We start from the raw sequence: 72,089 nt of genomic DNA, 5'->3' as shown, positions 1-72,089 counted from the left end.
TCATCTGTATTCTTTATAATATCCTTTACAATAAACTGAGAAACATAAATAAATATTTCCCTGACTCCTGTGACCTGTTTTAACAAATGAAGAAGAAAATGAGATGGTTGGATGGCATCACCAACTCAACAGACACAAGTTTAAGCTAACTCCTGGAGACAGTGGACAGGGAAGCTTAGCATGCTTCAATCCATGGGGTCGCAAAGAGTCGAATATAACTGAGCAACTGAACAACAAATCCAGACCTTGACAAGACAAAGAGATATTAGTCTGCCTTCTTCTCAGTCAGCCAGTTTTCTGAATAAACTCATATTCCTTGCCCCAATACCTCATCTCTCTTGATTAGTTGGCCTGTTGTGCAGTGAGCAGACAGTCCTTGGACTCAATAACACATGGGGTTGAAAATGAGTTGGACACAACTTAGGGACTAAACAACAACAACAAAAATCTCTGCATATAAGTTAATATCAACTAAAAAAGGATGCACAAGATGAGAGTTGCTAGTTAGGTTTTACCTGAGGCAAAATGAGGACTGCAGTCTGGGAGACAGTCCTAGCTAACACCTCTCAGATAGCTCTGGGAAACTGTTCCAAAAAGGGGAAGGTCAGTACATATGATTTTGATGAAGCAGGGGTTTAATGCAGCCAAGCACTTATTTTACAAAAGGTTTTCTGCTGGTTGGTCATGAGGAACTGATGCCACCATGAAGGGATTTAGTGTGCTTTTCTAGATATGAGGAGGTGCAAGGATTCGGATCATGAAAATCAGCTCCTGAAAATATTTATCTGAAGACCTGTTCCACCAGTTTCCCTGGGGCACAGAGTGCCTCATTCTTCACCCTGAACTCCTTTCAGGACATGTCAAAGGTCAACAGCTGCAGTAGCACAGGGTTCAATCTCCGCAGAAGCAGATGGCAAATGCCCTTGTAGTTGTTGTTCAGTCACTGGCAAATGCCTTTGGCAAGAGCCAATTTGTAGTCGACATTAAATAAGCACAGTGATAATATACAGCCTTGACATACCCCTTTCCTGATTTTGAACCAGTCAGTTGTTCCACACCCAGTTCTAACTCTGCTTCTTGACCCACATACAGGTTTCTCCAGAGACAAGTAAGGTGGTCTGGAACTCCCATCTCTTTAAGAATTTTCCACAGTTGTGTTCCACACGGTCAAAGGCCTTAGCATAGTCAATGAAAAATAAGTAGATGTTTTTCTGAAACTCCTTTGCTTTCTCCAGGATCCAACATGTTGGCAATTTGATCTCTGGTTCCTCCGTCTTTTTGAAGCCCAGCTTGTAGATCTGGAAGTTCCCGGTTAACATACTACTGAAGCCTGGTTTAAAGGATTTTGAGCATGACCTTGCTAGCATATGAAATGGGCGCAATTGTACAGTATTGTTTGAACATTCTTTGGCAGTGCCCTTCTTTGGGACTGGAATGAAAATTGACCTTTTCCAGTCTTGTGGAAATTGCTTAGTTTTGCATATTTGCTGACATATTGAGTGCAGCACTTTAACAGCAAACAAAATAATATCTTGGAGTTATTCTGTGGGAACTAGGATCCCCACCCAGGTAGAGGATGGTAACTTCAGGCTGAGCCCAAGATCCTTGGAGCACTGCCCTCTTACCTCACCACCAACTAATCAGAAGAAAGTCACACATCCTGCAGCCCTCACTCCAAATTTTGCCTTTAAAAAAAAAAAAAAAAAAAACCTTTCTGCAAATACTATGGGAGAGTTTAGAGTTTTAGAGCATGAGCCATCTGTTCTCTCTTCTTGGTCCTGCAATAAGCCTTTTTCTGCTCAAAAGGCCGATGTTCCGGTTTGTTTGTTCTCACTGTGCGTCCGGCACATGAACTGTTCTATAACACATTCACATTTTACAGAGAGCTAGTTGTTAAACATTTTGCCAGCTCACTCATCAGGGGAAAAAAGACAAATAAGCAGACGTAATATAATGTAAGTTCTTAAGGACTAGGAAGAAATAATAAACAGAGTCTGGAGTCAGAATGTCAGGGAATATGCTATTTTGAATGGGCAGTCAGGGAAGTTCTCTATAATTAGATAACAGCTGAGCAGAGACCTGAATGAACTGAGGAAATGAGCCATGTGAAGAGCATCTCAAGTAGAGAAACCAGCAAGGACCAGGCTGTGAGAAGGGAATATGCTTGTGTCATCAGGGAACAGTAAAGAGGCTGGTTTGGCTGGAGCCCAGTAAATCAGTGGGGAACAGTAGATTGAGATCCAAAAAGGCCAGTGGTAGGGACTGAGGCTGAGTCTATCCTGAGAAATGGTAAGTATTGGAGAGTTTTACAGAGTTGTGTCATGATCTGAATTTACATGACTAAGGATGGCTCAGGTAGCTGCGTGAACAGCCTGTAGAGAGAACAGAGGAGCTTGGCAAGATAAGGAAACAGAGACCAGTCAGAATGCAAGAGATGATGTGGCTTGGACTAAGAAGGCAGCAGTGGAGTTGATGAGAAGCAATTCAATGTTGGATATATTTTGAAAACCTACCTGACAAGAAACACTATGGATGTGGGGTGTGAGAGAAGGAGATGAGTGAAGGATGACTATAAGGTTTTCGGCCTGAGCAGCTGAAAGACTGAAATCCTATGTACTTGAAAGAAATCAGAAAGTGGTTGGGGAAGGGCAGGTTGGAAGCTGTGGTGGATATTTTATTGGTTAGAGGCTTGAGTGAACTTTCTGGAATGATGAGAATGATCTATGTCTCATTTTGAGTTGTGGTTGCCTGGGGATATATACTGTAAAAACTTAACTGTTAGTATCTCTGCATTTTATTTATAGAAATTATTCCTAAATACACACACACACACACACACACACACCCAGAAATGATCTTTATTGATATGGGGAAGACTTAAGAACAAAGGAGTTTACTTTAAAGGTTACACATGAGAGAGAATAGGATCCATCTGGAAACTAGTTTACATCCAAGGCTGTTTGGGGGGTGATCCTTCCATCTTTCTCATCGGGGGCGGGGGTGGGGGAGACTCTGCATCTCCCTGTGCCTCTGGATCTTCATCACTTTCTTGGAGCTACTCTCCACTTGTGGTATGTGGGCTTCTCATTGCAGTAGGTTCTCTCGCTGTGGAGCACAGGCTGTGTGGTGTGGGAGCTTCAGTAGTTGCCGCATGCAGACTGAGTAGTTGTGGCTTGCAGGCCCTAGAGCATGGGCTCAGTAGTTGTGGCACACGGGCTTAGTTGCCCCACAGCATATGGAATCTTCCCTGACTGGGGACCAAACCCATGTCCTCTGCTTTAGCCAGTGAACTCCTAACCACTGGACCACTACGGAAGTCCCTGCATCACTTTCTTAAGCCATAACAATTAACAAAACAAGCTGATTGTAACATTTGCTGATTTCTGCGACAGGAATATTACCCCCATCATTCAAGCCTCAGAGTTTGTCAGGCTACAGCAAGCTATGTCATCATCCTGGGGGTGGTAGCCTGAAGTAGCAGAGAACATAGACTTCAGTGCAAGCAAGTCCTTTGCCTCTCTGGGCCTGTTTTCTCATCTGTAAAATGAGAAGGTGATGATACTAATACTGCCTCCATAGAGTTGTGATGAGGATTAAAAAAGTTAATATGCAGCATTTTGTACCTTTTAATTGGTATTATCTCTGCTGGCTTCCCCGGTGGCTCAGATGGTAAAGAATCTGCCTGCAATGCAGGAGACAGGGATTTGATCACTGGGTTGGGAAGATCCCCTGGAGGAGGAAACGGCAACCCATTCCAGTATTCTTGCCTGAAGAATACCCATGGACAAAGGAGCCTAATGGGCTCCGGTCCACGGGGTCGCAAAGAATTGGACATAACCGAGTGACTAACTCAATGCTGCTGCTAATTTACTGTGTGTCCTTGGGCAAGACCCTTCCTCTTCCAGGATCTTAGTTCCTGTATTTGTAAAACATAGAGGTTTTAGTATAAATAATCTTTGAAGCCCTTCCAGCTCTAGAAATCTTAGGACTTTCTATGACTCCAGTTAAAGAGAAATTTCAGCCTTCCTCTCTGGTTTTCAAGTACTTTTCCTGAAATCACAGGTGCAAGCCATCCAAGGGGTACAAAAGACAGCCAGGCAGATTCCACAGTGGACTCAGTCCAAAGTATAAAGTTAAAATTGTCAGTCTGGGTCTCAGTCTGGGAAAACTTCTCCAGAGCCCAAAGTTTCCAGCACTGGGACGCTCCCTGTGACTGGCAGCTCCAGGTGCCGGTCAGTTTCAACCGCTTCATTTGGATGCCTGCCAGAAGCCTTCCTTCACGAACTTTCGATTCTCCCCAGCTAAGTAGGTGCTGAGGAGAATACCTTTTTTTCCTTTCCTTTTCTTTGTTTTATTGGAGAGAAAGAGAAATAAAAAGAAGAAAACAAATACAGAGAGAGAGACTAGATTAATAGAAACAGAGATTGAGGAAAAGAAAAAAACATCAAGAGAAAAAGATTTTTCCTACATTTTTTAACAAGAGAAAACAAATACAAACAGGGCTGAAGATGAACTAGGAGCAGACTCTGACCACGCGCTAGAGAATTTCTTGGAAAGGACCATGTTTAAAATAAACACACATGCAGCACAGATAGAGGTATTTCTTCCTTTCCTTTTAAAATATTCCTTTCCTTTCCAAAATAAAAAAAAAAAAAATTATTTTGCTGCCTTGGGTCTTAGTTGCAGCACGCAGACTCTCCTGCTGTGGTGCATGGGTTCAGTAGTTGCCAATCATGGGGCTTAGTTGCCCTGAGTCATGTCGGGGCTCAGTTCCCTGACCAGGAATCAAACCCATGTCCCCTGCATTGGCAGGCAGAGTCTTAACTTTTGGACCATCAGGGAAATCCCTGGAGGTATTCTTTGCCTTTTCCCACCAATTCTTAACTCTGAGGTAACCTCTGTAACTCCTACATCCAGATGCCCAATGGAATAATTCTACATATTTTTCCATTCAGGCCCATGAGTCTCCTGGTTAAATTCTGTAGGAGCTACACGTATCACCTTGGAACTGAAGAGTCTAAAAGCTGAAAATGATCTCAGCGCACCCTTTCCTTCCCTGCAGTGCTTTACAAAGGAGGAAACCGAGGCTCAGGAAGGCTGAGTAACTTAAGGTCCCAGAGATAAGTGACAGAGCCAGGCTAGATGGTAATTCATATTTCTCAGCGGCACTTGCCCTGTCTATCAGGGTCCCAGCATGAGACAAAGGATAATCCCCAGGCCAGTGACAGAGGTAAATTTTATCATTATGGGACCTGAGGAGACAATTCTTAAAATTCTTAAAGAGATGGGAATACTAGACCACTTTACCTGCTTCCTGTGAAATCTGTATGCTGGTCAAGAAGCAACAGTTAGAACTGGACATGGAACAACAGACTGGTTCCAAATTGGGAAAGGAATATGTCAAGGCTGTATATTGTCACCCTGCTTATTTAACTTCTATGCAGAGTACATCATGTGAGATGCTGGGCTGGATGAAGCACAAGCTGGAATCAAGATTACTGGGAGAAATATCAATAACCTCAGATATGCAGATGACACCACCCTTATGGCAGAAAGTGAAGAGGAACTGAGAGAGTGAAAAAGCTGGCTTAAAACTCAACATTCAAAAAACTAAGATCATGGCATCTAGTCCCATCACTTCATGGCAAATATATGGGGAAACAATGGAAACAGTGAGAGACTTTATTTTCTTGGGCTCCAAAATCACTGCAGATGGTGATTGCAGCCATGAAATTAAAAGATACTTGCTCCTTGGAAGAAAAGCTATGACCAACCTAGACAGCATATTAAAAAGCAGAGACATTGCTTTGCCCACAAAGGTCTGTCTAGTCAAAGCTATGGTTTTTCCAGTAGTCATGTATGGACTGAAAGTTGGACTATGAAGAAGGCTGAACACCGAAGAATTGATGCTTTTGAACTGTGGTGTTGGAGAAGACTCTTGAGAGTTCCTTGGATTGCAAGGAGATCCAACCAGTCAATCCAAAAGGAAATCAGTCCTAAATATTCATTGGAAGGACTGATGCTGAAGCTGAAGCTCCAATACTTTGGTCACCTGATGTGAAGAACTGACTCACTGGAAAAGACCCTGATGCTGGGCAAGATTGAAGGCAGGAAGAGAAGGGGACAACAGAAGATGAGATAGTTGGATGGCATCACTGACTTGATAGACATGAGTTTGAGCAAGCTCCGGGAGTTGGTGATGGACAGGGAAGCCTGGCGTGCTGCAGTCCATGGGGTTGCAAAGAGTCGAACTCGACTGAGCGACTGAACTGAACTGAGGAGACAATGGGATGGAGAAGAGAGTGTATGGAAAGGTGTCTTCAGACCCTGCTTTTAGAAACGTGGGGTGTGTGATTGTGATGTGGAATAAACAATCTCACATCCCTCTTTCCCCTTCCTTTAGCCTTCATTGGCTGAAACTAACCAGAAGCCAGAGGATAAGGAAGTGTGTTGGTAACAGACCAAACTGGGGCCCTGAACAGGGAGGGTGGAAAGCAGATCTGGAGCTAAAAGAAAGCAACTGTCATCATTTTTTTCTTTTAATCGATATTTTCTTTTGTGTCTGGATTCTTTTTTTAAAAAATTATTTTGTTTATTTATTTTTGGCTGTGCCAAGTCTTTGTTGCTGCATGGGGCTTTTCTTTAGTTGCGGCAAGCAGGGGCTACTCTCCAGTTGCGTTGAGCAGCCTTCTCATTGTGGTGGCTTCTCCTGTTGCAGAGCACAGACTAAATTTAGAGTACATGGGCTTCAGTAGTTGTGGCATGTAAGCTCAGTACATGTTGTGGCTCCCGGGCTCTGGAGCACAGGCCCAATAGCTGTGGTGCACAGGCTTAGTTGATCTGAGGTATATGGGATCTTCCCATGTTCGGGAGCAATGGAACCCATGTCTCCTGCATTGGCTGGTGGATTCTTTACCACTGAGCCAGCAGGGAACCCCAACCTGTCATCATTTTATTTACTGACATTTCAAACAATGCTATTTATGCCCCATAAATTTGCCTTAAAGTGTGCAACACAGCAAGCTGCCAGGAACATAAGATACAACAGGATGCAAGAAAGCTCCAAGTGAGAGCACTTTGCTGTCATACGCTGAGGGAAGCAGAGACTAGATGGGTGGATGGAAGTATCCAGGCACTGCTCTGCTCCTCAGCCCAGTGCTGACTCCACATAGACCTGGGGGAAAACCTTACAACAGCCCAGGCCCTGCCCTCAAGGAATCTGAGTCTAGTCTACAAAGGGTGAGGCCTGACCATAGATGACTCCTCCTGGAGACCTGTGTGATAGTGTCGGGCAGGAAAGACTTCCTGGAGAATCAACAGAGATGCCCACTAGATAAGAGACAGAGAGGGCTGGAGACTGTCCTGGGCTGTGCAAGAAAAGTTTGGTGAAAGCTCAGGGAGATCTAGGGAAACTTCTCCTTCCTCAGAGTAAAGTTACCTCTCCTGATTTCACAGTTACCTTTGATTGTATCCTGTCTCCTCCTCCTCCACCCTGATTCCTCCTTTCCCTGAAGCCAGAGGAGTCTGGGGTGGAGTTAAGACTCTCAGAAGCAAGTCAAGCCAGTTCCTGCAGGCCTGAACATGTCCTGTTGAGGAATAGCCCCTGCAGAAAATGACTGGCCTCAACTGTAGCCACGGTCAGCGACAAACCGTGCAGAAAGAAGGGAAAGACCTCAGAGAAAACACAAGTCAGAATCTGACTCCAAACATTATGACTGTTGTTCACTTGCTCTGTCGTGTCCGACTCTGCGACCCCGTGGACTGCAGCATGCCAGGCTTCCCTGTCCCTCACCATTTCCCGGAGTTTGCCCAGGTTTATGTACATTGAATCAGTGATCCCATCCAACCATCTCATCCTCTGTCGCCCTTTTTGCCTTCTTCCTTCAATCTTTCCCAGCATCAGGGTCTTTTCCAATGAGCCTGCTGTTCACATCAGGTGGCCAAACATAGATGAACCCAAACTGGATCTGTAGAGGGCAAGCTAACGTTCATCAAGCCCTAACCCTGATTAGTTAAAAAACATCTCTTTCCTTGAGACCTTGCTCCAATTCTACCAGCTCAGCTCCTAGTAGAGTTCTTAGAGAAGTTACATCCCATCAATGACTCTAGGAGCCCAGCTTTCAGCTTCTTTCTCCAGGGTTGTTCAGGTCCCCAGCGTCCTAGGGAAAGGCCAAATAATGGCTTCCTTTGGCATAGGCAACGTGGCTAAGCCTCCCTTCTCTCCATGGTTAGACAGGACGCTGAGCCCAGGAAGGGTAAAGGGGCTCCTGGTTCCTACTGTGGTAAAGGCCTGGCTAGATGTTTGAAGGCTTGGAGCTTTTTGTCCAAGTTGACTCCAGCTAGTTCACATGCCCCTAGCTGCCCCATAGTCATAATTATCTGGACTTGAGTTTGAGTGAGGGAGGCTGGCCATCTTCCTGAGACTGCAAAATCTCAACAGATGGCTCAGCCTATTAGGAACCCTAAGAATGCTTCACACTTGTGCCCTATTTTAAAGCCCCTTCACATCTCTTATCGCAGAAGTTCCCCATCAGACCAGAGAGATTCAGACAGCCTACAGTCAAATAGCTGGTTTATGACTGGAGACAGGATGCCACTAGGAACATCAATCTTAGACCCAGTGCTCTAATAGCACTGGAGAATCCAGACTGCCTCCTACCTCATTCCTCCAACGCTCAGTTTATTGAATTTGGAGATTCAATGGCAACATCCTATTCGTTCTTGGCATGGTGAGGTCTATCTGGCTTTAAACCACACACACACACATACTTTTGAGAAATTGTGTGCATATATTTTTGTAAGTTAAATCTATACATAAATGCATAGAGGAGTTTGGTTCAAGGATGGTCACTCTGAAAAGTCCATTATAGAAAATGAAACAAGAAAACCTTCTTTAAGACTTTACATTACAGCCAGCCTACTCCTTCCTCCCCTCTTAAAAAACATGTTTTGTACCTATCTCTGATCACACTCCATATGGAGTTTGCTTATACAGGGATGGTGCCTCCAGAGATTGGGAAGTAAGTTCTGGCTCCCCCTACCGGTATATGATGAATTCATTGGCCCAAAGGAATTACTCAGCCTCTCCAGAAGATTCTGGGGCTTTGGGAATGATGACGTACCTGCATGAGCTTGGAAAGGGAGCAGGGCTCCCTGAGAGGGGTGTGATCACAGAAGACTTCCTAAGAGTTAGGCTCTGAACCACACCTTGAAAGATTTTGGTTGTGAGCAATTTTTTTTTTTGCCTTGCTGCATGGCTTATGGGATCTTAATTTCCACATTAGGGATCGAACCTGTACCCTTTGCATTGGAAGCTCAAAGTCGTAACCACTAGATGGCCAGGGAAGTCTGGTTGTGAGCAGTTTTGACAAGGGAAGTGCTGTGTGAACTGAGAGGGTTGGATGAGTTGGCTGGCCTAAGCAGAAGGTTCATGCCCCAGAAAAAGGAAGTGAGGAATTTTTGTTCTAGGTTTTTTTGAGCAAAGGAGCAATCAATATTCTCTTTCCTCAGGACTTCCCTGGTGGTCCAGTGGCTAAGACTCCATATTCCCAATGCAGGGGGCCTGGGTTTGATCCCTGCTGCAACTAAGAATTCACATAACGCAACTAAAAGGTCTCACATGCTACAACAAAGACTGAAGAGCCCGTGTGCTACACCTAAGACCCAGTGCAGCCAAATAAATTAATAAACATTTTAAAAAATCTCTCTCCTCCTTTATTACTAACTACTTATTCACAACCAGCACATGTTGGGAAAAAAACTGAGGTGTGTTTTATTTCTATTTTATTAAAAACTTTTTATTTATTTATTTTTGGCTGATCTGGAGCTTCGGGCTTTTTCTCCAGTTTCAGAAATCAGAAGCTACTGTCTCCGAAGCTACTCTCTGTTATGGTCGAGGGCTTCTCATTGCAGAGGTTTCTATTATTGTGGAACTGGGGCTCAAGGGCATGCAGGCTCAGGAGTTGGGGCTCCCAGACCCTAGAGCACAGGCTCACTAGTTGCTCCAGTAGCGTGTGGGATCCTCCCATATCAGGGATTGAATCCATGTCTCCTGCACTGGCAGGTAGATTCTTTCCCACTGAGCCACCAGCGAAGCCTGGGAGAGGTGTATCTTAAATGACACTACCAGAAAATACAGATGAGCAAGGGAATAAAAAAAAAATCATTAAAACTCTGCTGCCAAAATTCTGAAGAGGGTAATAAAGACCCATGGGCTTCCCAGGTGGCTTTAGCGATCAACAATTCGCCTGCCAATGCAGGAGACAAAAGAGACACGAGTTCTACCCTTGGGTTAGGAAGATCCCCTGGAGTAGGGAACAGCAACCCACTCCAATATTCTTGCCTGGAAAATTCTGTGAACAGAGGAGCCTAGCAGGCTACGGTCCATGGGGCCACCAAGAGTCAGACATGACTGAGCAACTGAGCACACACACCAAGAGACCCACTAGTGATAGTCTAGTGATAACATTTTAGGTTTTCCCTATACTTCAATCTAGATATGTATGAATTTTACAAGAGATGGAAGCTGGCTTATAACTTTCTCAATTAATAATATAGCCTATGTTTTGATTATTCTATGTCATTGCATACAGGTTTACCTGTTATGTACCATTTAAAAAACTTTGTATTATAAAAAAAATCCCTAATATTACACAATTAGAAAGACTAGCATAATAAGCCCCCATAAACCCATCTGACAGCTTCAACGATTATCAATATAACTCTTTAAAATAATCTAACCCTCTGAATTATTATTAATTAATTTTGGCCACACCTCGAGGATAGATCTCTGTTCCCCAGCCATTGATGTAACCTGTGCCCTCTGCTGTGGAAGTGCAGATTCTTAATCACTAGACCAGTGGGGAAGTTTCTCTTAGGATTATTTTAAAACAAATGCTTGACATCATGTTACTTCATCTACAAATAAAATATCTCTAAGAGGTAAGATTAAAAGAAAATGTAATTATTTTAAAAAGTCCATACTCACGATATCATTATACCTAGAAAAAGTAATAGTAATTCTTTACTATTATTTAATATCCAGTCAGTGTTTTAAGTTTTCCCTAATTATCTGTATTGTTGTTGTTGTTTTTTTCAGTGGCATTTTTTTTTTCTTGGCTGTGCCCCGTAGCTTGTGGGGACTGAACCCTGTTGGCAATGAAAGTGCTGAGACATAATCACTGGTGCATGCATGCTAAGTCACTTCAGTCATGTCTGACTCTTTGCAACTCTATGGACTGTAGACCACCAGGCTCTTCTGTCCATGGGATTCTCCAGGCAAGAATACTGGAGTGGGTTGCCATGCCCTCCTCCAGGGGATCTTTCCGACCCAGGGATTGAGCTCGCTGCATTGGCAGGTAGGTTCTTTACCATTAGTGCCACCTGGGAAGCCCCTAACCACTGGATTGCCAGAGAATTCTCTCCCTGATGATCTTTCTCAGTTGCATTGTTTTGAATTAGGATATAAACACCCTTATGCATTACATTGCTTCCTATGCCTGTCTCAAGTCTCCCTTAATATATAATAGTTCTCTTTTTTCATGCTATTTGTTTACTGAAAAAAGTAGAGCATTTTCCTTAGGTTCTGCATTTGGTTGTTTGCATCCCTGCTATACCATTAATATGTTCTTCTAGCCACTATATTTTCTGAAAACTTAAAGATCTAAAAGCTTGCTCAGATCAAGTTTGATTTTTCTGGCAAGAGTAGTTCTTAAGCAATCCTGTTCAATTCCTATTGCAACCCATCAGGAGGAACATAGTATGTGGTGGTCTCTCTCTGTAGTAAGATTAACCAAGAATATGTAACATTTTTATTTAGAACTTTCCTGGTGGTCCAGCAGTGAACACTCTGTGCTCCCAATGCAGGGGCCCTGGGTGCTGCAACCTAAACCCAGAGCAGCCAAATAAATATACAATTTTTTTTTAATTTTAAAATTTAACTGTTTCCTTATTAATGGGCTTCCCAGATGACGCAGTGATAAAGAATCCACCTGCCAATGCAGGAGATGTAAGAGTCACTGGTTAGATCCCTGGGCTGGGAAGATCCCCTGGAAAAGGAAATGGCAACCCACTCCAGTATTCTTGCCCTGTTTCCTCTGTGTGCCCTCTGGTGGATGAGGCTAAGAGGCTTATGAAAGCTTCCTGATGGGAGGGACTGACTGTGGAGAAAACTGGGTCTTGCTCTGGTGGGCAGGGCTGTGCTCAGTAAAACTTTAATCCAATTGTCTACTGATGGGGGCGTGGGGGCTGTCCTCCCACCCTGTTAGCTGTTTGGCCTGAGGCGACCCAGTCCTGGAGTCTACTGCCTCTAGAGTGAGTGAAGTGAAGGTTGCTCAGTTGTGTCCGACTCTTTGCGATCCCATGGACTATACAGTCCACGGAATTCTCCAGGCCAGAATACTGGAGTGGGTGGCCTTTCCCTTCTCCAGGGGATCTTCCCAACCCAGGAAACGAACCCAGGTCCCCCACATTGAAGGCAAATTCTTCACCAGCTGAGCCACAAGGGAAGCCCATACTGGCTCTATGGGAGGGCTATTGGTGACCCCCAAGAGGACTTACCAGAGATGTAGCTCCCAGGACTGCTGCTGCCAGTGCCCCCGTCCCTGTGGTGGGCCACTGCCAACCCACGCCTCTGCAGGAAGACCCTCAAACACTCATAGGTAGGTCTGGCTCAGTTCCCTGTGGGGTCACTTTTCCTTCCCCCTTGGCCTTGGTGTGTACAAGATTTGGTCTGTGCCCACTAAGAGTGGACTCTCTGTTTCCCCCAGTCCTGTGGAAGTCCTGTAATTAAATCCCACTGGCCTTCAAAGTCAGATTCCCCAGGGATTCCCAGTCCCTTGTCCAGATCCCCAGGCTGAGGAGCCTGATGTAGGGCCTAGAACTGTCACAACAGTGGGAAAACTTCCTTGGTATTATTATTCTCCAGTTTGTGGGTTGCCCACCTGACAGGCATAGGATTTGATTTTATCATGATTGTGCCCTTCCTACTGTTCCGCTGCAGCTTCTTCTTTGTCCTTGGATGTGGGGTATCTTTTCTTGGTGGGTTCCAGGATCTCCCTGTCAATGGTTGTTCAACAGCTAGTTGCAATTTTGGTGCTCTGGCAGGAGAAGGTGAGCAAATGTTCTTCTACTCCATCATCTGGAAGCACACTCCTCCTGCCACTATTCTTGTCTGGGAAATCCCATGGGCCGAGGAGCCTGGCAAGGCTACAGTCCTTGACTGAACCCGAGCATGAACTTCCAGTTGTTTGTTCTGTCTTTTTTTTGCTAATTAATGCTATGACAGGACTTCCCTAGTGGTCCAGTGATTAGAAATCCGCCTGCTAATGCAGAGGACATGGGTTCGATCCCTGGTTCAGGAAGATCCTACATGCCTCAGAGCAACTAAGCATGGGCCACAACTACCAAAGCCTGTATGCCCTAGAGCACGTGCTCTGTAACGAGATGCCACTGCAATGAGAAGCCCACGCACCGCAACCAGAGAGTAGCCCCTGCTCTCAGCAACAAGAGAAAGCCTGTGTGCAACAAAGACCCAGTGCAGCCAAAAATAATGGATAGAAAATACTGATAAGCAGAGAAAACATATTAAAAAGAAATAATGCTCAACAACCATTCTTATACATCTGTCTTCGCATACTTGTCTAGAATATGTCCTAAAATTTCCAGAAGTCTGGGTCAATGGAGACAATCAATTTTTGTTGTGGGTTTTTTTGGCTGCACTGTGCGGCATGTGAGATCTTATTTCCCAGACCAGGGATCAAACCCTCACTCCCTACATTAGGAGTGTGGAGTTTTAACCACTGGACTCCCAAGGAAGTCCTGAGATAAGAATTTTTCAATGCAATAAATACCATTTTGCTAGGCTGTCTTCCCAATTAAGATCATAGTAAATAAAATAAACCAATAGGAGCAATAACGTCAGGGCTGACTTTTCTGCTGACTTGGGCATCCTTCTTACTCTGGCTAGCAGCTCCAGGTCCACAGAGGCAGGCACGGGGCAGATCCTATCATAAAGCAGGTTTAGGTGTGTTAGGCCTTAACTAGATCTTCTATTTTCTCCTATTTTCAAGGGGGACTGCAGAGAGCTGTCCATATTTACTGGCTAATAAATCCTAGATGAGAAAGCACCCTGAGTCTCTACTGTGTATACTGTGAAAAGGTGACCTAGAGTAAAAGTTTAAAATGTTGAAGCAGTTTGAGATAGGAAAAAAAAAACAGGGGTAGGCAGATTTGGGGATTACTGCCTCAGTTCTGGAAGGAACAGGATTTTCAGCCAGAAGCAAATATTTTTCTTTATCTATTTGGCTGTACCGGGTCTTAGTTGCAGCAGGCAGGATCTAGTTCCCTGATCAGGGATTGAACCTGGGCTCCCTGCATTGGGAACATGGAGTCTTAGCCAGGGACTTCCAGGAAAATCCTTGAGCTTTAATTTTTGCTTTTATAAGTCTTAGCACTACTACATAAGTACAGTTCCTCTTTGTATTATCAGAAAAGGAAAACATTTTTCTTAAATCTCAAAAGTGATTTTATAAAAATTGGCATCTGGAAATTCCTCAGAATACTTCTGTATTAATTTGCTAGGTTTGCTGAAATAAATTACCACAAATTTGGTGGCTTTAAAGCAACAGAAATTCATTCTCTCATGGCTTTGGAGGCCAGAAATCCAAAATCAAGATGTCAGCAGGGCCACAATCCTTTCTAGGGCTCTAAAGAGACTCATTCCTTGCCTCTTCCAGCTTCTGGTGGCTCCTGGCATTCTTTGGCTTACAAACGCATCACTCCAATCTCTTTCTGTCTTCACATCATCTTCTCTGGTTGATCCCATATGTCCTTTTCTGTCTCATAAAGTCACTCTCATTGGTGTGTGTGTGTGTGTTAGTCACTCAGTCATGTCCGACTCTTTGTGACCCCATAGACTGTAGATCACCAGGCTCCTCTGTCCATGAATTCTCCAGGCAAGAAGACTGGTAGCTACTCTTTTCTCCTGGGGATTGTCCTAACCCAGAGATCAAACCCAGGTCTCCTGCATTACAAGCAGATTCTTTACTGTCTAAACCACCAGGGAAGCCCTCTCATTGGAGATAGGGACTCCCTAACTCAGTATAAGCCCATCTCAATCCTTCCTAATTACATCTACAAAGACCTTAAAGGTCACACTGATGATCTGGTGGCTTCCCTGGTGGCTCAGACCATAAAGAATCCACCTGCAATGCAGGAGACCCAGGTCCAATCACTGGGTTGGGAAGATCCCCTGAAAGGGGGAATGGCTACCCACTCCACAATTCTTGCCTGGAGAATGCCATGGACAGAGGAGCCAGGCGGGCTACAGTCCATGGGATCACAGAGTCAGACACAACTGAGTGACTAACCCGATCACTGTTCTGAGGTTCTGGTAGACTTGAATTTTGGGGGTACACCATTCAACCTACAATTTCCAGTGTTTTATTGGAAACTATTAGGAAAATAAGACTCATTTAATAAACCCTACTCTATATACTTGCTTTGAGGTCAGTAGTAGAGGATCACTTCCAATTCTTCTTAGGCTTCCCTGTACCAGTACAATAGTTGTTGTGGATGACAGAAATCTAATGTCTAATTTGAATTCCTATCTTCATTGTATAAGATTAAAACAAAACAAAACAAAAAAACTTATGTCCAGAGAGGAGTAAAGACTTGTTTAAATTCATGTCCATGAGCATCAGTGGTAGAACTGTAACTGAACCCATATCCTCCCCTTGTAGGCCACACTCACCTTCGGCAATTGGCACTTTGCCTCCTCCAGGGAAGAGCAATAGTATCTTTTCTTTTTTTTCCCCTCCAGTATCTTTAATCAGGTAATGTAACATCCTCTTCCCTCAAGAAAAGATCTAACGCTGGAAACTTAAGCATGGTGATTGGAGCAATAATTTTGTGTTTTTAGCAGAAGGGCCAGGGGAAGCAGAGTAGTGGTGGCGGTGGTGAAGGATGCTTCTTAGGTAAGCAACACATTGCAAGGCCCAAACTGCTACAAGGTACCCAGCAGTGTTCTCTGCATTGACCAATGGCCTTAACCCTGGGGAACAAAGAAGCCAGATTATTATTTCCAGTCCTCTATCCAAGCTGTCATCAGCTAAGGAAAAAGTAGCTATGAGCAAGGGAAGTTTAAGATGGGAGTTGATCATTTGTTTTCTTCCTGTTCACAGCACTAGGGATGTTAATTACAATTCTGAATACTGCCTAACAACAAAGGCAGTAAACATGTGACACTGAGCTCAGCTAATGAATATTATTATCGTTTAAAAGTTCTGACTTCAGCAATTACACACTAATAAAGAGGAGTGTTCAGACGTGAGGCTCAACCCAGGGAATTTAAAAGGACAACTCACACCTGTCTGGAGAGCTGAATCATAAGTTTACACAATTCCATCTTGAGTTCAGTTCACACCTCTCTCTCTAGAGGTAGTTTAGAAACAAATTTCTAACATTTGTTTCTCTAGATAATTCTTTGGAGGAACTGAAATGAAGGCAGGAGAATCAAGTTAACAAACCTGAACTTTTTTTTTGTCTTCTTCAGTAACTACAGAATTAGGAGCCCGTGTTTCTACACTTCCAAAGCTTCCAGCCATTTTAGCACAGTAGTATGAAATGAGATGTGGCTAAAAGCAAGAAAACATGGAGTATTTGTTTTCTTCCCTTCATACCCCGTGCCACAACATTGTTGTCTGTGAGACACTAGCCAACTGAAAAGAAAGGAAAAAAACACCTGATTGTAGGATCTTAGAAGATTGACCCCCCAATCCTAAACCAAGGATCTTGACACCCTGACTTCTTTTCCTGGGTATCTGGTCTAGGAAATGTTTGGGATCAGAGAGCCCTGGGTTGGCAATCTTTAGCTTTATTAGGAACACTAATAAATTTAACATTGTTATCTTAATGGACCAGACTAATACTAATCCACTTTTGGAGTGGCAGGGATGGGGGAACCTGGAGCATAAATGAGACTCCAAAGCCGTCTGCAAAAGGACCTAAAGTATTATGGGAGGGGCCAGTAGACCATTTCGAATGAGGCATGTGCCTAAGAACAAGGACTTTCTTTCATGGCCTGGGAGTAAGGCCTGCTGGCAGGAATGGGAGGGCCCACGTAAGTCCACAAAGCCCTTCTGTGATACATAGCTTGCTGCAAAGTCTGGCTGGAAAGTGGGAGCAGGGCCAAGATTCCACAGAGGCCAGAGGTCTAGGCCAGGCCCTCCCCACACTCCGTCACCTTTTTCTGAGCATGTCTCATGCACGAGTCCCATGGTAACCCCAAACCTCAGGTTGTGAAGAAACATGTGTTTGCTTTCATCTGCATTTCCCCCGAGTAATCTGAACATGGGACATTTTGCAAACAACCATTACTGTTCCAAGGATTGGGGATTCTGAAAAATCTCATTCTGGGAAAGGCTAATGTCAGTCCCTTTCCAAATGCTTTAACTCTTCTCCTCTGGGAAGCCCTTTCAACTGCTTCAACTCCTTCACTTCCCCTTTCCTGCTTTGCAGCCTTTGATCATGTATCAATAGGTGGTTGCTTGTACCAATCATCTTCTGAAGCAGTCTCTAACAGCAGCTGTATCCAGCTTGTCTGACTCTGTGGCCCAGTCCTGATGGGTCCTCCAGAGATGACTGTGAGGAGAGTAGTAGGGTTCAGCAGTCCACCTTTCTCTCAGCGACAGCCCGCTGGGAAGAACATCACTCACTAAAGACACTGGTTTCTCCTCTTACAGTGAGCATCTATGGTTCCAGCTTCAACAAAATGAAAGCCTGTTTCCTGGGGCACTTTCAGTCATTCTCAGGGCCCCTCCACTGAAGCAGACGGGGCCCATCACCACCCCTGGTTTATGTAAGAGGAGCTGGTCACTTTGCTCATCCAGCCACTCAGAGCAAGGACTAGCATGCTCCCTCCCTGTCAGTCTGTGCTTTTCTCCAAGCACCACACCACTTCCTCCAGGCATACCTACTCTCAACTGGACTCCAGAGCAAATGCTCCTGGGCCGGGGTTGGGGACCAGGAGCAAGCAGGTATCAGTGTTTCTGTGTTTGCCCTTGACCCACCTTTACCCTTGAGGGAACTCCGGTGTTCTACTTCAGGCAATCTGAGAACCCCAAACTGACCTTCCAACCAGTCACTTGGGACCTTTTTCCTGCTGCCTCTTGGTTACACATACTCAAACCACTTTGCACTGGAATATTTATTTATTTTTACTTGGCAAAAAGTCAAGTGCTACATTTTGAAAAACAAAACCTCAAACAACCAAATGCATTACCCATCACAGAAGAGGGTCTGCCAACAGTACAAAACATTCTAAAATTATTTTTTTATACAAGTAGGTTTAAAATGAGTTCTGTGAGAACTAAGAAATCTACAGCTTGTAGTTTAATAATAGAAAAAAATTAAGACAATTAAAAGATCTGTAGCATCCAGCATTTTGCTTAATTCCCTGTTTATAGCACCTATGTCTCTAGGTTAGAAGATGAGAATTCTAGAACCTATGGTGTATGCCTTGCAACACTATCCAGGGTGGACTTGCTGTCTCCCCTCCCTATCAGCGCCCATCACCAAAAAGAAGACACTCTTTTTTTTTTTCAATCTCCTTAGTTACACCCAGAGCAGGGGGGACAACTGGGAAAGCGACTTGGACACTACAGTGCAGGAATATGACTTCTTTCCCCCAGAATGGGCTGCTACCAGAAACAGAGTATGTGCTTAGAGTGGTGGAGGAATGCGGGGGTGGGAACAGCTCTTATCTGCAATATGATGCATAAAAAAACAAGGAGTAACTGGTCAGTCAGTTGCCTGCAAGTTCAAAAACCTCAGACTAAACAGTTCAAGGGCGGAACAAATCACTGATCACACTGCTGCTTTTACATGCACAACGCTGCTGGCTGTAGGCCACCCCATCGCCATCCCAGGGCTGAGCCAACAGAGCGGCTCCACTGTCTTCAGAAAACACACATTCCACACATGAGGCACTCACTACACACAGATAAATCCCCTGCTCATCCCCACCCTCCTGAACTGAACCCATTTTAGAAAACACAAGCAAAACCTACTGGGGAGATTAGAAGAAAGGCAAAGACATTTCTCCTCAAAGCCAAAGGGACCAAAGCATGTGAATTTTAGCAGACCTGAGGCCTCCCATTCCAGGTCCCTGAGAAACCATATCAGGTCTTGTCTGAGAGGAGGGGGAGGGAGGTTGGGATGGAAATTCTTTTTACCAAGTCCCACCAGACCTTCTGCAACTGCCAGAGCTGCATTTTGAACTGAGACTCTGATGTTTTGGGGGTAGTGGCCATGGATTTGACCAGATGGGAAACTGAAGTGGAAGTGACACATACACAGCAATGTCCTCCCCCAGGGGACACACAGAAGGGGAGAGGCAGGTGGGAGATGGATTACTTTGGAGTCCTGGCATCAGAGTCCCAGAAAGCTTTCAATCGAACTCAGAGGGTTTCCTACTGGTGATTTGTTTTCCTTTCTATTTTTACTTCCTATAATCAGTGTTGTTAGACTTTACAAAACAAGATAAAGACCAGTCCCAAAGCTGGACTCTGTGAATAAAGTTGTTTCTTTTATAAATATTTTAATTACAGTAATCCTCACTCCAGGTAACTTCAATGACACACGGTACGTGCAGGCACACAAGTTCTCTCTCACACACACACACCACACATACAACACACACACAGCCCCCAAACTTTCACAGAAAGTCTAGGACAGCAACTATATAATTATAAAGGAGCCCTACCTCTCAAGAGTGAAGTAAGGGTGAGAATGAATTATGTCAATCTAAGGAACCCAGAGTGGGGAGAGTGTGTGTCACTTAAAGAAAAAATACAAACAGGAATTAACAATGTCTGGTTGAGAAGCCAGAAAGAAAAAAGATAGTAAAGTTAAATTCTGTTTACCAAACAAAAAACGAAACAAAAAAACAAAAAGTCCTTTAGATTTCTGAACAGAGGTTCTTCCTATCAAGTGCTTAAAGCATAGGCAAACTCTGGTGTTCCCACTAAAATATGAGGGCCTCACACAACTGGAAAAAAATCAAAAGAAGAAATGGAAACTGAGGATGGAAGTTAGTGTAAATCTCTGCATTTTGGGAGAGAGTTGGTTGTCATTAACTCCAGAGCCCAGCATAGTTTCCATGGAGCCCTGAAGGGAGGGGACCTCCTGCCACGAAGAGTTTCGTTCCGGACGAGTCGTAGCAGTGGGTGTAAACAGCATTGGGGAAGAAATCAATGTCCGAAAAGTAATTCCTCCAGGTTTCATCATGATTCTATGGGGGAAAAAAAAGAGACTCTGTTAGCACTTGCCAGGGGCGCAGAAAAGGCGAAAGAAGGGACAAGGATGCTTTCTGGGCCCCTTGAAAGGAGAAGGTCCTGTTATCTATCACTGGATCCCAGGAGACTGGTGCTCATTGACTTGGGGCCCTATTTTTCCAAATGACATTAGGGAGGAGCCAAGTAGGATGAAGAAATGCTACACAAGCCTAAGGTCTTCTCAGGACTGCTGGAACCAATGCTTTAATAATTCACTGGCAGTCTCAGGGGGGAGGCTCCTTCTCCTTCTGGCTGTTATCACCTGCGGGTTATCCTGGGTCAACTGGTATGTCTTCTGGGCCTCAGTTTTCCCATGGATGTGCAGACACAAAAACAAAAATCACGGGGCAGTGTCTTTACCTGCCTCTTACTAGTGAAAAACTATGATGTGTTAGTAGGGGTGGGAATGTAAAGACAACTTTTCTGTCACTGGCCAGTAACCATGTGAGGCCAGGCTTACTCACCAGCCAGCCTTTGCCAGTTGTTAGTTTCAGGTTCTCTCCTGCGAGTTTGGGCTTGGACCCGTAACAAGCTGAGAGCTTCTCTTCCAGGAACCTTTGAGCTCGGATATCATAGAACAGCAGGGAGCCCTGCCCTGTGCCCACAGTGATGATGTGCTCATAGAAGCTCACTGACCGGATCCCTGAGACAGAGAAAAGTAAAAGGGTGATCGGATCTGCGAGCCTGAATTTCTCTGGCACTGAGTTCACGTGCCACCCCGACATACCACATCACCTTTCCTGTGGCAGACCCAGCTCATGCACAAGCCAGGGCACCGTGATGCCACACTGGCCATCCGCACATTAACAGGAACCTTCCCATAAGCCTCAGAGAAGTGCCTGATGATGCCTGAGATGCTTGTGGCCTAGGACCGCAAATCTGCCCTGAACCTTCTTGCCTCTCCTTGGCTCACTCAAGGCATCCTTCATCACTCTGAGCTCTTTTCCATTATATGTTTCTAACCCGCACTGAAACTGAGGGTAATGTGGGTATTTATAAATCATTACATTAACAAGGACTTTCTTGTATTTGACCTAAAACCACTACCATGGCACGGCAAGAGGTCTTTATCTGGTATTAAGTGTGTTAGGAGAGTGGCAAATAGCCTAGAACTCAAGACCCAATGGTGCACAGTCGCTCACTTGTGAATTTAAGACAAGTCACCTAATCCCTTTGGGTCACAGGGAAAACACATCTGCTGCATCTGTGGATTAAATAAGAGCATGCGATGCGAAGAGGTTTCACTAGTATTTGTGAAATCAATATCTTATTAGGTTTGAATGCCACCCCTGTAACAGTAACCAAAATCTCTTCACTGCAGACATCATTCCTGCTAAGGCAATTTACTCTTTCCCTTACTTACACACAGTTACTCTCTCAGTTCTGAAATCTAAGTATTTCAAAGATAACTGAAAACAAACAAGTCCAAAACAAAGGCGTATCTGCAACATTTGCATGAAAATAAATACTTGAAAGAAGCTAAAGTGTAATCCACACAGTGCCTTTTAACTGCAGTGAAGGGGAACAAAGGAGAGATAAGAAGAAAACACACTTTGTTAGATTGGATCCTCTGGATTCTGGTCCCTGGGCTGTTCCCCCACCAACCAGTGTGATGCTGGGCAAGTTATTTAACCAATCTGGGTCCTAGTCTCCTCCTCTATAAAATGGGGTATAAACTGCCTCTCACAGGGTTCTTGGTAAGATGAAATGAGATGGCTGACAAAAGTATTCTGAAATCTTTAAGTACAGTACAAACATGCCTTTTTATTCCTCAATAAAGGATGAGGGTGCCCTCTGACAGAATATGCTATTAAAGATTGGTGGTGGTGGTGATGGTGGGGTTTTGAAGTCTAGTTCATCCAGTGGTCAGAACTAAATATCTTCTTTATCTTTACTGATTTACAATCTATATACAATGCACTGCAAATATTCAAAGTACACAATGTGAAGTTTTAACATATGTATATATCCACAACAACATCACCACAATGAAAATAATCATTATTACCCCCAAAAGTTTCCTCATAGCCCTCTGTAAAATCCCCCTCAGTCTACTGCATCATCCCTTAGCATAAAATGAATTTTCTAGTTCAGGCAGAGTTCCAACAAAAAAACTAACACAGGAAAGAGAGTAGGGTGATGTGAGGGAGTACGGAAACCACCAATATCCTGATGGTTGGTTTCCATCAAAGCCTTCTGTGACCACACATTTGTCTAAAGTGTTTGAAGCTTGGCTGCCACGCAGGCATTCCAGCTCCCCTCTGTGTCACCAAACACCTTCATAAAAATCTCTGTACTTGTCTGGAAACCAATATAGAAACAGAAGGTCAAAAACCAATGGCAATGCAGCTGTAAGCCTGAGGGGCACACAGGGCTCTTACCACTGCCTCGCTCCCTGGAGCAGACAGACTTGACGTTGTATGATGGCTGCCGCGGATCCAAGAAAGAGACGTGAGCTTGGGAGCCCACTGCATAGACTGACCATTCATTACCATAGGCCAGGCACACATTTTCACGGCAATATGGCAGTTTGGTGGAGAGGAGCTGAAAACAGAGAGAGGAGAAAGGTAACCACGATAATACTAGAGAGTATACAGAAGGGCGCTGTTCTTTGCTGCCCACCTCTGTGGGCTTTCCTCATACACAAGATATGCAAAGTCAGAGATCAAAAGACAAGTATTGCTCCATCCCGAGGCATGTTAGAGAAACAAAGAGTGGTGATAATAAACAAGATCTAGGTACTGAAGAGGACTGGTTAGAGGAAAAGGTCAAGCTGGAATTAAATAATGAGAAGCAGAGAGAAAGGCCAAAAACCCCAGGCTGTTTCCAGGGATAACTCCAGGGCACTAAAGCCACGGGCCCGTCTGTTTTCTCTGCCAGGAAGAGCTCAACCTTCTCACTGATCTTAAGGTAGGAGACCTTGTTTTTGGCTACCTGCAGCCTAAATACCCCACTGTGTGGTAGCTTACACTACAGAAAGCACACTCGTGGCTCTGCTCAACCCAAGCAGCCCAATCAGCGCTGACCCTGGATCCTTATCATTTAGCCAATCTTCAGAGCCCACTGAAGTTGAGGCACCCAGCAAGGGTGGTGGAGCATAAAGCCTCCTGCGACATGAAGGAATCAGTAATTCCTGGAGCTCTGCTTCCTCTTGAAAGAGATTCCATCAAAGAAGGAATAAGTCTCAAAGGCCTCTGGGACAAGAACAGAGCAAAGGATTCACAGGTACGTTTAGCTTTAGGCAAAAGCTGCTTGCAAATATTGTAAATTCATACCTTGCATTAGAGAAAGAAATGGTAACCTACTCCAGTGTTCTTGTCTGGAGAATTCCATGGACAGAGAAGCCTGGCAGGCTACAGCCCATGGGGTTGCAAAGAGCTGGGACACGACTAAGCAACCAACACACATACCTTACATGATTATTTTGGAGATGACTTCTCTTAATTGACTTTTGTCAACAACTCCTAACATTTAGGTTTGCCTGCCCTGACAATGCTGCAAATAGTCCATAATCCATAAGCAAATACTGAAAGGCATTGTGGAATGGAAGACTGCGAGCTCAAGGAGTCTCAGCAGGCCCTTGCAGTGTGAACAATGTGAAAGCATCACCCCACTGACTCCTCTAAAAGATTTTCGAGAGAGGCAGGCTAGACTCAGAAGTTCATGTACCATGTGGTCACATGTCCAGGCACTTCAAGAATTCATGTTTTAGATAAGAATGAAAAATTCAGAGATGACAGTATTTTAACTTGAAGGTGAAACTACTAAGTCCTGTTCAGCACACCTTAGATAGGGTATTTTCAGTCTTCCAGAGATGAAAGTAGCCATCCAGCGATACTGCTCCCAATTCCTGCAAAAGCAATGAAAACAGGTCATATACACAGCAACTAACATACAACAGTAAGCAGGAGAATACCTGCAGGATGCTGTCCTCCATTCCCTCACTTGGATCCCATGATGGTGCCAGGGATTATCAGCCCCTCATCTCACCCTATGAAATGCAGCTGGACAACATAGTAAAGCAAGGCTGCTTCTTGAGAGAACCCAAGAAGCTAGTCCAGGCTTGCACGGAGACACTCAAGGTTCAAAAAGCCAGTAGCATACAATCATACACATGACATCCTGTTTGTTAGAACAGAGCACACACGTGAAAGCCAGTTTTTAAGTCTCAGTGTGAGAGCTTCTGTAAGTACAGGGTCTAAGGTAGGAGATAAGTCTACCCCTAACTTCTAAATATGGATGAGAGATGGGAGGCTAAGGGAACTAGCCCTCAAATTGTGGTCTGACTCAAATTTTGGGAAAAGCCTTTCTTCTCTTATGGGTCTGGGTCTTCAAACCAGCAGTCTACTTAATAGTTCAGTTTCAGGAGATCTGACTCAGATGATTAGACTTGATGGAAGCATTGAGAAGAGGCTGTGAAGAATGAAAAGAAACTGAATACAAGAGAGAAGAAAGTGACTGCATGTAGGAAAATCATACCCAAAACAGAGCACCTGCAAGGTCATGTGCAGATGAGAGACAGATCAGAATGCCCCTGGCGAAACTCTGAGAGGTTAACAGACGTGAACCATGCAGAGAATATTCACTGCAAGGGGAAGGTTTCGTAATTTTAGTTATAATCTTTCTCAGACAGAGATTGTTACTGAGCATCCCTCAGTCTTCAAGAGATGCCGCTTGGGCTCAGAACCAAGTTATGCAGTTCTGACTTGGGAAGAGAAAAGGGAAGAGCATCTTCCAAGACATAAGCCAAGAAACTGAAGCAAGGGGAATAGGCTTCAGGGACCTCTGGCAAGCTCATACCTTGTTCTTGTTGTTGAAGGCCAGAGCCCGGACCTTGCAGTTGTCAGGGTTTGTGTCCTCCTTGGGGATGTCCTTTAAGGCCTTGTGAGTGATGTGAGAATACACAGGGACTCGCGACACATTGTGCCTTGCATCACTTTTGGTCAGCACATCATCTGTCACCTCCCAGAGTCCCATAGAACCATCACGCGAGCCTGCCGGGCAAGGAAACCATGGGTATCAGACATACCAACTCGCCACGAGACAGTCCCACAGAAGCCAAAAGGACTTTTTTTTTTTCAAAAGGACTTTCTTAGCCTAGTTCTCTGTGCACCATGTTCACACGTGCGGAAGTGTGGCCAGCGGCCCAAACCAAAATGGACAGCAGTATGCATTTTAACAGCTACACTGAGAGGATGACTCAACTGAAGTGCAGGAGTTGATATATAATTATATATATATGTATATTTTTTTGACCATGCCTGTCCCACAACCTGTGGGATCTTAGTTCCCCAACCAGGGATCGAATCTGCACCCCCTGCATTGAAAGCGCAGAGTCTTAACCACTGTGCTGCCAGGGAAGTGGTTATATCAAAATGTAACCTTTAAGTGTAATGTGGTTGGTGAGACTTTTCAAAAGAGAACATAATACATTTGACAAAGCTCAGTAATGTTCCAAGCCAAATGCTCAGGTTACTAGGGCATGAATGCACAGGTGATTTCTACTAGGCAACAAGATCTGGCAACTTCCACTCTAGATCAGTGGTGCTTAACATTTTCTGAGTCCCAGTACCCCTTCTTCAGACTTAGGAATGTTAAAGACTTCTTTCTCTGGAAAAATACACCAAAGATCTACATTGCACACTCAACTTCGGGGAGGTTCCTAGGCTCCTTAAAGGGACCACAACCCCTGAATTAAGAATGACTGTTCTACATAAGATGAATGCTTAATAACATAAATTGTTTTCCTTAGGAAATAATAATGAAGCACTTAAAACAGGTCTATTGGATAGATATAAAACAGTGTATCAAGAACCATTTAAAAAATTTTCAAATTCCTTTCAGTATCAGTATTTGCCAACATTCCTTTCAGACCAGAAGGTGCCCCTCCCACACTTTAAATCTCCTGAATACTTCACAGTAAAAACTATCTAACATGGGAGAAATATCACTCAATTTGTTTGCACCGTAAGGTCTGTGGACAGGTTCAAAACAGAGGGTTCAATGTGTGTGAAATCCAGAAAAGGACACCAAGAGAAGGGCATATCTAGAGAACTACGTAAGAGTTATAATGCAAGTTAAAAAAATAAAACACCACAAGCTTTATTATGAAAAATGTCAAGCACGCTGAAATGCTGAAAGAATTTTACAATGAATTATATACTTACATCTAGAATCTACCATCAACGTTTTCTTATGCTTGGTATATCATACATCTGTCTATCCCTCTAAATGATCCTATTTTAACCTAGTAATGATCCCATTTTAACAACTGGAGTATGTACTGAAAAAAGACTAGCAAGATGTATTTAAAAATGTTAACAGTGGCTATCTCTAGGCAGAGATTGTGTGGGTAATGCTTTCCTTTTTTATTTGAATTTTTAAAATTCTTATAACAAACATATGTTACTTTTGCAGTAAGGAAAAATTTATTTAAAGAACTAATCTGGCAGCAACATGAAGATGAGATTAGAGGAGATAAGACTAGAATCAGAGAGAAAATACGGAAGGACATTGGGATAATTCAAAAGATAGATGAGGAGCACCCAGGGAAGACAGAAAATAAATTGATGGGTGTAAGAGATATTTTAGAAAATCATATCAACAGGGCTTGGTAATCTATGGAGAATGAACAGAATTAGTTCCCTGGCTGTGTGCCTAGGTAGAAGGCAGGAACATTTACCAATGGTAGGGAGAAGTGTGGTCCTGGGAGGGAGATGATGAGTTTGAATACCCTGAATCTGAGGGGAATGTTCATCATCAAGGGGTTGATGTTCATCAAATGTGAACATTAACACTGGTTAACAAGTATGGAGCATTTTCACTATGGCAGCCACTAAACACTATAATATTTGATCTTCCCAATGACCCTTTAAAGTATGTACAATCATTATCCATGTTTAAACCCAAGTCTTAAAAAGGCTTAAGTAACTTGTCCTCTATGCTAATAAGCGGTAGGACCAGGATTCAAATTCATGTCTTTATTATCAGAGCCAATATTCTTTTTTTTAATGCAGCAAAACCTATTTTAATGCTAATGGTACATCAAACATTTTTTTTGGTAAATAATAGAACCTTGTTTATACCCAATTAAATAAGACATCTACACTGACTTAAAACTATCTGAACTTTCTTGCTGATGTGACCTCTCAGAGTATGAAATTCCTGATTTGGATGTAAATGAAGCATAACTGAAAATTCAACAGCTTTTTTTTTTTTTTACTGCACTGTGCAGATTATGGGATCTTAGGATGCCAACCAAGGATCAAACCCAAGCCCTCTGCAGCCGAAACATGGAGTCTCAACCACTGAACCGCCAGGGAAGTTCCTCCCCAAAAATCTAGCCCCTGCTCTCCTGCACAGCTGAATGTTGGAGCTATTAATATTTGCAACTGAGCTGCTTACTGCAAAAATTTGAGGCAGTTTCTCAATCTTTATATATATCACTCCTCCAAATTAGGCTTATTGTCTCTGCACGTATTATAGTTTTAAAATGTATACTGTGATTTTACTCTTTAGCTTCCACAACTGTATGTGGTGTTGTGTATCCTGCACACAGCTGTCACAGGGCATCTCCATCATTAGGGTAGGGAGGTGTACCAACTTAGTTGGATGATCAGGAAACTGAAACACAAGCTTCTTTCAATATGCAACAATTTGGAGAACACAGCATTTGAAGATTATTATTTGTACAAAGCTGTATTTCCTCAATTTAGATGGCAAAATTATATATTAGGAACATTGATGGGTTTCTGTTGTGTATGTAGAGTTTTTATTCTACAGTTTATAAGGAAGGTATGGTCTATATTATCATAATTAAAGTCTCAATAGAAGATGTGAATAGTGCATTTAGATTTTAATCTTTCTTTTTTTTCTGGCCGCTCCATGAAGCATATGGGCTCTTCCCCAGTTAAGGATTAAACCAGTGCCCCCTACATTGGAAGTCTTAACCACCAGACCACCAGGGAAGTCCCTAGATTTTAATTTTTTACTATTAGTATTAGTTGACTTACAATATTCTATGTTTCAGGTGTACAGCACAGTGATTCAATATTTTTATAGATTATACTCCATTTAAGGTCATTATAAAATAATAGCCATATTTCCTCGGCTGTAAATATATCCCTGTTGCTTATTTTATACATAGTAGTTCGTACTTAATTCCATACTTCTATCTTGCCCCCCTACCCCCACTGATAGCCACTAGTTTATTCTCTTTTTCTGTGAAACTGTTTGTTTTGTTTTTATACATTCATTTTATTTTTGGAGTCCACATTCCAGTGATGAGTTTTTGTCTTTCACTGACTTATTTTACTAAGCATAATACCCTTCAGGTCCATCCATGTTGTTGAAAATGGTAGAATTTCATTCTTTTTTAATAGCTGACTAATAGTCCATTGTGTATATATACCACATCATCTGCTTTTTTTTATTTTTACTTTACATTGGAATATAGTTGATTAACAGTATTGTGTTACTTTCAAGTGTACAGCAAAGTGATTCAGTTATATATATACATATCTATTCTTTTTCAAATTCTTTTCCCATTTAGGTTATTACAATATATTGAGCAGAGTTCCCTGTGCTATATAACAGGTCCTTGTTGCTACCTGTTTTAGCTTTTTAGATGTAGCTTGTGGGATTTTAGTTCCCTGCCCAGGAACTGAACTTGCACTCTTGGCAGTGAAAGTGCAGAGTCTTAACCACTGGACTGCCAGGGAATTCCACAGCTACCTATTTTATTAATTTTATTTTGGCTGCTTTGGGTCTCGGTTGTGGCACATGGGATTTTCACTGCCTCGTGTGGCCCTGTTCATCGTGGTGCAGGCATTTCCAGTTGTGGGGCTCTGGAGCACGTGGGCTTAGTTGCTCCTCAGCCTGTGGGATCTTAGTTCCCCGACCGGGGATTGAACCTGTATTCCCTGCATTGGCAGGTGGATTCTTACCCACTGCACCACCAGGGACATCCCCTGACCAATTTTTAACTGGGGTGTTTATTTTTTCATAGAGTTGTACGAGCTGTTTATATGTTTTAGATATTAATCTTTGTTGGTGATATCATTTGCAAACATTTTCTCCCATTCCATAGGCTGTCTTTTTTTGCTGTTTCCTTTGCCTCAGGAGATCAAATAAGACATTGCTATGATTTATATTAAAGATTGTTCTGCCTATGTTTTCTAGGAGTTTCATGGTTTCCAGTCTTACATTTAGGTCTTTAATCCATTTTGAGTTTAGTTTATTATATTGGTGTGAAAAATGTTCTATCAATAATTTCATTCTTTTACATATAGCTGTCCATTTTTCCCAGCACTTCTCATTAAAAAGACTGATTTTTCTCCATTGTATATGCTTTGCCACAGATTTACTGACCAGTTTACTTCTTTGTTCTGTCCCATTGATCTGAGTGTCTTTTTGTGCCAGTACCATACTGTTTCAGTGACCACAGCTTTGTAGTTTAGTCTGAAGTCAGGGGGCATGCTATCTCTAGCTTTGTTCTTTTTCATCTCAAGATTGCTCTGGCAGGACTGCCCTGGTGGTACAGTGGATGAGAATCCACCTGCATTGATCCCTGGTCCAGGAAGATTTCACATGTTGTGGAGCAACTGCACCCATGTGCTACAACTACTGAGCCTGTCCCCTGGAGCCCAAGAGCCACAACTACTGAGCCCAAGTGCCTAGAGCCCATGCTCCACAAAAGAAAAGCCACCACAGCGGGAAGCCTGCACACTGCAACCAGAAAAGCCTGTGTATAGCAACGAAGACCCAAAGCAGCCAAAAGCAAGCGAGCAAACAAACAGAATTAAAAAAAAAAATTGCTCTAGCAATTTGGGGTCTTTTGTGGTTCCATATTAATTTTAGGACTGCTCTAGTTTGATGAAAAATGTCATGGGTATTTGGTAAGGATTGCATTAAATCTGCAGATTGCTTAGGGAAATACAGGTATTTTAACAGCATTAATTCCTCTAATCCAAGACCATAGGATATCTTTCTCTCAGAGTCAATATTCTTTCTTCTTTTTAAATTGAAATATAACTGATTTAGGTACATAACAAAATGACTCAGTATTTTTTGCAGATTATATTCCATTATAGGTTATTATAAGATACTGAGCATAATACCCTGTGCTATACAGTATATCCTTTATACTTTTTAATTTTATATACAGTAGTTTGTATCAGTTAATCTTATACCCTTAATCTATCCCAACTCCCTCCCTCTCTGTTTTGGTAACCATAAGTTTATATTCTACATTTGTGAGTTTGTTCCTGTTTCAGAGCCAATATTCCTAAAACTTGCTTACTGTTCACAAAATGTAGCCTTGGAAGCTATCAGCCTGAAAACATAGAATGCTCCCAGGATATATTAAAAAGAGAAGGAAAGCTCTCCAAAAAAGCCATGTCCTGGCTCCCAACAACCCCATTTAATTCAGGTTACTGTCATACATATAGTCCCTATAGAGGGGACAGGATTCAGTCTTTGCCCTCCAGAAGCTCTCATTTCTTGGGAAGACAAATGACAGGGAATCCAAAAGCTTCTGAACCACTAGTGAAAAATTTTGAACTGTGACTATGCTTGTCCATTAGACTTCTCTTCCTTCCTTGCTGTTTTCTATTGCCTTGCAAAAAATCCAAAGAAAGAAACATTTATGTTCCCTTAGAGCTTTGTTTGTAGCAGTTCTAAACATGGGCTTTGAACTGAGAGCTGGCTTCAGATCCTGACTCCATCTCTCACTGTCTCTGTAGCCTCTGGCAAATTATAACTTTTCAGAATCTAAATCTTCTCAATTGTGAAATGAGGCTAACAATGCAAACCTTCTAGGATTGTTATAATAATTCTATGAAATAACATATGAAGTACTTAATTTAGCAACTCTTGTGATTTTTAAAAATTTGGGAATTTGGAATGGGCGATTATATTTTTACATATATATGCAGGCATGCTCCATCGCTCAGTCATGTCTGACTCTCTGCAACCCCGTGGACCGTAGCTCCTGAGACTCCTCTGTCTATGGAATTATCCAGGCAAGGATACTGGAGTGGTTGCAATTTCCTCCTCCAGGGTATCTTCCTGACCCTCATCTCCTGTGTCTCCTGCATTGGTAGGTGGCTTCTTTATTGCTGTGCCACCTGGGAAGCCAGGTACCCAGAAAAGCTGGCTGGCACTCTGAGCCTGTGTTCTAGGCTGCTGTGGGTATTCAGAAAGCATTTTGAGTATCTCTTCACTCATTTCCATGTATTTTTCCTGACTGTTCTACCATTGGGAGGGGAATTCCCCCAATCCTGTACAGCTTTATTAACACTATAAAGTTGTACAGAAAATGATCATTGCTCCTAATATTTTCCAGAGTACAACTTTTCCAAAAGCACTTTCCCAACTATTGTCTCAGTGAATCCCAACAAAATGTTGAAGCTAAGGGGCCATCACACAGGATCTATTAAAAAAGGCAGAGTATGAGTAATAAGTGTACCAGTACTTCTAGTACTTTCCAGACTAGGAATATACAAGGGACATGACTTATCCAAGGTCACATGCTAAGTCAGATAAAGAGACGATACAAGGTTTTCTGGCCCCTGGCTGATGGTCGGTTATTGGGCTATTTCTAGTCCCGCTACTATCCCATTTGTAACTTTGAGCCTCCCTCCCTCCCTGCCACACCAGAATTCCTTGCAAAAGGGCACTTTACCAGACACGGCCATAGTGTCACTGATCCACGCGATGGAAAAGATCCAGTCCTTGTGTCCATCCTTCAAGAGGAGGGCGAGATGGGTGCGGGAGGAGGGGGGAAAGAAACGAGTGAAATGAGGATCGCAACGCACGCCCCTGAAAAGCTTAAAAGGCTGGATGAAAGTATCTTTGTAAAAATTACAATTCTGATCTCTGGTGATGGCAACCCAATTGGCATGAGCCTACAATCTTTAACTTTCTGTCTTGAGAAGCTCAAAGCTGGAATGAAATTGGCTTGCCTACGGGCTATAAACACGGCCGGTGGACACACTGCTCCAGCACTTTCTCTCTTGATGTCTTACCTGTGGCTCCTTCCACACCATTACCCACCTCTCATCCCTCCAACTTCATCCTGGCACTCTCCCCTTTGCTTTCTGGGACAACAGCTAGAACCGACCTCTACGTTCTTCCATCTTTTGAACTCTCTTCCTCAGACATCAGGATGGCGTGTACCCACATTTCCTTAAGCCTCCCTGTTCAAGTGTTATTCTTATCAAAGAGGCCTTCCCTGACGACAGCATCCTCCACCACACTCTCTCTCTTTAGCCTGCCTTTACTCTTCTCCATGGCACTCACCGCTCTGACTTACTGCTGGTACATTTTTGTTGGTTTATATGCCTCCCTTGACTTGAGCACAGGCTTCAAGAGGATATGGGGGCTTTGTCTCTTTTATTCACTGCTACATCCCCAGAGTCTAAGACAATGGCTGGCCACAGAAGGGTCAAAAAACAGTTGCTGAATGAATAATTTAACAAACTTTTCTGACCATGGGCAGTAGGAGATGTGTAAACACCAACCCACTGCTGCTGGCATCTTAGGTGTGCTGCACGCACCTCTATCAAACATACCTTCTGTCAACATCTGAAGCTCTCTGTGGGGAGCACAGTACCCACTCTGAAATCTCTACACCCACATCTCACCGTTACAACTCCTCACCCCAACCCAGCCCCCGAGTCAGCAGTAAGCAAACCATTCCTTCCTGAAGGGCTTAAGGGAGGAAGGTCCATGTTACCTGCTGGACTCTGTTTAAAAACTTACATCTCCCACACACACAGGATCTAGTGTAGGCAGCCTATAGATGGCAAGACTATTAGGGTTGTCTCCTCCAGTGGCTAACAGTGTTCTAGAGGGATTCAGCTCGATAGCATGGATACCGCAGCCCTGCTGAGTCACACATCCAGGCTCCCGGTCCTTCAGAATGGGAATCTTGGTGATCTGGCTTGTCTGGACATCCACTACAAATAGCTACAAGAGAAAAGAGAGAAAGAAGGTGAAGTTTCTCTTCAGTGTGGCTGACCTTGGCTATAAATATCCATTCATTCACTCAGTTATCCTTCAAACATTTAATTAATGTCTACTAACTACAAAGTCAGGGCTATACTAGTCAAATGAAACATGTAAATAAGAAAACATAACAGAGATAGGTATAATATGTTATATAAACACAGAAGAGGAAGAAGTAAATTCTGTCTGATAGTCAAAGATGGCTTCAAAGACTTGTATTAGACTTTGGACCTAATGAACCTGATGAAAGGTTTTCTACCAGTGCAACCGTATTATGTATCACTAATTCTTACCAACACATGTGTAGAAAATTATAAACAAAACACATCACAACCACTATTAGACATAAGTATAAACCATACCAGGTTTGCTAGAGTGACCTGAGATAGGAGAGAAAGAGATATTCACATCTCAATTACTTATCTGTCCTGTGCCTCCATGTCTCTGCTTATGCTACTCCTCCTGCCTTAAATGCCCTTATCCACTTCTGTAACAAACCAACCCTCTTTCGTTCTCCAAAATTCAACTCAGAGAAATGCTTGATAGAAAAGATCAGTCTTAGAGAAAGGGCATTCCCAATAGAGTCTATTAAACTCTTTATGTGATTCAATGATTCATTCCTTTATTTGCTCACTGAGTCAGCACCAATTCAATGCCAAGAACTGTTCTAGGTGTGAGAAACCTAACTACTAGGAATGATCTCTGTCCTCATATACCTTATAGTCTAGGAAGTTCATTTAAAATTCTACCAGCAAATCTCAGAGTGAAGCCAAAACATGTCAAATCTTTAAACAATCTACTGCTTGCATAGAAAGATGAAAGGAGGAAGTAGGTAAGTCTTAAATTTAAAATAGAAAAAGAAAAGGAAGAGTAGTTGGAATAAGAGTGTCAAGCAGAGACTGGTGGGGGGAGGGTGCGGGTTTTAAAAAGAAAGGAAGAGTGAGGGGAACCACTCCCAAACCTGTAAACTCTGGTAACTATTTAAGGCCGAGACCCCACCTAACTGGCACCATCACCGATGTGTCTTGACAGGCATTTTCAAATTTTCAAACTCAATGTATCTAAAACAAATTATCTTCTTCCCCAAATTGTTCATTTCATCTGATGCCACCAAAATCTCCCTGCTCACTCAAGCCTGGGATTCACCCTATACTCCTAACTTCCTCCTAAATATTCCTACAGTTGGCTCCTTCTTCTTCATCCTCTCTCCTCTACACGACTTGCCTTCAGGCAAGGCCATCAACAAAACTAAACTCCACACTATAATCATTCATCTTCTTAAAGAATGGAAATCCTCCCATGTCCATTAAAAAATATCTAATAGTTCCCCTACCCCTAAATTCGACTTCCCTGGTGGCTTAGATGGTAAAGCATCTGCCTACAATGTGGGAGACCTGGGTTCGATCCCTGGGTCGGGAAGATCCCCTGGAGAAGGAAATGGTAACCCACTCTTGCTTGGAAAATCCCATGGATGGAAGAGCCTGGTAGGCTTCAGTCCATGGGGTTGCAAAGAGTTGGAGACAACTGAGTGACTTCACTTTCACTTTCCCCTAAATTCAAGCCCTTTAGCATGGCATCAAGATTCTCCTCAACGTGGCCCCTATCTATCTCTCCAGCTTCACATCCTTCCATGGACGTTATACTATAGAAAGAGCTGCTTATAAATTATTACTCACACAAAATCTTCAATGATATATAATGATTTTATCTCATGGTTAGGCTGTTCCAATGCCAGAAATGCTTTCGCCTACTCTTCTCTTTACCTGGCCATTATGTCCTTACGTTTCATGATTCAGTTCAGACATGTCCTCTCCTAATATTTCTTAATGTCCAGGCTGATTAAGTTCCTCTCTTGTAGGCTTCCAAGATAGCCCTCTACTCACAATACTTAGATCTTATCACAGTTTTAAAATATTCACTTGTCTCTCTTCTCCATTAAGCTAATAATGCCCTCTCAATTCCAAGAGCAGGGGCTTTATCTTATCTGGTTCTGTTCTCCTGCCCCAACAACACAGAGCTACACAGTAAGCACTTAAGAGTAACCACCTTACTGAGGCCTGCCCAAAGATGTTAGGGGGACTCCTATGTCCCTGCACTCAGAGTGGGGCCCTGGAGCTGAGTTCATCTGATATAAGCCCAGATGTCCAGATCACAGCACTGTCCTGGGGTGGCCTCCTGGCTCAGGGAGAACCAGTCCAGAGGCTAGATTAGACTAGGTCATTCAAATTCTCTCAGCAGTATGGAACTGGCTGGTGGCGCTAAACCAAACTGGGTGGCCATTTTCTACCAAAGCCATTCCCAGAGAAAAGGAAACAGTAAATTTAGGAAGCATGGACACCCCCGGTTCCTAGTGGCTTTCCAATTCCTAGCTGTTTCCTTCTGAGATCCAAGAATACTTTCTGCTCTTGGGGTTTGTGAGCTAGCCCTTCCAAGAAATATGACTGGGTTTCTTACTCTTTTATAGCCTGCCAGATTTCTCTGTCCATGAATTCTCCAAGCAAGGATACTCGAGTGGGTAGCTATTCCCTTCTCCAGGGGATCTTCCTGACCCAGGGGTTGAATCTGGGTCTCCTGTGTTGCAGGCAGATTCTTTACCATCTGAGCCATCAGGGAAGCCCTAACCTAACCAACACAGCCTCGCAAATGTTTAATACAGCAAAATTTATTGCCACTCACACCTTTGTGTTGTATGGGACAACGTACCAGTAATATGTCAGCTTCTAGACCAGTGATTCTTAAACTGTTTATCACAATAACCTAGGGAAGTTTCTTTTTTAAAAAAAACTACAAAACAAAAACAATTCCCATAGCCTACCATAAAACTCCTTCAAACTAGAAAGTTCTGAGTTTTGGGCCAGTAAACCTGAATTTTTGTCAAGAATCTCCAGGTCAATCTTCTGACTGCTCAGGTTTAAAAACCACTGATCTAGAGCCGTGCTAGTCAAAGGAACATCTGGAAGCTTGCTGGAAACCAAGAATCTCAGGCCTCACCCTAGACCTACTAAACCAGAATCTGGAGTTTCTCAACATCTCCAAGCACACGGAAGTGTCTGAGACAATCTGCTCTGTACACTAAGGACAATGTATTTGATAAGAAACAACCCTATGCCTTAAACAAGTCTCCATTTCTGCCTCCCAGAAAAGGAAAAGAGAAAAGGCTTTATTTATTTGCGTCCAAGAAAGTCTTAAGTCCAACCTCTCCAGTTTTGGACTTGGGAGAGGTCTAGGTTTAAGAATGTTGACTTAGCAGCTTTGTGAACTTGATCAGTCATTTAACCTTTCTGAATCTTGCTTATCTAGAAAACTTAAATAATATTATTTATCTAATAGGGCTGCTAAGAGATTTAATAAAATGTGAAGTTTCTAGTACAGGGCTCAGGACAGAACAGGTGCCTTACAAGTACTAGTTCAGAGATAGTCTATTCTAATGTTCTGTTTGATTTCACAGGTTATAAGACAGAATAGATGAACAAAATTTCATACAAGGGAGATGCAAACGGCTGGCTCTGTAGAGGAAACCAAGAGTTGACCCACAACCTCACCCTCACCAAGGAATGACAAAGCAGCATGTGAAGGAGGGAGCCCCCTTGCTTTTTCAAAGGAAGTTTAAGAGATGTGGATGGGGTGCCACATACTGTCTCCCCAAGCTGTGTGACAAGGGGCCAAGGCTTCATACAGCTCCTGTAACACTTCCCAGAATGGGACTGCTCCCCACTCACCAACTGGGATACCTGCCAGCAACCAGCAGCATGGCAGGGTAAGCTTGAAGCTTAATGGCTCCCTGCAGCTTATAAGTCAGGGCAGAGGGAAAAAAAGAAAGCAAAGGCCTTACAATCAGGAAGATTCTAAGACTAGCGAGGACACTTCTGCCTGCATGTATCTGCAAATAGACATGTGTAACTGTGCCTATACAGAAAGCCAGGATGGCTTAATAAAATGGGGGGAGGGGAGATTCATAAAGTCTCTAAAACTCAGAGTGTGTTAAGAGTGTGTTAGGCATTCCTTCCAAGGAGTAAGCATCTTTTAATTTCATGGCTGCAGTCACCATCTGCAGTGATTTTGGAGCCCCCCAAAATAAAGTCTGACACTGTTTTAAAAAAAAAAAAAAAAAGAGTGTGTTAGGCAGAAGCTAGTGGAGAAAGGAAAGTAAATCCAAACAGGAGGCACAGATACCAGGATGAACTATACAGAGTCAGATAATTAAAGGCCAGAGGGCAGCTTAAGTCTGGGAAAGGCAAGATAACTGAAACCTAGCAGAGGAATACATTCTCTATCCCCAACAGAGACGTGGAGGGGCACAGGAGAGAGCCAAGACCAAGAAACACTGCAAAAAATGGTTAGCCAATACGCATCAAAGATGAAAAATGTGTAAATCCTGAAATTACGCTAAGGAAATAATGACAATAGCTTTAATTACAAAGAATTCTATTTACTTATTTATTAAAAAAAATTATTTTTTTTTTTACTGCACTGTGGCATGCAGGATCTTAATTCACCAATCAGGGCTCAAACTCATGCCTCCTGCAATGGAAGCATGGCGTCTTAACCACTGGACCATCAAGGAAGTCCCAAGTTACAGTGACTTTTAAACTAGTGAAACACCACAGGCGATTGGGAACAACCACTCAGTGGATTATGATACAGCCTTTAAGAATGATGGAGTAGAGGACACTTACTAACATGGAAAGTTTCTCATGCTGTTATTAAATGAATACCCTTTTAAAGACCTAAGTCCTAGAATGTTAATTTTTTCCCTTAATAAACACATGATATGCATTATTTTAAAAAAAAAGGAGGACTTCTTTTCTGGTGGTTAACAATCCACCAGCCAATACAAGGGACACGGGTCTGATCCCTGGGTCCAGGAAGATCCCAGAGGCCCCGGAGCAGTTAAGCCCGGGCGCCACAAAGGTAAAGCCTATGCTCTAGACCCTGGGAGCCAGCCCACGTGCTGCAACTACTGAAGTGACTGCACCACAACAAAGAGCAGCCCCGCCTCTCCACAACTAAGAGGGCCTGCAGGCAGCAAGGAAGATCCAGCATAGCCGAAAAATACATAAATAATTTTAATTAATTTTTGAAAAAAAAAAAAAAACTTTAAAAGAAGATAGGATAAGCAAAAGAACTGACCAACTAGCCTCATTTTACACAAATCTTCATTTCTTGCCATGAATAATGAAAAATAAATTCTATAGTATTAAAGGATACTAATACTTAGTGTATAGATTATTCAGAGGAAAACAAGATACTCTCAGCTTTTTGTTCCCTAGAGCATCTTAAGGCATAAGCTATTTTACTCAGAATTAACAGGAAGCCTTATCTCTAAACTGCAAACTACTAAAGAGCAGACTGTCATTGTACACTAATTATCTGGTATATTGAGAGATCATAAGCTTTTGATAATAACAGTATTAAAACAATAATATAATCCTTTTCCCTCATTCTTATTTACTGAGCATTATAGCACAAATCAGATCAGATCAGATCAGTCGCTCAGTTGTGTCCGACTCTTTGTGACCCCATGAATCACAGCACGCCAGGCCTCCCTCTCCATCACCAACTCCCGGAGTTCACTCAGACTCACGTCCATCGAGTCAGTGATGCCATCCAGCCATCTCATCCTCTGTCGTCCCCTTCTCCTCCTGCCCCCAATCCCTCCCAGCATCAGAGTCTTTTCCAATGAGTCAACTCTTTGCATGAGGTGGCCAAAGTACTGGAGTTTCAGCTTTAGCATCATTCCTTCCAAAGAAATCCCAGGGCTGATCTCCTTCAGAATGGACTGGTTGGATCTCCTTGCAGTCCAAGGGACTCTCAAGAGTCTTCTCCAACACTACAGTTCAAAAGCATCAATTCTTTGGTGCTCAGCCTTCTTCACAGTCCAACTCTCACATCCATATATGACCACAGGAAAAACCATAGCCTTGACTAGACAGACCTTTGTTGGCAAAGTAATGTCTCTGCTTTTGAATATGCTATCTAGGTGGGTCATAACTTTCCTTCCAAGGAGTAAGCATCTTTTAATTTCATGGCTGCAGTCACCATCTGCAGTGATTTTGGAGCCCAGAAAAATAAAGTCTGACACTCTTTCCACTGTTTCCCCATCTATTTCCCATGAAGTGATGGGACTGGATGCCATGATCTTCATTTTCTGAATGTTGAGCTTTAAGCCAACTTTTTCACTCTCCACTTTCACTTTCATCAAGAGGCTTTTAGTTCCTCTTCACTTTCTGCCATAAGGGTGGTGTCATCTGCGTATCTGAGGTTATTGATATTTCTCCCGGCAATCTTGATTCCAGCTTGTGTTTCTTCCAGTCCAGTGTTTCTCATGATGTACTCTGCATATAAGTTAAATAAACAGGGTGACAATATACAGCCTTGACGTACTCCTTTTCCTATTTGGAACCAGTCTGTTGTTCCATGTCCAGTTCTAACTGTTGCTTCCTGACCTGCATACAAATTTCTCAAGAGGCAGGTCAGGTGGTCTGGTTTTCCCATGTCTTTCAGAATTTTCCACAGTTTATTGTGATCCACACAGTCAAAGGCTTTGGCATAGTCAATAAAGCAGAAATAGATGCTTTTCTGGAACTCTCTTGCTTTTTCCATGATCCAGCGGATGTTGGCAATTTGGTCTCTGGTTCTACTGCCTTTTCTAAAACCAACTTGAACATACGGAAGTTCACGGTTCACATATTGCTGAAGCCTATTATGGTTATGTACTGCCCATTGAAAGGCAAGACCCCTCTCCAGGTGTTATTTGGAGCTCAAAACACCTGTGTGACTGAGAGGGGAAACTCTTTTGCCATATATCCTACACCACCTTATTTCCAAGTTCCTTCTTTACACCCTTTTCCCAGAGAGGAGGTATATTACATAACTGCTCCATCTTCGTCAGCAAACAAGACAAGCAATGAATGAAACTGGGCAAGGCCACTTTCTCCACTGCTTTAGGATAAGAAAATACAAGATTCATCTAGCTGAAGGTAACAATTTTTTTTTTAAATTATAGAGTTTACTGACAATACTTTACCTACAATACTAGAAATTAAAAAATGCAGAATTAAAAAATTAAAATTAAAAAATGTTCAGACTCATATCTCTTGTCAAGTCTGTTTTGTTTTTCATTTGTCAAGTGCCTATTCAGGCCTTAACCACATGCATGTATAATGGTGCATAGCTATAATCAGTAGAGAGAGAATTCTGTACCTCATTACATTTAACGTATCAAAAGCTCTGTATGTTATTATAGTCTTTACAATTATGGCAATGTCTCCATAATATCACACAGATTTGATTTACCATAAATTACTTAAGTATTCTATCATTAGCATTTTGATAAAAATAGCTTCCAATAATTATTCTGTTAAAAATGATTAGGTCAAAGGGCATAATATTTTAGGCTCTTCATTCAACAAATAATATATCCCAGGTCTTTGAAACATAATGTTAAATTACTTTCAAAAAAGGGTTTTAGTGGCATTATACATGTATTATCTATTCCGTTGCATTCTTATCAGAACTAGGTAACACTTTAATTTGTATACAGAAAACATCTTTTATCTGAATCCTTTTCATGATGAAATTAAATATAATTTCCTAATTATATTTTATCTTATATAAATAATATCTACATGAGTAATTTTTAAATGCTTAAGCTATTTGGGATAAGACATACAAAAAACAGGTCATTCACAGGGTAGAAAAATACCAACTTCTTATCTTTGGTGTACATGAATCTGGCCAGAAATACACCTAAAGACTAGAACCATCAAACTACTGCTACCACTTCCTCCTCCACCACCGCCATTAATCACAACAATTTACTAAGCACATATTCTAGGCACTTTGCTAGCCAACCTCTTATTTAATTTTCTTCATGACTCTGGTAGGCAGATACTATGCTATGCTATGCTAAGTCACTTCAGTCGTGTCCAACTCTGTGCGACCCCATAGAGGGCAGCCCACCAGGCTCCGCCCTCCCTGGGATTCTCCAGGCAAGAACACTGGAGTGGGTTGCCATTTCCTTCTCCAATGCATGAAAGTGAAGTCGCTCAGTCGTGTCCGACTCTTAGCAACCCCATGGATTGCAGCCTAACAGGCTCCTCCGTCCATGGGATTTTCCAAGCAAGAGTACTGGAGTGGGGTGTCATTTTACTTGCTCCATTTATTTTAAAGGTAAAAGAAAGGTTTAGGAGAAGATATTTGTTCAAGGGTACAAAGCTAATAAGAAGTGGAGCCCAGGACTTCCCTGGTGGTCCAGTGGCTAAGTATCCATGCTCTCAATTCAGGGCGCCCAAGTCTGATCCATGGTCAGAGAACTAGATTCCACATGCTGCAACTAAAATCCCGGAAGGAAGATCAAAGATCCTGACTGCTGCAGCTAAGACCTGGTGCAGCCAAATAAATACAGTAAGAAATGAAGCCTAGATTCAACCCATGCATCTCTGAATCCAAATACAGAATGACTGAACCTTATTCATACTTCTGACTAAAGTTTACTCTAACTCTCCTAGTAAACAGACTAAGAAATTGGAAACTAATGACCTAAGTTAAGATTTGACCTAAAAAAACAACAGGTAGGGACCTCCCTTGGTGGTACAGTAGTTAAGACTTTGCACTTTCAATGCAGTGGGATGCAGGTTCAATCCCCGGTCAAGCTTCATGGTGAGGTCAAAATATAAAAATACAAAAGAATTTCTTGCTTTGTCTGTTGAGACCAGTAACAGGCATATAAAGAAAATAATTATTTATCAAGGGCTTCCTCAAAGTGATTACATCTAACTGGCTGCTGAACAGATTTTTTTTTTGGCTGCGTTGGGTCTTTGTTGCTGCAAGCAGGGTTTCTCTAGTTGCAGCAAGTGGTGGCTGCTCTTCACTGCAGTGCATGGACTTCTCATTGCTGAGGCTTCTCTTTATTGTGGCTCTCAGGTTCAGTAGTTTTGGTGCATGGGCTTAGTTGCCCTGTGGCATGTGGGATCTTTCTAGACCAGGGATAGAACCCATGTCTTCTGCACTGGCAGACGGATTCTCAAACACTGGACCAGGCAAGTCCTACTAAACAGATATTAACCAAGATGCCTACAAGAAAATTCTTTCAGATCCATTAAACATGATGTCCCATCTGTGCCCTGAGTGTGGTTTAGAAAATACAAGAAGATTCAAACAAATGGTCTAGATTTACAAAGATGACAATATATATATATTACTGCTATATAGCATCAAGTCTAACCCAGCGATTCATATAAAAACTGCCTATAAGTTTGTTTAAAATTCCAATTTCTAGGTTTCAATAAAGGAAAAATCCTGAATTAGTCTGGACCAGGAAACCTGCATTTTAAACACATACCTCAAGTGACTATGATACAGATAGCTCCTGGGTGATACTTAGGAAACAAATCAGAAAGAAATCAAATACACATCAATTTAGAAGAATATGGACTTGCAAAGAAAGACTGAAGGACAAGTCCAAGGAAAACAGGAACCAGATGAAGTGACTTAGTAACATAGACTTGCTGTCTATGGGGTCACACAGGGTCCGACACGACTGAAGTGAGCAGCAGCAGCAGTAGCAGCAGCAGACTGTCTTATTAACATTCCTCAGGAAGTTAGCAAACCTTCATTCCCGTCTTCCACGCCTCCAGGACTGCCAGAACAGGCCATAAATTCACCAGGGCCATGCTGCGAAGCATGTGACTCAATTCTCCAGGTAAAAAAGGTGATTAACAGGATTATTCATTATTAAAGACTAGACATGAGTCTAGGAAAAAGTGTTATCCAAAGGAGATTCAGTTAGTCTCGTCAATCAAACCCCCAGTGACTTGAACTACTTTCTCTTGTTTCTGCCCAGCATCAGCCAAATGAGTCTAAACAGGGACAGGGGAGCCTGGTGGGCTGCTGTCTATGGGGTTGCACAGAGTCGGACATGACTGAAGCGATTTAGCAGCAGCAGCAGCAGCAGAGTCCCTCCACACTCCTTGTGTGTTCCGGACTCTGCTATAAAATGGACATCCCTGCTTCCTTTCCACTGCAGAAGCCTCTTCCCCCTCCAGGAAATCCCCTCTGAATATCCTAGCTAGGAATGACTTCCTTCTTGGAGCAGTCCTGGCTGACACTTCTAGTGAGGCATCTATGTTGTCATTCCCTTTGTCCACAGCTATGTATCACATCTCAACCAAACTGAGCAGAGGTCAGGCAGTCCTCTGCCACTGGGGGTACTGCAGTGAAAGGCTGACGAGTACCTGGTATAACAAACAATTCTGAGAAGGAATAAGGAAAACTGGGATCCACACCTAACTCAATATGGAATATCTCAGGCAGGTAACTTTTCTCCCTTTAGGTCTGTTTCTCCAACTCTAAAAGAAAAAGGGGAGGTCAGTGGTTAGAACTGTTATCTTTACAGTCCCTTCCAGCTCTGTCAGATTTGTTTCTATAAATATTGTTTATAGATACTGTTACAGATATTGTTTATAGATACACTCTAATCCCACACAAAGTAGCATTCTGCTATTTTTGGGAGAAAATCAATAAATGTTTATAAATTTAGTAAAAGTAGACACAAACCACAAAATTGTCCTACTATATTCTAGCCAATGAAATGGAGAAACATTATCCTATTTATTCTCACATTCAAAAACTGTCCTGATGAAAACATCCCTGCTTAACGTATGAGAGGGACTGGTGGCCTCTGAGGATCTGAAGGCCTGTAAGGCTATTCAAGTGGAATCAGTTTAAGAAACCAGAAGCTGCAGTCCAACCATAATTCTGGGTTGAACCCAGTTGCCACTTTTGGTTAGTTTCTTCCATTTATCTCCTAGACCAGGAAACACATGAAGAATCTTGCTTAAGGTCAAGCTGGAGACCAACACTCCTAGATATTACCAGGAAAAACTCATTCCTCTGATTCTCATCTTGAACCAGATCCAGGCACCACTCACAATCCAACAGAAAAAAAATGCCCATATGTCAGCTTGACAAGAAGTAAAGACAGTTTTCTCTGATTATAATGCCTATCAAGGATCAAATCAGAAAATAAAGCCTGGAGGGCAAGAGTCAACATGTTCCCCCTATGTTCATTTTCCAACATCCCAAGCTTCCAACAGACTATTTATGAAATAAAGAGCATACCTCAAGCTCGGAGGTGGTTGTCAACTGAGGGCACAATGCCTAAAAATGCATGTCTGCCTGTGTACACAGGTGCATGTGGCCTGACTGTCACAATAACTGAGGGTCCAAGGTCCAGGGCTGCTGTCATCTATGGAGCAGAAGCCAAGAATGTGAAACACCCAGCAATAGGAGGTAAAGTCCCAGAGAAGGAAGAAACCACCAAAACACTTATCAATATTCTGGTTACGAAAAGCTGCCCTAAAATTCTTGAATCCTTCCATAGGATTGCTGTTCAGGCCCTAATCTTTTTTCTAAAAATTTTTACTTAAGTATTTCATGGAGAAGGCAATGGCAACCCCCTCCAGTGTTCTTTCCTGGAGAATCCCAGGGACAGCGGAGCCTGGTATGCTGCTGTCTATGGGGTCGCACAGAGTCGGACACGACTGCTAAGTCGGAAGCGACTTAGCAGCAGCAGCAGCAGCATAGCTAATTTACTTATATTTGTTTCAGGTATACAACACTGTGATTCAAAATTTTTATGGCTTATACTCCCATTTAAAGTTATTATAAAATATTGGCTATAATACCCTGTGTTGTAGTTTGTTTTACACATAGTAGTTTGTACTTCTGTTTGTTTGTACTTTTTAATCCCCTACTTCTTTCTTGCCCTTCCCCTCTCTTCCCTTTCCCCATTGGTAACTACTAGTTTATTCTTGATATCTGAGAATCTGTTTCTGTTCTGTACATACTTTAATTTTTAATTTTTTAGACTTCACATGTAAGTGATAACACATAGTGTATCTGTCTCTGACTTATTACACTCAGCATAATACCCTCCAGGTCCACCCATGTTGTTGCAAATGGCACGTTTTCATTTTTTATGACTGAGTAGTATTCCATCATTGTGTGTGTGTGTGTGTGTGTGTATGTATGTGTATATGGGCTTCCCAGGTGGCTCAGTGGTAAAGAATCCCCCTGCCAAAACAGGAGACGCAGGAGACATGGGTTTGATCCCTGGGTTGGGAAGATTCCCTGGAGGAAATGGCAACCCACTCCAGTATTCTTGCCTGGAAAATCCCCTGGACAGAGGAGTCTGGAAGGCTACAGTTCATGAGGTCTCAAAGAGTTGGACATGACTTAGTGACTGAGAATACACACACATGTATATATGTATGGGTGTGTGCTTGTATCTCACATCCTTTTTCTTTTTATTTGGCTGTGGTGGGTCTTAGTTGCAGCACTTAGGATCTTTGATCTTAGTTGCGGCATGTAGAATATAGTTCCCCAACCAGGGGTTGAACCCGGGCCCCCTGGACTGGGCATGTGGTGTCTTTAGCCCCTGGACTACCAGGGAAGTCCCTCACATCTTCTTTATTTATCAGTTGTTAAGAAACTTAAGTCGCTTCCATATCTTGGCAACTGTAAATAATGCTGCTATGAACACAGGTGCTTGTTTCTTTTTGAATTAGGGTTTTCACTTTTACTTTTTTTTGGTCATAGACAGAACTGCTGATCTCACAGCAGATCTATCCTCAGTTTGCATGGAACCTCCATATTGTTTTCCATAGTAGCTGTACTAATTTACATTCCTATGCACAGCATACAGGGTTCCCTTTTTTCTACATCCTCACCAACACTTGTTATTTGTGGTCTTTTGATAATAGCCATTCTGACAGGTGTGAGTGATATCTCACGATTTTGATTTGCATATTTCTGGTAACTAAAAACGCTGGGCACGTTTTCACGTGTTTCCTGGCCATCTGGTATATCTTGTTTTTTAAAGATTTATTTTCAGTTTTCGCCTGTGGTGGGCCTTTGTTGCCCCTGGCTGGCTTTCTCTTGTGGAGAATGGGGGCTACTCTTTGTTGCCGTGCTTGGGCTTCTCATCGTGGTGGCTTCTCTTGCTGCAGAGCACAGGCTCTAAGCGCATGGGCTTCAGTAATTGTGGCACACTGGCTTAGCTGCTCCGAGGCATGTAGGATCTTCCCAGATCAAGGGATCAAACCAGTGTCCCTTGCACCGTGAGGTGGATTCTTAACCACTGGACCACCAGGGAAGTCCCTGTATTTCTTCTTGGAAAAACGTCTATCTGCCCAATGTTTAATTGGTTGTTTGTTCTTTTGATATTGAGTTGTATGAACTGTTTACACATTTTGGGTATTAACCCTTTATTGTTTTTATCATTTGCAAACATTTTCTTGCATTTAGTAGGTTGTCTTCTCATTTTGTGGCTGGTTTCCTTTGCTGTACAAAAGCTTTAAAGTTTACTTAGATCCCATTTGCTTATTATGCTCTTTTTCTTTTCCCTTAGGTGATATATTCAAAAAATACTACTGTGATTTATGTCAGTCTTCTTTTTAGTATTCATTTTTTGGCTGTGCTGGGTCTTAGTTGTGGAACACAGGATCTTCGATCTTTGCTGTGGCATGCGGGATCTTTAGTTACAGCATGCAAACTCTTAGTTGTGGCATGCGGGATCTAGTTCCCTGACAAGGGATTGAACCCAGCCCCCTGCATTAAGAGTGTAGTCTCAGCCACTGGACCACCAGGGAAGTCCTTATGTCAGTTTTCTGCCTATGTTTTCTTCTAGGTGTTTTATTATAGTTTCCAGTCTTAAACATAGGCCTTTAATCCATTTTGAGTTTATTTCTGTATATAAGAAAACATTCTAATTTCATTCTTTTACATGTAGCTGCCCAGTTTTCCCAGCATCAATTTTCATTGAGGACTGTCTTTTGTCCATTGTATATTCTTGCCTCTCCAGTACATGGGTCAGCCCCTACCACTCCTGACCATTAATTCTCTCACATACAGAGGATGACCAAAGCCTGCAATACACTAAATGGGGTTTCTGGAGCCCATACCTGTGTTAAGCCAAGCAAGGTCTTCTCAAGATGAAGCCTAGTCAGAAAGGAGCTGCCAACTCTAGCACCATCACATATAATAGGCATAAACTTATTTCTACTGCTCCTCTTCCTAAAGCCTTATAACATCAAATAACTTGACACAGAACTTCAGACTTTTGGAAGCATTTCCATGATGATTGATGATTTTCAATCTAGATACACTTCTGCACATGTGCGCCAGCAGAATGAACTTGCCAAGACAGCAATTCTACGGCTTTCACATCTAAACTCTTCCTTTCACAAGAGTCAAATATTCTAAAATAAGATGAAGACTAGTTCTGGGATAACTGTGAACATGTTTTACTAGACAAAGAATAACCATATGCCATTTAAAAAACTAAAACCTAGTTAGCAGGTTAATATCTTAACTACAAAATACAGGCAGATCATACAGATAAGAATGCTGTTAACCTGAGATGTACATCTGGCTGAACCCAAGGAATTCTGCAAGCATTTTAAAGCATTTTTTAAAGGTAATCCCTTTGGGAAAATAAAATAGTGAGACAAGGAGGAATGAATTTTAAAAATCCGGTCAGAACAAAACTCCCACATTTTTTCTTTGTTTCCGTGTATCTCAAATTGAGTTTCATATTCTGCTTTTATGATTTTAGGAATCTGAATATGTCAACTCAAAGACATAAAAGTTTAGCTGTTTTCTTAACTCTGGTAACTAGCATTCCACTCCACCCCCAAATTAGGCTTCTGCAAGGTCCTTCTTTGTCTTATCTGGCAGCAAACTGCAGCCCAAGTTTGTCTTGTCTGCATCATAATGATTCACCAAGCCTAACAGTGAAGTCAGCAGTATATCTCTGACCATGACTTGGGAGATGGTGAGAAAGATAAAAGCAGCTCTGGCAACCAGGAGTTGGCCTGGTACTATCAGTTAGGCTTTGGGGTCTTGGTGAAAATAATTTCAAAAGAGATTTTCCTGTGAAAATCCAGTTTATTAATACTTAAGTCTTTCCCCAAGTCACCCTTGTAAATCCTTTCTAACATCCTCTACTGAGGCTCCATAGTTCCCTATGGTGGAGCTCGCCCTAGCTGCAAGGAGCAATTTTATCTACTATAGGTGAGTAGTCTTCAAAAGTCAAAAAATGGGAAATAAGAGTTCATGTCTAAAATTAAATACCCCAAACTCTGGATACCTTATCACTCTGCCTATCACCATCCTTCCCAAATTGACCCCTCTCAAAATATCCACTTTCTTGATTTGTTTTTGGTATACTCTGGGTTTTCCCCTGACCTCCCTGCTCCCCCTATAGCAGTTCTTCCTGGCCCATAAATGCAGGTGTTCTTCAAGGCTCTGTTTGAACTTCTCTGTCAATATCAATGGTTCTTACCCATTTCTGGCTCCTAACACCCCTTCAAAATGTAGTGAGGGACTTCCCTGGTAGTCCATTAGCTAAGACTCTGGGCTCCCAATGCAGGGGGCCTGGGTTTGATCCCTGTCAGAGAACTAGATCCCAAATGCCACAACGAAAGATCCCAAGTGCTGCAACAAAGACCCAGTGCAGCCAAATAAAGAAAGAAAATGTAATAAAATCTACAGACTGCTCTCCTACACCACTCTCCCCACATTATGCCCAGAAAATATACGTAAAATGACATTTTTGCAATTTTAGGGAAGGTTTATAAAATGCAAGAGTGACCTCGCTACCCTCTCTCCATGGTAACAGAACAGAACAGTTTTAATAATCCTTTATACACTAAAGGGTGACTCCTAAACCACCAACTTCAATCTTTACCCCTTTCAAACTTCAACTAATTAAAAGCACAAAACTAAATATTTTCTCTTCAAATGTTTTTTTGTGCCTGGCAAGCTACTCTTATTTAGCTTTTCTGTATGGTTCTGCACATAACCTGAGTCTGTAACACTATACCAGCAAAATACACCTATCCATCCTGGTTCCCCAACCCATATTCCCATTAAGGTTAGACTACCTCCTCTTCTTTAAATAATTTAGTAAAAATATGAATGTACTAATGTTTCAATCCTAAAGGAAATCAACCCTGAATATTCATTGGAAGGACTTTGGCCACCTGATGTGAAGAGCTGACTCATTGGAAAGGATCCTGATACTGGGAAAGATTGAGGGCAGGAGGAGAAGGTGCAACAGAGGATGAGATGGTTGGATGACATTACTAAGTCAACAGGCATGACTTTGAGCAAACTCCAGGAGACGATGAAGGACAGGGAAGCCTGGCGTGTTGCAGTCCATGGGGTCGCAGAGTCAGACATAACTTAGTGAATGAACAATGTCATTAATGATTAGGACATTGACTTGGGAATTCTCCGGTGGTCCAGTGGTTAGGACTCCAAACTGCCAATGTAGGGGGCACATGTTTGATCCCTGGTCAAGGAACTAAGATCCCACAAGCTGTGTAGTGTGGGAAAAAATAAACAACCACCACAACAACATAAGCTGGCCAACTAATTCCTGTAATTACTAGGCCCAGAGAATTCAGAGAGGTTGAAGGACTGCCTCCAGTTTGAGTGTAAGCCTATAGCACAGGGAAATTTCCACTGTAGGAATCAAGCTACAGAATAATTTACAATACTTCTGCTAATTTTTTCACAGAGGAAGACCCACTGCCTCAGCAAATGTTTCTGTACTACAGCCCCAAGTCAGTTAGTCTGGAAATGATCTGTGTCAAATGACCTATGTACACATAGCTCATAAATACCAACAGCAGCCAAGAGAAAAAGAGCTTCTAACCCACAGATACATATTAAAAGATTATTTTAGAATATAAATAGTTGTGGTATATTTTTCCTATATTTAAATCATTTCATTGACAGTAAAATTTCAATACATCAAAACTTTACTACTAAGAATCAGACATGAACTCCTCCCTCCCCAAAATGTTCAACTGTTAGCCAAAGAGAGTTCTAACTATTTAAGTAATTTTCCTTTTAAACTGAGGGAAGTCCCAGGGAGTGCTAAGAGCATGGGAAAAGGCTTTGGATTCATTATCACTACTATTCCTTTTGAAGAATAAGATATTGCTAACTTGAAATATTTCTGAAGATGTATACAGCTACATTCTCAGCACTGGATGTTACCATTCCCATTTTACAGATTGGAAAACAAAGGCACAGATAAAGGAACCATTTACCAAATATTACAAAATGCAGAGAAGAGCACTGTTTCTGATTCCCAATTTTGGTTCTGAAAGCTAAGCAAAGAAAAACACTACAAAAAGAACACAAGCTTCCATTTTGAGTCATAAGGACCTAGGAAGGAAATACACTTTAAGTCATGAGGAAATAGGAAGACAGAAAGAGGAACGTATCAAGAGTAGGTTAAATTACTACCGAATGTTATTCTCACCTTCAAAAGGTCATCAATAAAATCAAGAAACAGAAGACTATAATGATTCAGTTTACAATTAGCAACATTTGCTGGGCAAAACACTACGATGGTTTGTGTAGGGTGTGCAATGAATTCCTCTAAATTCCTCTGCGTCAAGTGACAATGACGACAGTTTGCTTAAAACAAGAGTGGTAGCCTGAGTGACTGAGAAAAGGAAGTTTTGCAGGAGGTTGCCACCACTATTTGGTTTTGAAAGACTTCTTTATAATAAGCAGCCTTCAACAGAAGAGGAAATGAAAGCTTGGCCTCAACCACCATGGTATTGTACTCTTCCTTAAAACTAATATGTAAATCTTTGTCTATGGAGACCTTGGTCCTACAGTGCATAAGAATCCACCTGCGAATGTGCTCACCATGTCTATGGAAAGAGGCTGAGGTGGCTGAGCTCTAGCATAAGGCGCTGAGGATGTTGGCTTTAGTCCAGGCCACTGTCCGGGCTGTAAGCAAGAGGAAGCTGCAGCCCACCCAGGCCCCCCTCACCCTGACACCTTCAAGGTAAACAAGATAAACCAACTTCTTAAAGCTAAGCCTGAACATGTTGGTGTGAAAATTGGTATCCGAACCAGGGTCTTTATTTACCTGACATCATACTATTTGTACTCTTCTATCCCAATCAATATCCACAATATCCAATCACGGATTGACTTATTTTATCCAGCTTTTAATTGTTCTGGCTAAATTTACTGATAAAATTTTCCCTTCATTCACTAATAATTATCTAAGTCATGCTATGTAAAAAATACTCTCCTACTCATGTCATATTCAATTTTCTTGCTTCTGAAACCTTTTCAGAAGGCTACTTTGCAAAAACCAAGCATTTATTTCCTGAAATATACCACCACACACACTTCCCTACCCTTTCTAATAAAAAATACATCTTTAGATTCTATCCCCTAAAATAAAGTATTTGCCTTATTCCTATGCAGGTCAGGAAGCAACAGTTAGAACTGGACATGGAACAACAGACTGGTTCCAAATAGGAAAAGGAGTACATCAAGGCTGTCTATTGTCACCCTGCTTATTGAACTTATATGCAGAGTACATCATGAGAAACGCTGGGCTGGAGGAAGCACAAGCTGGAATCAAGATTGCTGGGACAAATATCAATAACCTCAGATATGCAGATGACACCACCCTTATGGCAGAAAGTGAAGAACTAAAGAGCCTCTTGATGAAAGTGAAAAAGGAGAGTGAAGAAGTTGGCTTAAAGCTCAACATTCAGAAAACTGGCATCAGTCCATGGCAGTTAAGTCCCATGCCATGAAGGTCATGGCATCCAGTCCCATCACTTCATGGCAAATAGATGGGGAAACAGTGGCTGACTTTATTTTCCTGGGCTCTAAAATCACTGCAGATGGTGACTGCAGCCATGAAATTAAAAGACGCTTACTCCTCGGAAGGAAAGTTATGACCAACCTAGAGAGCATATTAAAGAGCAGAGACATTACTTTGTCCACAAAGGTCCGTCTAGTCAAGGCTATGGTTTTTCCAGTAGTCATCTATGGATGGGAGAGTTGGACTATAAAGAAAGCTGCGCGCAAAGAATTGATGCTTTTCAACTGTGGTGTTGGAGAAAACTCTTGAGAGTCCCTTGGACTGCAAGGACATCCAACTGCTCTATCCTAAAGCAGATCAGTCCTGGGTGTTCATTGGAAGGACTGATGTTGAAGCTGAAACTCCAATACTTTGGCCACCTGCTGTGAAGAGCTGATTCATTTGAAAAGACCCTGAAGCTGGGAAAGATTGAGGGCAGGAGGAGAAGGGGACGACAGAGGATGAGATGGTTGGATGGCATCACCGACTCAATGGACACGGATTTGGGTAGACTCCAGCAGTTGGTGATGGACAGGGAGGCCTGGTGTGCTGCGGTTCATGGGGTTGCAGAGTCGGACACCACTAAGCGACTGAACCAAACTATCTTCAGCCAAGTGTGAGTTTAAATACTTCTATATACGCCCTTAGGCTAGCAGACAACACCAAGGTTTTCACTATCCTGTATCCTGAATGATGCCCTGACCATCATTCTTTCCTCTCCTCTGAGGTCTCTGACTTGAAAACAAGATAAAAAGAAGGAAAAAAAAAATCTAGAAGCAGTGGCATATCCATAATACAAGAGGCCTGCAGAACTAGACTCCTCTTAAGATTTATCAGAAAAGAAATGTGGAAGTGGAAAAAGGAATAGAGAAGTCATGGACAGATAAGAGGGGATGTAACGGAGAATAAGGCAGCCTCCTCCCCAAAGAACTGATGGGGAAAACCAGCAGTGAGAGATACTATGGCATGTGGAGCCATATATCCAGAGCCAGGAAAAAGTTCATATCCACCCAGACACTTACCGTGTTGCATTTTGTGCCACACACCACTTGCCTATGGTTCAGCCACTGAGATGCAAACACTTTATTAAGGGTCCCAAGGTGAAACTCTCTCTCCTTCAGGAGACTGGGAAGTTGCTGTGCTGCATACCCATGCAACACTCGGGAGTAGCTGGTTTCATTCTGTAGCCTGACTTCTCGGTTCTTCAGGTAGTACACTAAGGATCTCTTCACTGGGGGGAGTCGCTTCCTTTTGTGAAGTGAGTGATCCCAGCCAAACTGTGGAGAGCAAAAGGAGAAATCAAAGCTTTGCCGACTTTTGTCAGAATTGGGGATCCTCGCATATTACAGAACTCATCTCGCAGGATTTACATAGAACAGAGTTACAATGCAACAGGAAAGTCAATCTTGAAGGCCACAGAAAAGATGCTGCTCAGAGTCATATCCATGGGAAAAAAGAACTTGGAAGACAAAGTAATGAAAGCATAAAAGAGGACAATAGGTTTTTTAAGGCCTTTTAAAGTGAAGGATTCAGGTACCTTAAAGTGAAAGTAAAACTCAACTCAGTACTGTTGGACTCTTTGCGATGCCATGGAATATACAGTCCATGGAATTCTCCAGGCCAGAATACTGGAGTGGGTAGCCTTTCCCTTCTCCAGGGGAGCTTCCCAACCCAGGGATCGAACCCAGGTCTCCCGCATTGAAGGCAGATTCTTTACCAGCTGAACCACAAGGGAAGCCCAAGAATACTGGAGTGGGTAGCCTTTCCCTTCTCCAGGGGAATCTTTCCGACCCAGGAATCGAACCAGGGTCTCCCACATTCCAGATGGATTCCTTAACCTTAAAACTATCCTTAATAGGGAAGGGAATGAAGGGACCAGAGATTACCATACAGACCTGGGCTGCATCTCTAATGGACCCCCTTCTCCCTCTCAGCCTGTACTCTACGCGGAGCATGGTAGGTGCGGCCCAAGAAGCCCAGCTAGGGTCCCAGGTCTTTCAGGGATGCCCTAGCAATGGCCGTCTGCCTGTCACCAGGTCCGCGCTCCAGGCAGTTGTAGAATTCGAAAAATCAAACACCAGCGGGGTGGGAGGAACGGGAAATACGAGTCTGAAGAGACTCAAGACTCAGAAAGCGGGACAGGGTGATATCTGGAAATTGTTTATCTAGGGGGCTTGGGTACCCATAGGGAGGCTCATTCCTGAGAGATGCCACCATCTCCGTTCCCCGGCCACCGAAAGACGGACTTCACTCTCCCTCCCAATATCTTAGGCGAGGTTTTGTCCCCGATTCTCCTCGACTTCGGTTTCCCTTTCTCCGAAGCCCAGATTGTTTTCTCCTCAAGCCACATTCCCGCCTGTAGATATCCCCGGAATATGCCTCATTTTCAAGTTCCCTTTAGTTTCTGACCCCTGCGCGCCTAAAGAACTCCTAAGGACCCAGGCCTGATCCTATAGGCTAGAACACCGCTCTACGCACCTCCGTACATCACCCCTCCCCCCGCCCCCCGCCAAGACCTTGGACCTCGTTCCGGTTCCCAATGTGCGAACCCTATTCTCCGGGTGCCTCGGCCTTATCACCCGGGGCCAGGCGTCTCGGCCCTCACCTGTGGGTCCTGAGCGTCGCTCCCAGCTCCCGGCAAGGCGGGTGCTTTCCGCTTCCTGCTAACTGCTTTCCTGGCCATAGTGGGCAGCGCCGCCGCGGCCCCGCAGCCACATGGGGCGGGGGAATCGCGGGGGAGCGAGACTGCGGGTCATATACTGGGCCCCGGGGCCGCGCACCTTAGTGCGCCCGGCCCGGAAAATGGCCCGGACCCCGGGCGGCAATAGAAAAAAAAAAAAAAAAAAAAAAAGGCAGGCAGGCAGAAGGGAAGGAGGGAGGGAGGACCGGGGCAGGGAAAGGGAAGGGAAAGGGAAGGGGAGACAGGAACCCGAAGCTTGTAGACGACCAAGTCTAGAAAGGACGGCGAGCGGCTGGAACCAAAACACCCCCTCCCTTTCGCCCGCGCTCCGTCACCCTCGCGCAGCCGCAGTTCGTTTCGCGTCGCCACGGAGACGCAGCCCGGAGAGAAAGGCGGGGTTTAGGGCTGGCCGTAGAGTTCGCGGCTGTTGCTTACGGCCGCCCGCTCTTTTTCAACTGACGTTCGACGGCCGCTGGAGGTTCGCGACGTCGGGGCAAAGGAATCTGGGTTTTGGCCGCCGACACCCGAGCCGCACCCGCCCATCCGGACGTACCCGGAAGTGAGGACGTTTAACCTCGCTCGCGGAAGGACTCCCTCCCAACACGCCTTTACCCCGCAGTCGCCACTGGTTATATCTCTTGAGCCCTGTGCATTTTCCGGAACCTATGAAACCAAACCCTGGCACCAAGGGCTGGACTCTGTGAGAGGAGGCGTTTAACTTCCTCTCCCCACCCCCGGTAGCTCAGACAGTAAAGAATCTAACTGCAATACAGGAGCCCCAGGTCAATCCCTTGGTCGGGAAGATCCCTTGGAGAAGGGAATGGCTACCCACTCCAGTATTCTTGCCTGGAGAATTCCATGAACAGAGGAGCTTGGTGGGCTACAGTCCATAGGGTCACAAAAAGTCAGACTAACACTGCACCCCACCCCACAAGGTAGAATCTGACTCGAAATCATTGTCAGCATATCCGGACTTTAACACTGTAGAGAACCTACCCTGCTTGCCACAATCAGCCCAGGTACCCCTCAACACTACCCCTGGGGAGCTCTCAGGCTTCATTTCCCACAGTCTTCTCCCTCCACTGGCCTTCTCCTCCGCCTGACTCTGCTGCCCAAGTCGCAACCGCCCCGTAACGTCTCCTTTAGCTGCTGCGTGGGACCTCGCCTCCCTTTAGAGTCCCGTGACCTGCCGGCCACCCTGTCTTTTGTGCTGTGTGAAATAGGCGTGCCCCCGTAATTTTTTTCTTAGGTCTCCCACGCAGTCCTGAGGACTGGAACGAACAGGGGACTGCCACTGGCTGCCTGTCCCCCAGGGCCCAGGTTGTGTCTCCATCAGGGCGGATAGGATGAAAATCTGAATCACAGAGAAGAGAGGAGCTTTTGACTTCTCAGTTCAATGAGGGCTGACATTGGTCACCAGGCAAGGGGGCTTCTTCAGGATCACCTTTGCCTCCATTTTCAGAAGATTCCGTAGGGGTGTGAGTGCCAGCCCCCACCTTTCTTCAGGCAAAGAAATCCTTTGAGGAAGCAGAAAGCTTCCTGATGGGCCTCAGGCTGTTAGTGCCCAGTTACCTGCTGATCCCTTCAGGCTTCAGGCCTCAGGCCTCATACCTCCAGGGAGCTCTGTTGGCCCATCTGAAGTTCTGCCTAGGAGGAGATCTGGGTTTGTTTTCCAAGCCGAACCAAAGACCAGATTGAGACAGTGTCCTCCGCCATCCCAAGTCAGCACTGCCACTAACCCCTAATTCCACCTTGGGAAAGGCAGCTCCATCTTACTTGGTCAGGTCTAGCCCTTCAGAGACATACACACAGTAAATGGATCAGAAGTGGGTCAGCTTCCTTTTCTTGAGCCTGTTGTTCCAGTTCTGTCTTGCCTCACAATGCCCTGGATGACTCAGGAGCTCATTGGGCAAGAGTCTGGAATTCTTTGAGAATCTCTAGGCTCATATTGGGCTGCACTTAGATCTTGGTCTCCTCTGTGGCTGTCATAGGCTATAGCCTCATCCTCCAGGTTGGTGCAGTTCATCTTGACATCTCAGGAACTATCCCTGAATGTACCTTCCAGCAGAGCTCACCATTTCTGTGGAAATAAAATAGAATGAAGAGTTATTTGAAAATGGGTTGTTGTTATTCAGTTGCTAAGTCGTGTCCGACTCTTTGCGATCCCATGGACTGCAGCATGCCAGACCTCCCTGTCTCTCACTATCTCCTGGAGTTTGCCCAAGTTCGTGTTCATTGAATAGGTATTGCTATACAACCAACTCATTCTCTGCTGCCCTCTTCTTTTGCCTTGGTCTTCCCAAACTTCATTCAGAAGTCTTAAAGTTTACAGTTGTTTTTAAAAGACTGATAATACAAAGTAATGGTGAGAAACGACTGGAACTCTCATACATTGCTAGTGGGTGTGGTAAATTGGTACAATTTGGAAAAAAAATCTACCTACCTACCGTACCTACCAAAGCTAAACACGTGTAGGAGCAGTTTACTTCTGGCTGTAAACCCAAATAGAAATGAGTGTTTTTGTCCACCAAAAGTCATTTACAAGAATATTTGTAATAACTCTATTCATAGTAGTCATAAATAATTCATAAAGTTGAATGTAGTTCAAATGTCAATCAATAGTAAAATAGATTAACAGGGTTCCCATGACTTCTTGAGGTTCGATAGTTTGCCATAATGGTTCACTGAACATAAATACTATTACTGGTTTAATATAAGGGATATTAGGGACCTCCAGGAGGCTCAGTGGTAAAAATCTTCCTGCCAATGCAGGAGCTGTGGGTTTGATCCCTGGGTCGGGAAGATCCCGTGGAGGAGGAAATGGCAACCTAGTCTCCAGTATCCTTGCCTGGAAAATTCCGTTGACAGAGGAGCCTGGTGAGCTACAATCCATGGGATCACAAAGGCTTGGACATGACTGAGCATGCACACACAAGGAATATTAAAAAGGATACAAATAAACAGATGAGGAGGTACATGAGATCTGGAAGGGTCCTGAGGCATGGGAACTTCTGTCCCCATGGAGTTTGGGGTGTTCCACCTCATGGCATATGGATATGTTGACCAACTTGGAAGCTCTCCAGACCCTATGGTTTATGGTTTATATGGAGGTCCCATTATTTAGGCATGATTGATTAAATTGTTAGCCCTTGGTAATTAATTCAGTCCCCAGTCCCCATTCCCTCCCTCCTTCCTGACAATTAGGAGAGTGGGATTGAAAGTTTCAACATTCTAATTACAAAGTTGATTCCTCTGGCAAACAGCCCCATCCTAAAGTTCTCCAGGGGCCCTTCTTTAATTTTTTAAAAAATAATTTTATTTGTTTTTGGCTGTGCTGGGTCTTCGTTGCTGTGCAGACTTTTCTCTCATTGTGGAGAGCAGGGGCTACTCTTTAGCTGTGGTACACAGGCTTCTCATTGCTGTGGCTTCTTTTGTCACAGAGCACGGGCTCTAGGGCAAGCAAACTTCGTATTTGAGGCACATGGACTCAGTACTTGTGGCTCCTGGGCTCTGGAGCACAGGCTCGTGGGCTTAGTTGCTATCGTTGCTCTGAGGCCTGTGAGATCCTTCCAGAACAGGGAGCAAACCGTGTCTCCTGTTTGAATCTCCAGGTGGATTCTTTACCTCAGAGCTGCCAGGGAAGCCCTAGGGGCCCATCTTGAGTCACCTTACTAACATAAACTCAAGTGTGGTTGAAAGGGACTTATTATGAATAACAGAAGCTTCTCCTCTAAACATTGCTGTTGCTTTGCTAAGTCTCGTCAGTCGTGTCCGACTCTGTGCGACCCCATAGACGGCAGCCCATCAGGCTCCACCATCCCTGGGATTCTCCAGGCAAGAACACTGGAGTGGGTTGCCATTGCCTTCTCCAATGCATGAAAGTGAAAAGTGAAAGTGGAGTCGCTCAGTTGTGTCCGACTCTTAGCGACCCCATGGACTGCAACCTACCAGGCTCCTCCGTCCATGGGAGTTTCCAGGCAAGAGTACTCTAACATTATCACTTGGTAAATTACAAGAGTTTTAGGAGCTCTTGCTGAACCAGAGATGAAACCAGATATATGTATTTCTTATTATATCACCATATTACAGTAACGGATGTGTGCTAAGTGGCTTTAGTAGTGCCTGATTCTTTGCAAGAATACTGGAGTGTGTTGCCATGCCCTCCTCCAGCGGAACTTTCCGACCCAGGGATTGAACCCGAGTCTCCTGTGTCTCCTGCACTGGCAGGCAGGTTCTTTATGACTACCGCCACCTTGGAAGCCTACATTACAGTAAGAGAAATCAAAATAGTCATTATTCTTGGTGGTTACTAGCTGGGAAGAGAACCCAAGGAGATTTCTGGTGTGCTGGAAATACCTATATCTTAATCTTGGTGATGATTATACTAGTGTACACATATATAAAATTTCATCAAGCTGTAGATTTAATGATTGTGCAGTTTAAGTAAGTATACCTCAATATAAGGAAATAAACTTTCTATGGGAATTCCCTGGCGTTTCAGTGGTTAGGCCTCTGTGCTTCCATTGTAGGGGGCACAGGTTTGATCCCTGGTCAGGGAACTAAGATCCTGCAAGCTGTGTGGAACAGCCAGGAGAAAAGAAACATTCTAAATTCTTTCACCTGGATTCTTCTGTAATTTATAAGAGACAATCAGGCCAGGAAGGGGAACATTTTTAAAACCGTAGCCATAGGCTGAGATGAACCCGAGAGGACATTGAATTTACCACATTGCCTTCAGCTTTACAAACAAAACAAAAATTCTCTCCAGATATGTGAAAAACTGGGAATCACCTTTGCCTCTCCCAGTTCTCATACCCTCTCAATTACTCACACATCTATTCCATCACCTAGCCCTAATTATTTTATCAGTATCTTGAGTCAATTCACATCTCTCCATTACCCTAGTCCAACTCTGTCACTTATTGATCCCACCATTTGTGAAGGTCTCCTAGAAGAACTACCAATATCCACTCTTACCTCTTTTATTATTCTGTTCTGCGTTCTGCAGCTTTTTTGAATGCAAATTTGAATAAGTCATCCCCATTCTCACCTCCAGGTTAACTTTCTTCAATATCTTTCTCTTGTTCTTTGGATAAAGATAAAATCCTTAATCTGGCCTATAAGACCTTGCATGATCTGGTTCCTAACTTGACTCCAGCTACATCTCACACCATACTCTTCTTCCTTTCTCAGGTCCAGCCATACTAGCCCTCTTTCAATTCTTCCTAACCAAAATGCTCCCTCCTGCTCCAGGATCTGGGCACAGCTTTACCTCTATTTAGTTCATGGAAAGATTGAAGGCAGGAGAAGAAGGGGATGACAGAGGATGAGATTATTGGATGGCATCACTGACTCGATGGACATGAGTTTGAGCAAGCTCCGGGAGTTGGTGATGGACAGGGAAGCCTGGCCTGCTGCAGTCCCTGGGGTCGGAAAGAGACGACTGAGTGACTGAACTGAACTGAGTTCATCTGTTTGACTATTTTCTATTGTAATACTTAGTCATTCTTTGGATCTCAGTTAAAGCATTACTTCCTCAGAAAACTGTTCCCTGGCCTCTTTGACTAGTTATAATCCTTCCCCTCTGAATTATTCAGTGTCATAGCACCATATGCTTCTCCTTTGTAGCACTTAACACAATTAGAATTTTACGTTTATTTATATGATTATTGATTAATGGCTGTCTCCCCTACTAGAAGATAAGCTCCTCAAGAACAAGAACTATAGTTATTTTTGCTACCATTATATCTCTAGTGCCTAGCACATACTAGCTCTCTACAAATAATTGTTGACTAAATGGATACATTAATGAATGAGCACAATTTGAAACTTCCAAGATTAATGTGTCCCTTGTTTGTCTACTCATTCGAGTATCTAATAAGAATCATTCACTTTTTTCTTTTTAAATATTTATTTATTTGGGTGTGCTGGGTCTTAGTTGTGCCATGCAGGATCTTTAGTTGTGGCATGTGGGGTCTAGTTCCCCAGGGATCAAACCCAAGCCCCCTACATTGAGAGGGTGAAGTCTTAGCCACTGGACCACTAGGGAAATCCCAGAATCATTCATTCTTAGTAAATAATTTCTTGGACCTGAGCATCATCTTTTCTGTGACTAGTCTCCTCCTACCATTACTCATCTCTCAGTCTGGCTAAGATACTTTTCCTCTTTGAGCCCATAGAAACTTTTTATGGCTAATTTATCACATTGTATTGTAATGGTCTGTTTTCTCTCCCAATATGACTGTTTCTCCCGCTAGCTTGAGAGCTACTCAAACAAATGACACCCTTATTTACCCCTACATCCCTAGTGCCTGGGAAGGCATCTACCACATTTGATATATTCCCTAGACGTTGAATGATTGAATGAAGAGTAAGTGAAATGTATGTTTCACAAAGTCTGCTAGGTATGTTCATAGTGACATCAACAGTAGGTACAGGGAAGAGACTGTGATGAGAGTAATGCTGCAATAACTTGCTTTCAGAATCTTGAGTAAATCTATTTACTTATTTAAAATAGCTTTTTTTTCTAATTAAAAAAAAATGTGTTCAAAGTGCAATCTTGGAAAGCAAGAAAGGAAAAGATGGACACAAAAGAGACTTTCCTGGTGGCCCAGTGGTTAAGAATCCACATGCTGTAGGACAGCTAAGCCCAAGCACTGCAACTCCCGAGCCCAGGAGCCTCAACTAGAGAGAAAACTGTGCGCCACAAGGGAAGATCCAAAATCATGCAGCCAAGGTCCCGAGTGCTGCAACTAAGACCCGATGCAGCTAAAAATGAAACAAACAAATAAATAAATGTTTTTAAAAGACACAAAAAATAAATTTCCCATAATTCCACCCTTCAGATAACCACTGTTTACATATGAATGTGTAACTTTCTAATTCTTTTTTTTAATGTATCTGTATTTCTATATCCATAAATGGTTCTTTTAAAAGATTATTTCAAACTATACTGTTTTAAAAAACTTTTGTTATTTATTTCTGGCTGGGCTGGGTCTTCACTGCTGCACAGGCTTTTCTCTAGTTGCGGCAAGTGGGGGCCACTCTCCAGGTGCTGTGCATGGGCTTTTCATTGCAGTGGCCTCTCTTGTGGAGCTTCAGGCTCTAGGGCTTCAGTAGCTGTGGCTTCCAGGCTCTAGAGCACAGGCTCATTAGTTGTGGCACACGGGCATAGCTGCTCCTTAGCATGTGGAACCTTACGCTGTCAGGGGTCAAACCCGTGTCTCCTGTATTGACAGGTGGATTCTCTACCACTGAGCCACCGAGAAGCCCTAAACTATACTATTTTATACTTTTAAATAAAAACCTAAATAATTCCCATTATCTTCATTTCCAAACCTTCAAGTCAGCCCTGGTAACCATTCCGTCACAATGCACTGTGCTACAGGAAGCCCATCAATGGTCGGGGGGACAAAGGACCTGCTTGTTTCTTACTTTCTCTTTGTTTTGGTCTTGCCAGGAAGAATACATAACAAGAAATGCTGTAAAATACTTTAATACTCTGGACAAATTGAATTGTGTTATACATGCTTAGTAACAAGAATTCCTCATGTTTACTTGCAGAGATTCTTTGGAACAAACAAAGCAGATGTTGTCACAACACATTTCCCTTAATGTGTTGGAGCTAATTAATTATCTTTGCTAGCAAAGGGCTCAGGAGGAAATCATTTCTGTTAGCAAAAGTACTTGGAATTTTAATTCATACAAACCAAAATAAAACATAGAAAGAAAAGAGACCTGAAAGACCTAGGAGCATGAACTGGCACAGATGGTAGCTTAACAACTGCTCTCTGGTGATGTGAAAATGTTAGAAGTCCCCAAGGCATGTGAATGGTAATTATTTCACCCCTGTGGAAATATTTTTCTGATCCTGGGTCATAGATTATTAAAGGCAGAAAATACTATAAAGATACATGTGTGTGCTAAGTTGCTTCAGTCATGTCCAGTTCTGCGACTCTATGGACTCCTGCCAGGCTCCTCTGTCCATAGGATTCAACAGGCAAGAATACTGGAATGAGTTGCCACGCCCTCCTCCAGGGTATCTTCCCGACCCAGGGATTAAACCCACGTCTCTTATGTCCCCTGCATTGGCAGGTAGGTTCTTTACCATTAGCGTCCCTGGGAAGCCCATTATAAAGATAGTTTATCTCATTGAACTCATACATTTGTAGGAAACTGAAGCCAAAAAAGTCAAGTCACATAAGCAGACAACCCATGGGTGAGAAATGGAACCCAGGACCTCTGCCATTTTTTCAACTACTTCTGGGCCTGGTTGAACTTGTGATGGTTTGGTTAAACTCCAGGAGTTGGTGATGGACAAGGAGGTCTGGCATGTTGCGGTTCATGGGGTTGCAAAGAGTCGGACACGACTGAGCGAATGAACTGAACTGAACTGAACCATACAGATCCCAACTGTATAGTGTTCAAGAAATTCCCAAGTTTGTGAACACATCCATGTACTACTGGGAGGGTGATGCACCCCCAGTTCCACAGGGACAGAAGCTCTTGTGTTCAGGACTCTCTCAGACCACCTTGATGTAGCTCTTCATTTGGCTGTATGTCTGTCTTCTTTATCATATCCTTTGTTATATAATAAACCTGTAAATGTAAGAGTTTCCCTGAGTTCTGTGAGCTGTTTTAGCAAATAAATCCAAAGGGGAGGAGGTCATGGGAACCTCCTGCTTATATCCAAGTGAAACAGAAGTTGTCAGTAACCTGGGGACCTACTACTTGCCATTCAAACCTGAAGTTGAGGGCAGTTTGTGGGACTCAGCCCTTAACTTGCGGGATCTGACACTGTAGGGTCAGATTTGAGTTAACTGTTAGGGAAAAAAAGGAGGAAGACAGGTTTTTTAAAGATTACTACATTAAAGTTAAGGTTAACTAACACATCCATCACCTCATGTAGTTACTTTTCTTTACGTGTGGTGAGAACTTTTAAGATTTACTCTTTTAGGTTCAGTTCAGTCACTCAGTCGTGTCCGACTCTTAGCAACCCCATGAACTGCAGCACGCCAAGCCTCTCTGTCCATCACCAACTCCCGGAGTCCACTCAAACCCATGTCCATCGAGTTGATGATGCCATCCAACCATCTCATCCTCTGTTGTCCCCTTCTCCTCTGCCCTCAATCTTTCCCAGCATCAGGGCCTTTTCCAATGAGTCAGCTCTTTGCATCAGGTGGCCAAAATATTGAAGTTTCAGCTTCAACATCAGTCCTTCCAATGAACATCCAGGACTGATCTCCTTTAGGATGGACTGGTTGGATCTCCTTGCAGTCCAAAGGACTCTCAAGAGTCTTCTCCAACACCACAGTTCAAAAGCATCAATTCTTCAGTGCTCAGCTTTCTTTATAGTCCAACTCTCACATCCATACATGACCACTGGAAAAACCATAGCCTTGACTAGATGGACCTTTGTTGGCAAAGTAATGTCTCTGCTTTTTAATATGCTGTCTAGGTTGGTCATAACTTTCCTTCCAAGGAGTAAGCGTTTTTTAATTTCATGGCTGCAGTCACCATCTGCAGTGACTTTCTTTGGAGCCCAGAAAAATAAAGTCTGACACTGTTTCCACTTTTTCTCCATCTATTTGCCACGAAGTGATGGGACCAGATGCCATGATCTTAGTTTTCTGAATGTTGAGCTTTAAGCCAACTTTTTCACTCTCCTCTTTCACTTTCATCAAGAGGCCCTTTAGTTCTTTTCACTTTCTGCCTTAAGGGTGGTGTCATCTGCATATTTGAGGTTACTGATATTTCTCCTGGCAATCTTGATTCCAGCTTGTGCTTCATCCAGCCCAGCGTTTCTCATGATGTACTCTGCATATAAGTTAAATAAGCAGGGTGACAATATACAGCCTTGACATACTCCTTTCCTATTTGGAACCAGTCTGTTGTTCCATGTCCAGTTCTAATTGTTGCTTCCTGACCTTCATACAGGTTTCTCAAGAGGCAGGTCAGGTTAGCAACTTTCAACTGTACAATACGGTATTGTTAACTATGTAGAATATTGGCCAGCAATATCTAATCTACAAAATACCTTCACAACACCTAGATTGGAGAAGGAAATGGCAACTCACTCCAGCATTCCTGCCTGGGAAATCCCGTGGACAGAGGAGCCTGGCAGGCTACAGTCTTCAGGGTCTCAAAAGACTCAGAAACGACCCAGTAACTAAACAACAAACAACAACAACAACAGCCTAGCAAAGTTTGACACATACAACTAATCCCAGTCTACCCCTTGTCAACTTAAAATCTATACTTAGCTCAAGTTAGACTTAATCTTCAGATAAGAATAATAACAAAATCATACTTTCACCTGCTGCTGCTGCTGCTGCTGCGTCACTTCAGTCATGTCCGACTCTGTGCGACCCCATGGACTGCAGCCTACCAGGCTTCTCCATCCATGGGATTCTCCAGGCTAGAACACTGGAGTGGGCATGTTACACTATAGTGTTACACTATACAACTATCTCGCATACAACCAAAAATACACCAACTCTTTCCCCAGAAGAGGACACAAAATCTTTGGGTGACGTCCATGCTTCACTTTGATATCTTGTAAGTGAAACACTTCAACATAAAGTTAACTTCATTAATGTGTCTTATGTTATATAAAAGGATAAGAAACAAAGGTATTTGATACACATCACAAACGTATTCTAGTTAAAGGTAAGTTTTTTCCAGTAGTCGTGTACGGATGTGAGAGTGGGACTAGAAAACTGAGCGCCAAAGAACTGATGCTTTTGAACTGTAGTGTTGGAGAAGACTCTGAGAGTCTCTTGGACTGCAAGGAGATCCAACCAGTCAATCCTGGAGAAAATCAGTCCTGAATATTCGTTGGAAGGACTGATGCTGAAGCTGGAACTCCAATACGTTTGCCACCTGATGTGAAGAACTGACTCATTGGAAAAGACCCTGATGCTGGAAAAGACTGAAGGCGGGAGGAGAAGGGGACGAGAGAGGATGAGATGGTTGGATGGCATCACTGACTCGATGGACATGAGTCTGAGCAAGCTCCGGGAGTTGGTGATGGACAGGGAAGCCTGGCGTCCTGCAGTCCATGGGGTCACAAACAGTCGGACACTACTGAGCGACTGAAATGAACAAACATATTCAGAACAAAAAAAAAAGAAGAAATATACATAAAATTACAATCCTTTCCTTGTTTCTGCAACTTGTCATGTGGGCATAGCTAATAGCTTCTTCCAATACCCATTCCATACTTCTTTTGCCCTCAACAAGCACCTCAGCTGGTTGTGTTTTTTGTGGTAGGAGGAGCTAAACCTTTATTTCTAAACAGTCTGGGTCCTAAGTTGTTCTGCTTAAATTGGGTTGTTATAGTTTTCCGTGGGCTTTAATTACAGGGCATGGTAATACTAAAATAATCTCTTAAGAGATCACCTGTATTCCAGATGTACCCTTCCACATTTCCATTGTATAGTAGCAATCCAATTTTCCCTTGGTAATCAGGATCAATTACCCCAGCCAGTATAGTAACCCTTCTTTGCCTATTGACTGAAAACAAGAGCTCAAATTAGCCAGGTGGCAGTTTCAACTTTGCTTAAATGGAATTGTTGTACTTCCCAGCAGAAGCATTCCTGCCTTTGAAACTAAAACAAACAGAGCATTAGGTTATGGGCTCAGAAAGCAAAAATTTTAGTAGTATATTACTAGGCATAATAGTAAGGGCACCACTTCCGTTTCTACCCCTTGATTTCTCAACCTATGAATATTGGATAATGACAAAATAGCACAAGGAATTATGCAGGCTCCTGGAGAAATCTTTGTGCATATCTCTGATTTCATGGGATAAATTCCCAGAAGGAAGATTGCTAAGTCAATGGGTATAAGGATTTTTAAGGTTCTTGATAGATTAAATCACACTGCCTTTCAGGAAGTTCATGTCAGAGTTCATACCCTTTAGAAACATGAGTATTGTCTATTTCAACACATTGTTATCAATTCTGCTACTACATGTTGTCATTATCAACTACTTTGAGTAAACTGTTCTCAAAAGAGATTTCTGTTGAGGTAAATAAAAAATCTTACAGCCAACATAAACCAGACTTTTTTAGGTATAGTACATTGATAGAGAAAGACCAATGAGGTCTTTTCTATTTGGAAAATTGCTGCAATTATGATAAAGAAATTTCCAAAGCAACCTCACCTTCTACTTAACATCATCACCTCCAACCACAATAGAGCAGGTAGCACACATTCTGTTTGATGTTGGCCAATAAAAATCATCATACAAAAGCTAGCTTGTGATTAGAAAGACCCTCTTATAGGTAAAAACAACTATTTGCAATGAAGTAGGCATCTCAGTTGTGTCTTGTAGAACTGAATGCAATGAAATTGTGGAACAGCCTAATGAATAAACAGGGCTTTGGAACTGGAACAAGGATCCCTGTGTCTATTTTCATTTCCTAACCAGGGATTAAACTTGTGCCCCTTATAATGGAAGTGAAGACCACCAGGGAAGTGCCCAATTATACTTTAAAAAGACACACACAGGGCATCTTCAGTGGTCCAGTGGTTAAGAATTCGCCTACCAATGCATGGGACACCAGTTCGATTCCTGGTCTGGGAAGATCACACACGCCGCAAGGCAACTAAGCCAGTGCACCTGTACTCTAGACTCGATCAGCTGTAATTACTGAGCCGAGCACCTAGAGGCTGTGTTCTGCAACAAGAGAAGCCACTGCAATGAGAAGCCCCCGTACCACAACTATAGAGTAGCCCCTGTTGGCCACAACTAGAGAAAGTCCACATGCAGCAATGAAGACCCAGTGCAGCCAAAATAAGTAAATACATAAATAAAAATTAGAAAGAAAAGACACACACAAGACAATAATACACACATACACAGCACTTAAGACACACACGATGTACCCACAACATACACAAGAAACACATACATACCACACACAATACACACAAGACATATAGCACATCATTCAACACACAGAACACACACCACCTACATATTCACAATACACAAGAGCCCTACATAAACAGAGCACATACACAATGAAGAAGCTATTGTTTTCTGGCTGTTCCATAACACCTCTCACCACTTAGAGGTATCCAAGAGCCCACAATCATGACAATAACTGGTTGAAATGGTAGCACCATTATCTTGAAATGTCCCAATAAGATTTGATCCAATGTGGAGGACCTGTAATTTGGAACAAGTAAATTTATCTTTTTCTCTGGAAAAAGTAAAAAGAACAATCTTGAAAAAGACTTTAACATAAGTATGCTCTGAATTGTCAAAGAAAGAATAAGAGATTGAATAAAGCATAAAGAGAATAAAATATTGTGAAATTAAAACACGCAAAAAATGTGAACAGGTATACATAAAAATCAATCAATTTAATTAATAAATACTATGGTAGTTTTAATAATGTCCACAAATTACTTGATACTTCTTCCTCCAGGAAATGGAGCTTAATTTCCCTCTTCCTGAGTATAGGCTAGACTTAAGTGACTCACTTCCAAGACAGAGTATGAAAAGGGAAAAATAATAACTTTTCAGTAGAGAGACTTAGCAGATAAATTGATAAAATATAATAATATTGACAGATTGATATTATATACTCCCTGATGTGATGAGATGAGAAGCCACTTCAGGCTTATGGTATTTTCCCCCAATTCTATAACTCTAGTTTAACAATGAGAAAACATGAAAAAAAAAAAAAAACTAAATTAAAGGATATTCTACAACATATTCTGCCCAGTACTCTTCTAAAGTGCTGAGGTTATGAGAGACAAGCAAAGACTCAGAAACTGGAGGAGACTAAGGGGACTCGACTATAGGAGGTAACGTAATATCTTGGAGTAGATTCTGAACATGTAAAGGACGTTAGTGAAACAACTGAGGAAATCTGAATAAAGTTAATAGCATCGAATCAAAGCTACTTTTTTACATTGTTATATGATAAATGTATCACAGTTAGATGTTATCATTGGGTGAAAAATATACAGGAAATCTCTGTATGATCTTATAATTCTCCTGTAAATATAAAGTTATCTCAAAATCGGAAGTTTAACAAATATAAAGAGGATGTCCTTGGTGGTCCAGTGGTTAAGAATCTGCCTGCCAATGCAGGGCACGTGAGTTCAGCTCCCTAGTGTGGGAAGATTCCACATGCCACAGGGCAACTAAGCCTGTGCACGACTACTGAGCTCATGAGCCATAACTACTGAAGCCCTCATGGTCTCCAGCAAGAGACGTCACCACAGTGAGAAGTCCTCACATTGCAGCTAGAGAGTAGCCCTTGCTCACCACAACTAGAGAAAGCCCACACACAGCAATGAAGACCCAGTGCAGCCAAAAATAATAAATAAATAAATAAAATTTAAGAAACATATGTAAATAAATAAATGAATCAATTAGAAATCCTTAAAAGGATTTCCTTAAAAGGAAAAGTACAGTTATTGGTGGGGGAGGGGGCCGGGTGGCCCTCAGTAAAAAAGAGACATAATTTGAATAGACACAAAGAGAGACCTAGTGAATTGTAAGGTTGATCTGAGGAATTCACTGAGAGGATGTCACAAAAAGATACTATATAGTAAAAAGACATGGAGGATAGAAGTGGCATTCGTGAAAAAATGCCAAAGTATGGGTTCTGTCTCCAGAAACTCTGAAAAGATCTGGCAAAAACTGTCTCAGTCTTACAGAACTCTGGGAGATGGCCAAAAGTTTATAGCAACTAAATGCTAAGACAGAGAAAGGCCACTGAAAGCCAGCAGGAGATCTTTGTGATGCTTATGCTAGCCCCACCCTCTCCACTGCTCTCTGGTGCAGTAGCATTCTTAAAGTTGGCAGCCCATATTCCTGGTGTGGGTACCTGTTTCTGGAAGAAGCAGACGGGACCTTGTTCCAAAAGAATAGTTTGTCTTTTTGACCTGCCTGAGGTTTCCCCAAAGGACTGATGTAAAGGGCTTTCTTTTGTTTCACTTAACCTGGAACTCTATGGGGCAGAGAAGCTATACAGAGGACTTTCCTTAAAAACACTGAAAGGCAAATGAACAAATTAGCACTTACCTGATCAAAAAAATAATAGTTGGAGCAAATGACAGGCACACCAAAATTCTAGGGAGGAAAATGCAGGGAGTGATATTCGAAGAGGGGAGGGAATAAGGACTTTGAAACTTTCCCGTATATACTGGAATCCAGAAAGCCATATACTTGCAAAGGGAAGGACACATGCTTAGAGAAGAACTGAGAAAACCATACTTTTTCACTTCTGGCCATTAGGCTCAAGGAAAGCAGGAAGTGGAGGTTAAGTCAGGGTTACCAACAACTTGTCTAAGCATGGGAGTGAAACAACACAGATCACTGCAAAGACATGGAGATTTTTTTTGCCCCTTTTCTGCTCCTTTTTCCTTCTTCTTTCTTTTCCTCCAAGAATGTAAGGAAATCTCTCTGTCAAACTACAATTAAGAAATACAGTTATGTTGGAGAAGTTACTTGCTTTTAGAAAGTAAACATTGAATTATTTATGAGTTTCTAACTTTTCAACATTCTAATAATATTTCCAACTTGCTCTCAAGAGGTTCAGAAAAGAGAAGCATGTTTGCTAATTTAGTAATCATTTCTGGGTTCTACTGTGTGATGGGTGTGGTGGATGGCAGAAATCTGACTTGGACCTCATCTCTGTCCTCTAGGAACTCATAGACTGGTAGGAGAACCCATCTACCTAAAATGCCAGACAGCCTAAGGGACATAAGATGTGTGAAAAGAACATGGGAGCTCAATCAAGGGAGAGGACCAGGAACGCCTTCTTAAAAGAGCTCATATAAACTAATTCTTAAAGGATGTTGAGTGTTTCAAGGGAGACAGATGAGTAGAATCTGTCTTTGATTGGAGGAGTGAAGGAGAATGACCACTAATTGTTCTCCAATAACCCCATCTTTCAGTTAATAATGAATCCTCCTTAGCTGGGTGCTTGGCAGTCAGCTGTAACACTTTTTATTTTTTGGCTGCGCTGCCTCTTCATTGCAGCTGTCATGCTCTCTAATTGAGGCACGAGGGCTTAGTTGCCCCATGGCATGTGAAATCTTCGTTCCCTAACCAGGGATTGAATCCACATCCCCTGTACTGAAAGGCGGATTCTTAACCACTCGTGTGCTCTGTGTGCTAAGTTGCTTCAGTCGTGTTCGACTCCTTGCAACCCTATGGACCATAGCTGCCCTGTCCATGGGATTCTCCAAGCAAGAATACAGGAGTGGGTTGCCATGCCCTCCTCCAGGGGATCTTCCTGACCCAGGGATTGAACATGAGTCTCTTGCACTGACAGGTGGGTTCTTTACATCTAGCACCACCTGGGAAGCCCTTAACCACTGGACCACCAAGGAAGTCCCTTTTTAAAAAAAAATAATAATACATTTTTTAACCCTGATAATACATTTTTACAGTTGGGAATGACAATATGACTACATTCTGGTCAAAAGGGAAGTAAGGCAAAGTGATGCTGGCAACCCCCAGGTCACATGTTTAACAAGAAGCTGCATAACTTCTCATTCTATCTTTGGGAAATAATAATGGTGATTCAACACTGACACTGTGGACAAATATATTACTATGGGTGGAGTAATGAAGTGGCTAGAACTGGGTGACCCTGGGGTGACCTTGGGGAACAGTGCTTCTGATCAGCCCTGCACAGTCTACTAATTCAGAGCTTCCCCTGAGAGAGAAACAGAACTTCTACTTTGATTAAGCCACTGATATTTTTGTCTCCATCTAGTCAATATCCTAACTAATAAAAGCAGGAAGAAGAAAGGCAATGAGGATATGAAACCTACTAAGAAAGCCAAACTCTCACTTTTTCCTTTCTTTTTCTTTTTCCTTCCTTCCCCTCTTCTAATCTATCCTTCGTTTCCTATGGGCTGTGCTGTGCTCAGTCGTTTCAGTCATGTCCAACTCTTTGCAACCCTATGGACTGTAGCCAGCCAGGCTCCTCTGTCCATGGGATTCTCCAGGCAAGAATACTGGAGTGTGTTGCCATGCCCTCCTCCAGGGGATCTTCCCAACCCGGGAATTGAACCTATATCTCTGGTATCTCCTGCATTGCAAGCAGGTTCGTTCCCACTGAGCTATCTGGGAAGCCACTTGCTTCCTATAGTTATACATAAATGTATACACACACATACACACACACACACAAATACATGTATACACACACATTTGCTCTTCCATAGCCCACTGGTTCCAGATTTTTAGCTCTAGACATATCAACAGACTCATATCTTCTATGTTTTTCCTGCTTAACCTGGCTACAAGTGAAATAGCTGTAAGTATGGAAACCATTTCATTCCTCAGAGGTTCCCCACCACAGCACAGTGAGGCAGTAGGCATGTGGATGAGCCG

General features: G+C 42.8%; 1 protein-coding gene across 1 annotated transcript; it reads right to left on the bottom strand.

Moving 5' to 3' along the window:
- Positions 1-19,837: 19,837 nt before the first annotated feature.
- Positions 19,838-55,195, bottom strand: DCAF12 (DDB1 and CUL4 associated factor 12). The gene is made up of 9 exons (XM_005903029.2): positions 54,641-55,195; positions 53,058-53,312; positions 33,096-33,302; positions 32,017-32,077; positions 25,134-25,327; positions 24,118-24,183; positions 22,715-22,877; positions 20,798-20,976; positions 19,838-20,290 (listed from the first exon to the last, which is right to left on the bottom strand). Exons 1-9 carry the CDS (start codon positions 54,716-54,718, stop codon positions 20,132-20,134), a joined length of 1,362 nt encoding a protein of 453 aa, XP_005903091.1. The 5' UTR covers positions 54,719-55,195; the 3' UTR covers positions 19,838-20,131.
- Between the last annotated feature and the right edge of the window lie 16,894 nt (positions 55,196-72,089).

Source organism: Bos mutus, chromosome 8 (genome assembly GCF_027580195.1).
Source record: "Bos mutus isolate GX-2022 chromosome 8, NWIPB_WYAK_1.1, whole genome shotgun sequence".
Classification (NCBI taxonomy): Eukaryota; Metazoa; Chordata; class Mammalia; order Artiodactyla; family Bovidae; genus Bos; species Bos mutus.
Note: the sequence above shows the minus strand (reverse complement) of the source record. Positions and strands in the feature narration are given on the sequence as shown.

Bases quoted from the DNA above. Each gene is read 5' to 3' on its own strand.
- DCAF12 (XM_005903029.2), bottom strand. From the start codon at position 54,718: ATGGCCAGGAAAGCAGTTAGCAGGAAGCGGAAAGCACCCGCCTTGCCG. The intron at 32,078-33,095 runs GTAAGTTTTTAA...CTCCTCTTGAAG, and splicing joins ATCCTGTGTGTGTGGGAGAT to GATGGACACAAGGACTGGAT. The intron at 20,291-20,797 runs GTGAGTAAGCCT...TTTCCCCCATAG, and splicing joins CAACTGGCAAAGGCTGGCTG to AATCATGATGAAACCTGGAG.